Source organism: Spermophilus citellus, assembly GCF_964194105.1.
Source record: "Spermophilus citellus genome assembly, chromosome: 2".
In the NCBI taxonomy this organism is placed as follows: domain Eukaryota; kingdom Metazoa; phylum Chordata; class Mammalia; order Rodentia; family Sciuridae; genus Spermophilus; species Spermophilus citellus.
Window position 1 is genome coordinate 40,993,806 of NC_138183.1, and position 72,089 is coordinate 41,065,894.

Here is a 72,089-nt window from a genome sequence, read left to right on the forward strand (position 1 = left end):
TTTCTTTTTGGTACTGGGGATAAAACTCTGGGGCTTGATAATAAAAGCCCATGCTCTAACATTAAGATGTCCAGCCTTAACCCTAAACATGTTCTAGAGTGCTACAAAAATACAATAAAATACCACAGAAATTCATTTCAATATTTCTTCTCCCCAATCCTAAGGAGTATTTTAAAATCAATTCATACAGTTTCTTTTGGACTGCTTTATTGACTAAATTTCATATGATCCCAGAAGTCTTAGATTGATTCATGAGCTATAATCTTACATTCATCATCATACTAACTTTTGAGGCTTGCTAATTGTCATTTGTGCCTGGCGTCTGTCACAGATCATTGTTCTGTTTTTTTTTTTAATTGAATGTAAGAATGCATCTCTTATAAAATGTTTACATGAGTTTTAAGAGAAAAATAGAACAAACTATCTTTATGTTTGTCTCATGTTTTTCCTTAGACTGTTTAAAATTATAGATTTGCTTTTTGATTGAATATATTTTTGAAGTATAGGCTCATATACCATCACTATATTTTAAGCTGTTATAAAAATTTATTTAATGATGACAACAGAATCATCTAAATTTTCCCCTAAGTCTTCTTAAAAGGTAGGCATAATCATCATTTTCTGAAGTGTTCGAGAAAGGTAGAAATATAAAATCATTTTCAGGAGTCTTACTTCATAGAGAAAAAATCAAGCTCAGTTCATATATTTAACAAAAAAATAGTAAAAATGGAGTAAGAAATCCTTTCAGTGTGTGTATGTCTGTGTGTATGTATGTGTGTTGTGTGTTTGGAAGCAAATAGATGTTACCATACCTATGATTATCACTTGTCTATCTGCTCCACAAAAATAGCACATTTGCAATATGTTTGTTCTTAAGACAGATATTTTCAGAGAACAGATCAAATGAAACAGAAAAAAAATCATTTTGAAATTTTTATCTGATCCTGATCCATTTAATCTTGAGCTCAGCTACCCAGCAGCACTTTCCCCTTAAACCTGATTATCAGTAGAAAAACACTTCTTGTCAAACTACAAAGAAAATCTTTCTAAATCCAGACTCCTGTGAGGTCTGTTGTTTTCAGTAAGTCATAGAACTGGTGTGATGTATTTGTTTGATTTAGAATAGAGTTGTGATTTTTGTTGCTGTGTTTGCTCATACTGTGTTTATTTTCTGGAAAACAGAAGTTCTTACATCACTCTATGAAACTCAAAATGGTTTTAAATAAACTCCATGGAGACTTTTATTTCAAAAAACTTAACTTTGGGGAAGTAAAAATACTCTGTTCTTCATGTAGAAGCATTTCATTTCATAATAATGTTTTTTAGCTTCACTGAAAAATTTGTGTGGATCCTATACCTTCTCTGGCTTCATCTGTTATAAACCATGCTGCAACCATCTGCCTTAGAATAGGATGGAACAACTAGAAGTTAGCCCTGCCCTTTACCATTTAGCTTGAAAGGTTATCCTGGCATGTGAATCTATCAGAACCAAAGCAAATATATTGACCAAAGTGGGGACTGAGCCATTAATCAGTTTCCCATCTCTGGTAAATAATCCACATTACAAAATATTTTATTAAATAGTATATTTGAAAAATATTTTGATATTTTAACTGCTATAGATTAGATCTAAAATGTTCCCCAAAGTCCCATGGGTTAAACCCTTGGTTCCTAGCCCATGGCACTACTAGGTAGTCCTAGAACTTTTAGGAGGTGGGGCCTAATGGAAGAAAGCTAGATCATTGTGGTGTACCCTAGGAGGGTATATTAGGACACCCTCCCCTCCTTCGCTTTTCTCTTTGACTCTGGGTTGAGTACCTTGCTCCACCACAAGCTTCATGATGTGCTTCCTTGCCACAGGCCCAAAGGCAAGTGAACCAAGTGATCATGAACTGAAACCTGTGAGACAATAAGCAAAGTAAATCTTTTCTGTATATAAGCTGATTATCTCAGGATTCTGTTACAGTTACAGAAAGCTGACTAACACATTAACCAAAGTTTTCCTTGAGACAAGCTGATATCCTGTCTATTTACATCCTGGGCCTCTTGGGTTTCAGTTCAGTATTTGTAACAAAAGGCAAAATCTGCTTCTAGAATTCCTTGCCTCTCTCCTCCGTGATTATGAGCATTTTTTTTTATCAATCAAGTTCACAAGGGGTTTAAATGAAAAATAGTGTTGCCATGTAATACCTATGTGATCTGCATAATAGTGCAAGATGAATAGAGTTTCTTCCTCTTCAGCAATGGGAGAACTGTGTATTTTTGTGTGGTTGATTTTTTTAGCATTGTGCTTGATTGATATTCTTGAGATGACACTTTCAGTGCCTTTCTGAAAACAAGGGCACATATCTGAGAGAAGCACATCAGTCCCAAGGCTCCTACAAATGTGATGCTTTCTGTTTTGAGATAGAAAAAAGTGTTTGTCCTGGACCCATTATTTTTTTTTCTGTTTCTACAGTGGCTAATTTGCACATTTTCTAGAATATCATCTCACTTGACAGTTTTCATTAAATGAAGGAATTAGTTTGTCAGTGTGCTTACAGGGAACTATATTTATCAGAGGTTTCTTTTTGATACATTATGATCTTCCTGAAGTCCTGGGAAGCCTGTGGAGAATTCAGTCCCTAGTGTTTTTTTGCCTTTTTGGTTTGAATAGGTCCTAAAGGGCCCAGGTTTATTCTACTATATTTGATGACTAAAAAGTCGATTGGAATATTAAAGGAAAAAATTGCTTTGTAATCATTAGAAGAATTTTTTAAAGACAATTATTATACTTTTCTATTTAATCTCTACACATTTGTTTGTCTTGGCCACATTCAGCTTTTTGCTTTTTGGTTTCAGACAATATTTCACAATATTGACACCAGATCTTTGCTTGCCAATTTTACTGATGATTACTGTTTACTATTTCCTACACTTTCCACTAATTAGCCATGGGAAAGTTGCAGCCAAGTTCATCAGTGTTTGAAGGGATCTCATTTATTTTTTTAGGGGTAAAACAATCAGGTTAACGGCTGAACTTTATTTTTTCCCTTTCCTTTTTTTTTATTGGTTTTCACAACATTACAAAGCTCTTGACATATCATATTTCACACATTAGAATCAAGTGGGTTATGAACTCCCATTTTTACCCCAAATACAGATTGCAGAATCGCATCAGTTACACATCCACATTTTTACATACTGCCATATTAGTGACTGTTGTATTCTGCTACCTTTCCTATCCTCTACTATCCCCCCTCCTCTCCCCTCCCATCTTCTCTCTCTACCCCATCTACTGTAATTCATTTCTCTCCTTGTTTATTATCCCATTCCCCTCACAACCTCTTATATGTAATTTTGTATGACAACGAGGGTCTCCCTCCATTTCCATGCAATTTCCCTTTTCTCTCCCTTTCCCTCCCATCTCATGTCTCAGTTTAATGTTAATTTTTTTCTTCCTGCTCTTCCTCCCTGCTCTGTTCTTAGTTGCTCTCATTATATCAAAGAAGACATTTGGTATTTGTTTTTTAGGGATTGGCTAGCTTCACTAAGCATAATCTGCTCTAGTGCCTCCATTTCCCTGCAAATTCCATGATTTTGTCATTTTGTAGTGCTGCGTAATACTCCATGGTGTATAAATGCCACATTTTTTTTAACCATTCATCTATTGAAGGGCATATGGGTTGGTTCCACAGTCTAGCAATTGTGAATTGTGCTGCTATGAACATCGATGTGGCAGTATCCCTGTAGTGTGCTCTTTTAAGGTCTTCAGGGAATAGTCCGAGAAGGGCAATAGCTGGGTCAAATGGTGGTTCCATTCCCAGCTTTCCCAGGAATCTCCATACTGCTTTCCAAATTGACTGCACCCGTTTGCAGTCCCACCACTGTTCATGGATAGGCAGAATTAACATCATCAAAATGGCGATATTACCAAAAGTTCTCTATAGGTTTAATACAATGCCAATCAAAATCCCAATGGCATTTCTTGTAGAAATAGATAAAGCAATCATGAAATTCATATGGAAAAATAAAAGACCCAGAATAGCAAAAACAATTCTAAGCAGGAAGTGTGAATCAGGCGGTATAGCGATACCAGATTTCAAACTATATTACAGAGCAATAGTAACAAAAACAGCATGGTACTGGTACCAAAACAGGCGGGTGGAACAATGGTACAGAATAGAGGACACAGAGACTAATCCACAAAGCTACAACTATCTTATATTTGATAAAGGAACTAAAAGCATTCAATGGAGGAAGGATAGCATCTTCAACAAATGGTGTTGGGAAAACTGGAAATCCATATGCAACAAAATGAAACTGAATCCCCTCCTCTCGCCATGCACAAAAGTTAACTCAAAGTGGATCAAGGAGCTAGATATCAAATGAGAGACTCTGCGTCTGATAGAAGAAAAAGTTGGCTTCGATCTACATATTGTGGGGTCAGGCTCCAAATTCCTTAATAGGACACCCATAGCACAAGAGTTAATAACAAGAATCAACAAATGGGACTTTCTTAAACTGAAAAGTTTTTTCTCAGCAAGAGAAACAATAAGAGAGGTAAATAGGGAGCCTACATCATGGGAACAAATTTTTACTCCTCACACTTCAGATAGAGCCCTAATATCCAGAGTATACAAAGAACTCAAAAAATTAGACAATAAGAAAACAAATAACCCAATCAACAAATGGGCCAAGGACCTGAACAGACACTTCTCAGAGGAGGACATACAATCAATCAACAAGTACATGAAAAAATGCTCGCCATCTTTAGCAGTCAGGGAAATGCAAATCAAAACCACCCTAAGATACCATCTCACCCCAGTAAGATTGGCAGCCATTATGAAGTCAAACAACAAGGAGTGCCGGCAAGGATGTGGGGAAAAGGGTACTCTTGAAGGGATCTTATGGATTTACTTGTTGTCTCTCTCTGTGTTATTACAGCAAGATCCAGCTTTTGACAAATTTCCTCCTCTAAAATTTTCATAAATGCATTGAACGAAAGACCATTTGTGCTTAGGTATTAAAATATGTCAAATAAGATGTTTGGAAAAGCTCCTTTAAAATCATAGGTTCTTTTCCATATAGGAGTCAATTACTACTTTTTATCTCAGACTTCTTCTTTCACATTTATCAGTCATGCAGTAGATATATTAAGTGTTAATTTCTGTGATTAGCAACTCTAATGTGGCATTAAATCATGAATAAGACATGTTCACCATCCTTGAGGAGTTTATTGTGTTATATAATATAAAACTGTCATGAATATAAACTTGATTTTCATAAACTCCTTGAATTAACTGCTGCATCAAGAGATAAATCTCCAAGAATAAGCTGCTAACAATGGTGATATAATATTGTAGGAAATGTAAGGGTGTCAGAATCAGAGGATAAGGTTTCTGCCTTTGGCTCTGTCCGTGCAGCCAATGACGATTCCAGGTAGTCATTTTGAATGAGAAGATCTGCATTTTCACAGTGGAAAGAGCTTGATAAAGTATTGGAAAGGTTAAAGGTATTGTAGCAGTTGGTCAAAACAACATTAGTCATATACTTTTTCTTTAATAATGTTGGCATACATCATAGTTGAATGCTATCACTTTCAGATGCTTCTGAGGAGAACTATCCTGTACAGAATCCTGGCCTCTCAGTGGAAAAAAGTTTTAAGCTATTTTGGCCTTTCTTTGTCGTTCCAGTGATTTCAAGACTATCTCCTGACAATATTGATTTATGAGTTCCTTTTCACTTTTGTTAATATGCATGAAGAGTAAATAGGGTAATAGAAAAATAAAACCACTAGGAAAGAAGAAAAATGGAGCTTTGTAAGGTGTAGGAACTCTACATAATTTATTTCTGTGATATGTGGTAAACAGTGCCATATATATATATATATATATATATATATATATATATATAGTCAGTTCACAGTAAAGTTTTGTTAAACAAAACAAAAAAAAGACAAAATGACCACTATTTCTACTTTAATAAATGTAATGGCTAAAAAAAATGTTTTCTTCATTTGGACCAATGTAAAATCTACAGGACTCAGAGCTGATAATTAAATTTCAGACTAAACATTTGTTCTGCTATTTTTAAATAGCATAGGAGGAAAATAGTATTCAGAGAAATGTTATATAAGTGGAACAGAATGACATTGGGCTCATTTTACTGCAGATACACTTGCCATAGCATGCATTGTTGAGAAAGGCAGTTATTGAGTCAGTTTTGTGTTTAGGAGAAAGCATATTACCTTTGTAAATAAAGTACAAAATACAGTAACAATAACAATTATAATAATTAAAACAATAAATTAAAATTAATTATAATAATTAAAACAATTATAATAACAGTTAATATTTTATAGCTATGTGTTAGGCATTGTTAGATATACTTTATGTGTGTAATTTTATTTATTTTGATGAGTACTGTAATACACTGGGTACTATTATTATTTTCCATTAAAGGTGAGGAAACAAAGTCACATGGAAGTTGGTAATTTGACCACAGGTATGCATTTTTTATAAAGAACCAGAATTTGAGCCCTGACCGGGCTGATTCTAGGACCTATAATGGTAACAATCACCATGCTGCAAAATATGAAAGCATAATGTTCTTGTATTATAAGTTTACATCTAATTCTAAAAAGACAATAAAAAATATTCTCATTGCACCAAATTAATTACAGCTACTCAATATAAGATAAGCCTCATCACTATCATATCTTCCTACCTGCTCTTACCTGACGTATATAATATTCATATTTTTACCTTTCTAAGAGAAACTTTATCACAATCATAAAAGTCTACCTCTAGAAACTCACAACACTGATGTTTAAGTAAGATGCTTAGGTGAATGGACTATGAATTTTATAAGTCTTCCATTACCCTGAAAGCATTCATGATAGCTTACATCAAAATGGCCATATACAAAAAGCTTCAGAACTATGTTAGGCTCACCAGTAATTAGATATTATTTTAGGTAAGTTTCTAGCTGTTTTAAGGCTGTTTCATGATTTTTTGAAAAATCATGATTTAATTGTCATCTTCCCAGCATTATTGGTAGAAAAAATTAATTTAAAAAATAAAGTGCATAGCTGAGTGACTACTACATTAGAAGTGTATAGTAATTGTTGATGATAATAATATCATTAATTTATCAGAAGATATACATTTTTTTTTCTAAAATGATGTTCTAAATTGTCAAGGTCTTTTGGATCAGAATTGTCCCTCAAAAGTATATGTGTTAAAGGCCTGGTCCCTAGCACAGGGCATTTGGAAAGTAGTGGAACCTTTAAGGGTTGTGGATTCCTGGGAGGTTTGCAGATAATTAGGGCATGCCCTTGAAGGGAATTTTGGGACCATAGTCTCTTTTTCTTACTTTTTTTCTTCCTTGCTATGAATTGGACAGGTTTTTTTTTTTTTTCCACAATGCACCCTTTGTCATTGCCATCTGGCATCCCACCAGAGACCTAAAAACAAAGGGTGTGTGTATTCATGGACTGGAAGGTCTAAAACTATGAGGCAAAATGCTCTTCCTCTTTATAAGTTGGTTGTACTGGTAGGAAGCTGATTGATGTAGGTTCTATCTAACAGTCTGATTTATTAAACAAAGCATCTTGTAAAGGAAAAGAGGGATACATTTAGAATGAGTATATCCAGACACTAGTACTGGCTTTTGAGTGACCTGGGGATGTTCTCACATTGATTTCCACAACTGCAGAAGTATCCTGGCCTTAGTTGTCTCCAAGACCATTTTTTTCTCCATCTTCCTTACTTCTATTGCCTTTTGGCTGAAATTGCCTGTTGGTGAAAATTTTGTTGTGCTTTATTCCTTAGGACATTGCTTGGAAGAATCCCCTTGTCCTCAACCTGCCTGATCTTCTGGCTGACTTCCACTCTTTGTTCAAGTTTTCATCTAAAGAGTACCTTTTGTAGGGCAAGAAAGTAGAGTGTTGCTACTCACCCTGTATAAACCTGCCTCAGCTGCCAATCTTATTTACATCTGTATAATTAGTACCTGAAATGTTTTTATGTATCACTCACTCTGTTTACTTGATCTTGTTTTCCTTTGATAGAATGCCATCTGTACAAAAGCACAGTCCTTATCTCCCTTTCTTAAATGTATTATACCTAGATGCAAAGTAGGTTCTCAATAAATATATGTTGAGTGGAAGAAAGAATATGTGTCTCAATTAACTACCCTAATATTCTAAGGTATTAACTATGAGATAAATAAGACAACAGATGTGAAAATTTCTCCTAAACTGTAAAACACATTACAAATTGCTGTCACATGAATCTTAGAATTTTCATTTTACTCACCCAGAGTGACATAGCTATCATATAGGAGAATTAGAATTTGAACCCACAAAGTCTGTCTGACTTAAAGGCCTAGACTTGTAAAGAGGTTGCAACAGTTCACGGACTGCTACAGAAAATGAAAAGATAATGATACCTACTCTCTTCATATAAAATCATTCTTTCCTTTATAGGTTCAAAAAGATCTCAGCCTGTCAAAACTTCTAGTGGAGCGGATGGAACTCAGAATAAATGTGGTGATTTTTGCAATTTGCTTTAAGGACTTGGTATAGAATATTTAATTTTGTTTTAGTGACTGTCTCCTTTGATAACAAAAAACCTATTCAAATCATCACTATTTACCTTTCTATGTCAGGGACTTGATAGTGAAAAGTATACAATGGATCAGAGCTACATGAATCCCCATAACTTGGCAACCAACTCTTCTACGACCTCCAGAGATAAATGTGACTCCATGGAGGCTGATTTCCATATTAGGGCATGTTTGCCTGGAGTGAACTCTTCTAGGATTTCATTCGCAGCTGCTAGGAAAAAAAAATGATTTTAAAGAAGCCATATGTGCATTTTATAATTGTTTCAGACCCTACTTGACAAAATTCATTTCTTTTTGTTTTCACAAAAAGAATTTTGTTTATACAACTGGCTTATATGTGTAACAGTCCTTAGAGTCTTTTTGTGATCAGAATGTAAAGTGAGCTTGAGTTTTTCCTTATTCTCTCTCAATAACATTTATGCTAATTTAGTTGTCTGTGTAGTTCCTACATATTGTTCAATACATTTTTCTTTTAAACCTAGAGCAAAATTATATTCTTATTTCATTATCAGTTACTTTATGAAGTTTATCTGGGTCATAAAGCCATATGCTACTATTATGCCACATAGAAAATAATGACAATCTATTGGAGAAATTAAACCCTAAGGAACTTAAAAGTTTATTTTTGATCAAATATGTTGTGTAATGAAATAATCAGAATTTCATAGTAAGAAAATTCCAGCTGGGTGTGGTGGCTCATGCATGTAATCCCATCAGCTTGGGAGGCTGAGGCAGAAGAATTACAAGTTCAAAGCCAGTCTCAGCAAAAAGTGAGGTGCTAGGCAACTCAGTGAGACCCTGTCCCTAAAATACAAAATAGGGCTAGGTATGTGGCTCAGTGGTCTAATACCCTTGAGTTTCAACTCTGTTACCCACCCACCCCTCCAAAAAAGTAAGAAAATCCCAATAAATATATCTGAAAATAAAATCTTCAAATCTAATGCAACACAACTTCTCATATTTTAGAGCAACACTTATAAGGTAGAAAAAAAGAATGCTTAGAATTCAAGAGTAGGTTGCACATCAAAAATAAGACAGGTGATTAACCTAAGGGAGAAGAGGCCATAAAATTACTTACTGAGGCAGTCGCAGGGATGAGCTCCGGGGAGGATGGTGGGCCAGAGAGGTCCCCGGAGCTCCAGGTTACCACCAAAGAACATCATTTTGGTTTAGGGGCTCCAGTTTCTGAAGCTGAAAAATACCAGAATACTCTCCAACTAGAACAAGAAGTAAGAAACCAAGATAGATTCATCTCTACACTGAAATTACAGGATCACTAGGCAATGCTGAGCTGACGTGGATCTGGGGCGAACAGTCTGGGCCTCTCAGAACACACACTGAGCCCGGATCAGCTGAATTCAAGCTCCCGTTCGCCTGCTTCCCGCAGACAAACAGCTGTGACTCAGCACTAATCCATCCGGCTGAAACAACTGGTCAGCCCTTCTCACCTACGGAGGTAAATGCCTACCGAGCCTTCATAGGTAGTGGCCACAGGTTTGAAACGGGGCTTGGGAGAGACAGTAAGGACCCACCCATTGCATTGGTCGCCCGGCAAAGGGAAACGAACTGTCGCCATTTGCAAGAGATACCACCATGGCAGAGATCTGACGTCATCAGACTGCGGCGGAGGAGATAACTTCATTGAAACCTGCGGCTACAGGTGTGTAATTCCCTAGCCTTCCCTCTCCACACATCGGGGAAACCTTAAGGGCCCCTCCCAGCTCTCCCGTAAGGGCCCCTCCCAGCTCTCCCGTGAGCGCGATAGCCAGACTGAGGGTATCAGAGGTGGTGCGGGACCCGAGGCACAGAACTACCGCTCCCACCAGTGCTGACAGCTGAGGTCTCTTGCACCAGCTACCGGGGGCGTGGCTACCAGAGGGCAAGTAAAATTCGCTGAGCATTCTCAGGCCCAAGATCTACAAACTTAGGATCTGAGGGAATGGCAAACTGGAAGAGTGTGTCCAGTCGTTCATGAAAACAGGGCTCCCGGGAGCAGCAGACCTGGCGTGTAGCCAGTATTGTGGTGAGCGGCGCCCTTGAGAGGGGCCTGGCTAGAGGAAAAGTGGGAAGTGACTAGACACAAGAGGAGGCCCTAGGCACTCAGGATTGGAGACTCGCCCAGTCTTGGAGGAGCTGCTGCACAGTGATTGGTTCCCGCGTATTGACAGGAGAAACTTGGCCTGGTGGACACAGCGCCACCTACTGGAAGAGAAGTTAATCAAACTCTAAGACTGCATTTATTAGTTTTTTTTTCTTTTTTTTTTCTTTTCTCTTTTTTTTTTGATTTGGGTTTTTCTTTCATTTTCATTTTTCTTTCTTGTCTTTTTTAAAATTTCTTTACAATTTTTTTAAATTTTTTTTCTTCTAATTTTAATTTTAATTTTATTTTTTTTTATTATTTTTTAAAAATTTTTTTCTTTTTTTATTTCCTATTTTTTTTCTTCTTTGTCTTTGCATTTCTTTTCAATTATCTTATCCCCCTTTCCTTGAATTCTACCTGCTTACTCTCATTCTCTTTAGTGACTTCTTCCCTTCCCATCTAATACCTTTCCTCCCAAGCATCAAATAAATTTATAGGAGTAAACAGTAACTCAGCAGTCAAACAGAACAAGAAATAACATGAGCAGCTTCAAAAAGCAAGGAAGAAAAGGAGTACAAACAATGCAGGACAGCCTAAATATTCAGGAGGACCCAGAGTCATCAGAAAAATGGTCATATTAAGAACTTAAGGAACACCTTAGACAGATGGAATGGAACCTTAAAGAGGATACAAGACAGCAAATTCAAGCAGCGAAAGAACACATTGAGAATAAATTACATAAACAGATAAAAGAAGAAGTTAAGCATCTTTATCAGGAGATAGAGATTATAAAAAATAATCAAACAATAATTCTAGAAATGAAGGAAACGATAAACCAAATTAAAAACTCAATTGAGATTATCACTAACAGAGTGGAGCAATTAGAAGCCAGAACGTCAGATAATGAAGACAAAATATATCATCTTGAAAAGAGTCTAGCCAACTCAGAAAGGCTGGTAAAAAATCACAAGAAAAACATCCAAGAGTTATGGGATAACATAAAAAACCAAACTTTCAAGTCATTGGGATAGAAGAAGGTACAGAAATTCAAACCAAGGGAATGAGTAACCTGCTGAATGAAATAATTACAGAAAACTTTCCAGAAATAAAAAAGGAAACAGATATATAAATTGAAGATGCATACAGGACACCGAGCACACAAAATGACCAGTGCCAAGACACATTGTTATGAAGATATCCAATATACAGAACAAAGAGAAAATATTAAAAGCTACAAGAGTAAGGAGACAGATTACATTCAGGGGTAAACCAATAAGGTTAACAATGGATTTTTTATCACAGACACTGAAAGCAAGAAGGTCATGGAACAATGTATTTCAAACACTGAAAGACAATGGATGCCAACCAAGAATTCTGTATCCAGAAAAATTAAGCTTCAGGTATGACAACAAAATAAAAATCTTTCATGATAAACAAAAGTTAAAAGAATATGCAGCCAGAAAACCAGCATTGCAAAGCATTTTGAGCAAAACACTACACGAGGAAGAAATGAAAAACAATAACCAAAACAATCAGTGGGAAGTGCCTCGGTAAAGACAGAGGGCGAGGTGAAAGATAATCATGGAGAAACAAATTAAATTTTTGAAAAAAAGGATAAATAATCAAACATGGATGGAAGTACAAACCATATATCAATAGTAACTCTGAATGTTAATGGCTTGAACTCTCCAATAAAGCGACATAGGCTGGTATCATGGATTAAAAAAAGAAATCCAACAATATTCTGCCTCCAGGAGACACATCTGATTGGAAAAGACATACACAGGCTGAAGGTGAAAGGATGGGAAAAAATATACCACGCACACGGTCCTCGTAAGCAAGCAGGAGTGGCCATCCTCATATCGAATAAAATCGACTTCAAGATTAAGTTAATCAAAAGGGATAAAGAAGGACATTATATACTGTTAAAAGGAACCATTCACCAACAAGACATAACAATTATCAATATTTATGCACCAAATAATGGTGCTGCGACATTCATAAAACAAACTCTCCTCAAGTTCAAGAATCAAATAGACCACAACACAATAATTATGGGTGACTTCAACACACCTCTCTCACCATTGGACAGATCCTCCAAACAAAAGTTGAATAAAGAAACTATAGAACTCAATATCACAATCAATAACCTAGAATTAACTGACATATATAGAATATATCAACCATCATCAAATGGATATACTTTTTTCTCAGCAGCACATGGATCCTTCTCAAAAATAGACCATATATTATGCCATAGGGCAACCCTCAGTAAATATAAAGGGGTGGATATAATACCATGCATTTTATCTGATCATAATGGAATGAAACTGGAAATCAATGATAAAATAAGGAAGGAAAAATCCTACATCACATGGAAAATGAACAATATGTTACTGAATGAACAATGGGTCACAGAAGACATAAAGGAGGAAATCAAAAAATTCTTAGAGATAAATGAAAATACAGACACAACATATCAGAATCTATGGGACACAATGAAAGCAGTTTTAAGAGGAAAATTCATCGCCTCGTGGTCATTCCTCAAAAAAAAAAAAAAGAAAAAACCAACAAATAAATGAGGTCACACTTCATCTCAAAGCCCTAGAAAAGGAAGAGCAAAACAACAGCAAATGTAGCAGAAGGCAAGAAATAATTAAAATCAGAGTGGAAATGAATGAAATTGAAACAAAAGAAACTATTGAAAAAATTAACAAAACTAAAAGTTGGTTCTTCGAAAAAATAAATAAGATTGACAGACCTTTAGCCATGCTAACGAAAAGAAGAAGAGAGAGAACTCAAATTACTAACATACGGGATGAAAAAGGCAATATCACAACAGATGCTACAGAAATACAGAAGACAATTAGAAATTATTTTGAAAACCTATATTCCAATAAAATAGAAGATAGTGAAGACATTGATAAATTTCTTAAGTCATATGATTTGCCCAGACTGAGTCAGGAGGATACACACAATTTGAACAGACCAATATCAATGGATGAAATTGAAGAAGCCATCAAAAGACTACCAACCAAGAAAAGCCCAGGACCGGATGGGTATACAGCGGAGTTTTACAAAACCTTTAAAGAAGAATTAAAACCAATACTTTTCAAGTTATTTCAGGAAATAGAAAAAGAGGGAGCTCTTCCAAATTCATTCTATGAGGCCAATATCACCCTGATTCCTAAACCAGACAAAGACACCTCAAAGAAAGAAAACTACAGACCAATATCTCTAATGAACCTAGATGCAAAAATCCTCAATAAAATTCTGGCGAATCGAATACAAAAACATATCAAAAAAATTGTGCACCATGATCAAGTAGGATTCATCCCTGGGATGCAAGGATGGTTCAATATACGGAAATCAATAAATGTTATTCACCACATCAATAGACTTAAAGATAAGAACCATATGATCATCTCGATAGACGCAGAGAAAGCATTTTACAAAGTACAGCATCCCTTTATATTCAAAACATTAGAAAAACTAGGGATAACAGGAACTTACCTCGACATTGTAAAAGCTATCTATGCTAAGCCTCAGGCTAGCATCATTCTGAATGGACAAAAGTTAAAGGCATTACCTCTAAAATCTGGAACAAGACAGGGATGCCCTCTATCACCACTTCTATTCAATATAGTTCTCAAAACACTGGCCAGAGCAATTAGTCAGACGAAAGAAATTAAAGGCATAAAAATTGGAAAAGAAGAACTTAAATTATCACTATTTGCAGATGACATGATTCTATACCTAGAAGACCCAAAAGGGTCTACAAAGAAACTACTAGAACTAATAAATGAATTCAGCAAAGTGGCAGGATATAAAATCAACACGCATAAATCAAAGGCATTTCTGTATATCAGTGACAAAACTTCTGAAACGGAAATGAGGAAAAACACTCCATTCACAATATTCTCAAAAAAAAAAAATACTTGGGAATCAACCTAACAAAAGAGGTGAAAGATTTATACAATGAAAACTACAGAACCCTAAAGAGAGAAGTAGAAGAAGATCTTAGAAGATGGAAAAATATACCCTGTTCATGGATAGGCAGAACTAACATTATCAAAATGGCAATATTACCAAAAGTTCTCTATAGGTTTAATGCAATGCCAATCAAAATCCCAACGGCATTTCTTGTAGAAATAGATAAAGCAATCATGAAATTCATATGGAAAAATAAAAGACCCAGAATAGCAAAAGCAATTCTAAACAGGAAATGTGAATCAGGTGGTATAGCGATACCAGATTTCAAACTATATTACAGAGCAATAGTGACAAAAACAGCATGGTACTGGTACCAAAACAGGCGGGTGGACCAATGGTATAGAATAGAGGACACAGAGACTAATCCACAAAGTTACAACTATCTTATATTTGATAAAGGGGCTAAAAGCATGCAATGGAGGAAGGATAGCATCTTCAACAAATGGTGTTGGGAAAACCGGAAATCCATATGCAACAAAATGAAACTGAATCCCTTTCTCTCGCCATGCACAAAAGTTAACTCAAAATGGATCAAGGAGCTTGATATCAAATCAGAGACTCTGCTTCTGGTAGAAGAAAAAGTTGGCTCCGATCTACATATTGTGGGGTCAGGCTCCAAATTCCTTAATAGGACACCCATAGCACAAGAGTTAATAACAAGAATCAACAAAGGGGACTTACTTAAACTAAAAAGTTTTTTTCTCAGCAAGAGAAACAATAAGAGAGGTAAATAGGGAGCCTACATCCTGGGACCAAATTTTTACTCCTCACACTTCAGATAGAGCCCTAATATCCAGAGTATACAAAGAACTCAAAAAATTAGACAATAAGATAACAAATAACCCAATCAACAAATGGGCCAAAGAACTGAACAGACACTTCTCAGAGGCGGATATACAATCAATCAACAAGTACATGAAAAAATGCTCTCCATCTCTAGCAGTCAGAGAAATGCAAATCAAAACCACCCTAAGATACCATCTCACTCCAGTAAGATTGGGAGCCACTATGAAGTCAAACAACAAGTGCTGGCGAGGATGTGGAGAAAAGGGTACACTTGTACATTGCTGGTGGGACTGCAAATTGGTGCGGCCAATTTGGAAAGCAGTTTGGAGATTCCTGGGAAAGCTTGGAATGGAATCACCATTTGACCCTGCTATTGCCCTTCTCGGACTATTCCCTGAAGACCTTAAAAGAGCATGCTACAGGGATACTGCCACATCGATGTTCATAGCAGCACAATTCACAGTAGGTAGACTGTGGAACCAACCCAGATGCCCTTCAATAGATGAATGGATAAAAAAAAATGTGGCATCTATACACAATGGAGTACTATGCAGTAATAAAAAATGACAAAATCATAGAATTTGCAGGGAAATGGATGGCACTAGAGCAGATTATGCTTAGTGAAGCTAGCCAATCCCTAAAAAACAAATACCAAATGTCTTCTTTGATATAATGAGAGCAACTATGAACAGAGCGGGGAGGAAGAGCAAGAAGAAAAGGTTAACATTAAACGGAGACATGAGATGGATGGGAAAGGGAGAGAAAAGGGAAATTGCATGGAAATGAAGGGAGACCCTCATTGCTATACAAAATTACATATAAGAGGTTGTGAGGGGAATGGGAAAATAAACAAGGAGAGAAATGAATTACAGTAGATGGGGTAGAGAGAGAAGATGGGAGGGGAGGGGAGCGGGGATAGTAGGGGATAGGAAAGGTAGCAGAATACAACAATTACTAATAGGGCATTATGTAAAATTGTGGATGTGTAACCGACGTGATTCTGCAATCTGCATTTGGGGTAAAATTGGGGGTTCATAACCCACTTCAATGTAATGTATGAAATATGATATGTCAAGAGCTTTGTAATGTTGTGAACAACCAATAAAAAAAAGAAAAGAAATAAATAAAATTACTTACTACTATTCTCACAAAGTGGAAGAAACATCCTATTAAAGAGAATTTCAAGTTCTTGCCATGTGGTTGGAAAGTGTGACCCATGAGAATACAGATTTCTTATAGTAGGGTCCCTGACCTAGTTAAGAGAAAGGGTATTGTATTAGGAGATGGTAATATTCCCATCACTGAAAATACTTAAGTGTGAAGGAGATGTCTGCTTAGTGGAGACGGGATAGGTAGGAATGATATTTTTGAATTGGCAAAATGTACTTTAGATTCAAATTCTTACATTCTGTGGAACAATTATTAGTAGAGCAGACCTTCATGTAACATAAGAACTGAGATGAAGTCCTAGTTCTCTGGGAAAACTGTGAGTGCCTAAGCAATGTTTTACCATCTTCTGTTTCTCCTTTAGATCTAGCCAGATACTCAAGGGGAGCTACTTTCCTGTATATGCTGTATAATGTATATTTTACATTATACGATATCAAATTCTAAATAGTAAATTTAACATTACCAGAAAGTAATGAGTAGTACTGAGTAGTACTTCTCTTGAAAATTTTAAGTACTGAGGAGTACTTCTTTTGAAAAATTTAAGGCTTTCCTTAGTTACCTGGGACCAGCTTGAGACAGCAGTTTCCAATATGAAAACTCATGCCAAGTAGAATGGGGCCCACACAGCCCCAAACTCATGCCAAGGGCTGTGTGGGCCCCATTCTACTTGTGTTGTTTTTTGAACTCTGTCTCTATGCAAAAGGTCAAATAGATGCCCCAGAACTTAACACAAGGTAGTTTCCTAAAGTTTCTGTGTTTGAACTCAAGCCTGGCAATTGCTTGCCACCATTTACCAGCATGTTATTCCTTTGGACAGATTGAATGAAAATTGGTTTTTGAATGGTGTGACTTGTTGATTCTCATACACATTAGACTCAGGCTCAATTTAAGCTCTGGTTTATTGATGGTCCACTGAGAAACCCTGGGCTTAAGCCATATGTATTTTTATGTGTACATTCTCATTCATTCATACACCAATGTTGGTTAAGCCTCCAGCAAAAAGCAATTCAGGGCAACAGGCAACTTTTACCCTGTGTACTTGTGTCACTCATGAATTCCTGATGGCCACATCACCCTCTGCATGGTCTCTGTGCCATGCCCTCTGCAGCAACAGAGCTGATCTTTTCCACAGACGTTGAAGACTTTTCCTCCTCATAACTAATAAGATTTTCTCATTGATATCCTCTTTTGTACCCAGTTGGTGCCATGATGTTATCCTGTCACAGGTCAGCCTTAAGCCATGCTGGATAAAGAACAGATGTTCATTGAGTAAATAAAAACATTTATTACTCAACTTGTGAATTCTTTGTCTATCCTTTTCCATTGTTAGTTGTGTATGGAAAGCAAGGGTATGGTCAAAATTGAAATAAATTACATTCAAAGGAAGCCATGTTTAAGACCTAGGAAAGTTCAAGAGAATATATTATTGGATTATGTGTTAGTCTTCATTATACCATATTAATTCCAAATAATAAGTCTAACATTACCAGAAATTGAACTGCCATTTACATTTTTCTGTTTAATCTGGATGAAACTTGCATTCATGGTCATTGTCAATAATGCATAGTAATAACTCTGGAGAAGGCCAAAGGAGTATTATCCATAGTTAGTACAATGGATAATAAAACCATTATGGGACATGATATAATTAAGTACACAGTATTAGAGAATCATAGACACAATTAATTTCATATTATTGCAATATAATAAGGTTGTATTAAACCATTGCATCATAGATGATAGCATTGCTGACTTTTTCTCAAAGTATAAAGATGTGACATTAGTAAGAGATAGCAAATTTTGCAATATAGAATATAAGGGGAGAATTTATGAACTTCAAGAGGATGAGAAGGTGTTTGGAAGTTCATGTTCACTGACTGGTGATCAATAAAAATGTACATTCTTTCCTACCCATTATTCTATATAATCATCAATTAACAGAGGTTTTACTAATAAATTTTAATGCAAGTGTTTATATAGACAGGAGCATCAGAGGAAAAAAGGAAATTGCTTTGGGTTCTGTATATCCTAAGGGTGGCGCTGATTATCTATTTAAGAAATTGGTCTGCGTACCATAAAAAGTCCTTTCTAACTCTAACAGATGGTGACTGTATATTTTTTTATCTTTTCATAAATATGTTTGGCATTATTTTATCAAACTTAATAAGAAAAAGCAAATGGAAGTAGAGTAAGTTTGATGTACAAATAAGATAAAATACTGTGGGATTGGCAAGACAAAAAAAAACTGTATCAGATGTGAATACTATAAAGAATAACAATTGAATCTTGACTGAGTCCAGTAATTAATTTGACTACCTCTCTAGCATGCAAATTATGCAAATTACTCATATATAAATGCAATATCAAGGATAAGCAAGGTCTCCAGTGAATGGAGTTTTTAGTTCCACTTGAGGACATAGCTAAACCTTGGGGATTTACCAGGAGTGCAAAATTCATCATGCTAGTGGAGCAGCCCTGAGAGATCTGTTTGTTATTCTACTTTAAGTGAGAGTCTGAGGAGAGCAGAACGTCTCTGCTGAAAAACCTTTTTTCACTTCATAACCAGAGCCACACACTTGGACAATGGGATTCTTGCTCCATAAGTCAATATACTTGAGAGTTCCTCAGCCAGGCCTGGCCATGGCCTACCATGCACATGGTGACTCTCCCATTTACCAAAGCATTTTTCTTTCCAATATGGGTTCAATATAAGAGTTCTTTAAATCGAAAAATATTAAGAATTCAAATTTCCCAGGAGTTTAAGCATTCCTCAAAAAAAAAAAAAAAAAAAGAAAGAAGTCAACCCCACATCTTCAATCAGGGAACAATGGGCTTGATTATTATTTAAAATAAGGATCTCTGAAACCAGAATTTTTTTTCCCTTGAAGTGTAAACAACAAAGCATGAAGCATTATATCAGTCAGGGGCAAAAATAGAAAAGATACAGCCATAGGTGCTATCACTGATTCCCAGGAAGCAGGTAGGATGTGTCAGAGATTTGTAGAAGAAAAGTTGAATGGTAGCCCCAGTAATGTCTCAAAACTAATTTATCAAGTTTCTTAGAAAATTGGGGAGGTAGAATACCAGGGATTCAGAAATTGTATAGCATATTGGGTATATATGTGTCTTAGCATCAGACAATTTGATGTTAAACCTCATTTACTATTTATTAGCTGTGTCCTCGTAACAGAGGATCTGCCTATCATTTTGCAGCTTGTGCACTGCCCAATTCTCTTAGTGAGTGAAGATACAGCCAGTGATCTTGTTAAGAGACACTCAGGTTGATTCTTTCTGAAAGTAGGGAAGCCTTTTTTTCCTCTTTCCTGCAAAGATACTATGCACTATTTGATCTAATCATTTGTGTTAACCTCTCTGAGTCTCAATTTCTTCGTCATAATATTCACTCTGAAGGAGTGTGAAGATTATAAATAACTTATGTAAAGAGTATCCAACAGTACAAGCACTGATTAGAGGCTGTTAGTTTAATAAGAATTTTAGTGTTCAGCAGTGTGTGTGTGTGTGTGTGTGTGTGTGCGCGTGCGCAGGCGTGGGTGATTATACAATCGTGTCATATCTTCTAGGATATTACAAAATATTTATGGATGGTAAAATTTACACAGTAATCATACTGGGTGGAAAAAATACAGAGTGTCCAAGGAGATTGAGTAAAACTACCTGTCAGAGGCTGGGGCATTCTACTACACATTAAATATAACTTCTTACAGAAAGCTTTGAAAATTCTGTTTTGGAAAATGCACATTCATTATGATTAATAATATAAGAATTAATCCAGGAAAAGAAGCCTGGAGTGAAGTGCAGTAGCATGTTAACAGCATAGAAGAAACACAGTGGAGGAAATTTGGGGAGTTAAAGAACTTGGTTTAGACCTTTGGTCTGCTCTGCCAGCTTCATGTTTTTTAACAAATTACTCTCTGAGCTCCCAGTTTCTCAGTAAAAGTGTCTTATATAATAGAACCCATTGCATGCTTTTCCTGTAAGAATTAAATGACATTATGAATTTTATAACTATAAATATCTATATATGCATTCCATGTGCCCTGTATGTTTTTAAACAGTTTATTGCCAATATACTGAGGTTAGGCTAGTTTTTCTATAGCTGAATATTTGAACAAAGAACTAGTTAGGCTAGGAAATGCCTGTAAGAGAAACTGATAAAACATCATTTGGGTGCTAATTTGTTGATTGTAAAAGTGCATGGTGATTGCTTCTTGGTCTAAGATCAAGGGTAGTATCTGTTCTTATCAGTTTAATATCTGATACATCCTCTATGTGAGGACAACATATTTAGTGGATTTTTGGAGCAGGGAGATGGAATAGGAGCTTGCTACATTCACTCCACTCATCGACCTGGTATTGCAGTACTTCCAGGAATGGTGTATCCCCATCCTGTTTTCCGGTTGTTGAAAGCAGGTTCATGGGCTAGGACTGGGGCTCAGTAGCAGAGTGCTTGTCTAGCACATGTGATGCATTGGGTTTGATTCTCAGCACCATATAAAAATGAATATATAAAATAAAGTTACATCTACATGATGAAAACATGAAAGGTAATTCCTGTTCTAGTTTCCATTTCAATCTTTTCTCCTTGTGTGAAGGAAATTTTAGCTTGAGATCCCTCTGGCTATATTTTCAACATTTTAATTATATAAGCATTCCTTCAAACATCTTAGGAAGAACTGTTTTTGTGAAATTTTTCTGCAAATAATTATGTAGACATTATGAAAGTGTAATATTTAAAATTTCTAACCTACTTTTTTTGGGAAAAAAAGTTATCTTCTTTGCATGTGATTAGGAAAGAGCTTTAGCATATATTTGTATGCAAAGGATTCTGTCTTTTATTATATTTTGATGAGAAGTTTTTAGAACAATTAATAATGCATTGATTCATAGTTTTCCATTGCTTTTTTAAAAAATTTCAAATGTCTCACCAACCACTTTGTAATTTCACCCTCAGCCATCTGTCAAGCTAGGTGCTTTCAGCACTTTTTTTTATATGTGTCCCACTTTGCAAGTCTCAACATTTTTTTGACTTTGTTTTCTATAGACACCAAATTCAAATAACTAAATGTGTGAAAATTACACACTTTTGTAAAAATATAAATATCACAGAAAAATACATACTCTTACTACTTGAGAAATAGTGCTTTTTAAACTGCATTTAGTTGAATGCTGCCTTCTGGAAAAAGTCATCTTAATATTTCTGTTTTGTTTAATGGAATAATTTGATGCCTGTAAATGAAAACTCCTAAGAGTTTTTTGATGTCTGGTTATTCCCAAATGTCTGGTTATTCCCAAACATAGTAAAAAAATATTTTCTGTACCCACTGCTGATAGGTCAGTTCCACAAACATTGGTTCAGGCAATGAACAGGATAAAATTCTTGTTACTCATGTCCACACGGTGAACACAAGAGGAATAACTCATATTCAGAGAGATTGTGTATATGACAGAGAAAGCCTGGTAACATTTACTAAGCACTGTGAAAGACTGAAAAGTGTCCCTGCCCCATCAAATATGCTCACAGCTTAATGCCTCCAACCTGTGTTACTTTATTGGAAAAATGGTCTGTAAAGAGTTTATCAAATTAAGAATCTTGAGAAGCGGAGATCATCCTGCATTATCTGGGTGGCCCTTATACTATCATAAGTTTCCTTATAAGAGAGAAACACACACACACACACACACACACACACAATACACACACAGAGAGAAGGGCAGAAAGCTTTGTGAAGATGGAGACAGACTAGAATGATGTGGACAAAAGCAGAAAATAACCATAGTCATCAGAAGCTGGAAGATGCCAGAGATGGGTTCTCCCCTACAGAATCCAACGATAACATGGCCAGTGAAATTGATATTGAACTTCTGGTCTCCAGAACTGTGAGAAAGTAACTTCTATTGTTTTAAGCTACCGAATTTGTGATGATATGTTAAGGCAATTGCAGAAAACTAATTTAGGAACCTAAACTATAAATTATACCTGCAGTATAAATGGGTACCAAGTGTTTTTGTTAAATTGTCCTATGTATACCTGAGGGTATCTATACTGTGAGGAATATTATCTTTTTTCTTTTTTTAAGAGGCTACTATGACTTGCTCAAGGTCTCCTAACTAGAGAGCAGAAGGGTAAAGATAGAGGGCTTGTCTACTTGGTCCCAAAGCTGATGGTGTATTGACCTATTCAAGTACTGCCTACCAATGTAACATTCCTTCAAACACCACCCAAAACACCGATGGCCTCCCATTAGTGATGGGAGCAGCAGCTGATGGAACAAAGGACTATTTCCTTACATAAAACTTTAGTTGTTGTTTGCTATGGAGAAAATGTCTTGTATATGTCTACTCTTTTTCCTACCATTGTTTTTTTCACACCAATTTTACCAGAAGAAAAAAAATGGAGCAACCTATTAGGTAGGCTTTAAAATTGGTTGTGATCAAAAACAACAATTTAAAAAAAATTAACAAAAAATACTTTTATGTTTTATGAGTGGGTTTTCTAAAGTCTTGAAGAGACTCAAAAGTGTTGGTTTCCAGAAAATTTCAGCTTTGCTCATGAGAATAAGTCTGAGAAACCATGTTATCCAAAAATGTGGTCAATATTTGTTTTATATTGTCTAAGCAAAGCCAATCAGTATGAAAACATAAGGCAACATATGCAGGTAAAAACACACTTGTCATACAAAGGCCACATATAGGCATTTAAGTTTCAAATGGCTTCTGGTTTTAACTTAAACTGATAGAAGTGTATACTAATTTTTCTTTCTCAATTCCCTTTTATTTTATCTGTGATATTCTAACAAAATATATTAAAACCTGCATCTGATGTTGTTACAAGTATCTCTTTCAAATTTGGTTCAGGGCTAAGGCTTTGCTAAATTGCAAATCAGTCCCACAAACTTAACTTTCCCTTCTCACAGGTCTTCCTTCCTTCAGTTTCAATCTGGTTTCCAAATCAAGATAGATTTGAGGGAGGAAGTAGTATTCATTGGCATTTAAAGAATAATCTTTAGCATATCCAGAGAGAATTAGTAGGTAATGCACACCTGGTTCAGTTAGTTCTGCAACAATGACTACAGAGGATTTTTTTTATTATTATAGGCAAGATGAAAAATATTCATTGAAATAGAAGGTACCTTTTTTAAGAGAATGTAAAGAAAAAATATTTTATTATGTAAAATTTATGTTTTATATAGTTTTATTCACATGAATATAAATTTATTCATGAGTTCATAGTTCCTTCTTATTCAGAAAACAGCAATTTTCCTTACCTACTAAATTAAGTCATACTTTCTTTTTTTTTTTTTTTTTGGATGAGGCTGGACCCTCCATTCTTCTTGTGCTGCACATACTGAATCTACCCTGAGTCCTATCACTTTTCATGTTCTGTTGAGATATTGTTTCTTCATTTCATGACCTGAATTGTTATTTCATACAGTTCTTTGATATAGAACCTCTAACTGTTCAAAGTTAGTTTGTGTATAGCCTTTGGGATGGTTTGCCTCATCCTCTGTGCACAAAGCATGTGCCTGCTTTGCTTTGGAACTCAGTAATGTCTTTGTCAGTCTGCATGGCTTGGCAGCTTTCGCTCTTTCTGGAAACTTCCTGGCCTACTCTATCAATGTACTTTGCTATGCTGCTGCAATAGCAATGGTAGACTATTTTCCTTCTGGCCGAAAAAGTTACTTTTTAACTAAAACTAGATTCTACCATGACACTGCATGGCACTTGCTAACATTACTGTGGTGGCAATATCTTTTAACTAAGAGGAACAACTTTCTCATACAGTAAAATGCACAAATCTTCTGTGTGTACAGCTTGACTAATGTTGATGTCAAGCTATGGAATATTTTAATCATCTAATAAAGGTCTCTCATGGCCCTTTTCTATCAATCTACCACCTGCAATGAGCAATCATTGTTTTGGTTCTTATCAATCAATTAGCATTGCCTGGGGTTGGCCTGCATATAAATGGAACCATAGATCATATGTGATAAGTACCTTATTCATGCATCCTGCATCCTTTGTGCCTGTTGTCTTTGGCTCAGTAGAACAATTTTTATATTTATACATGTGTTTTCACTCATAAATAGTTGATTTTGATAATAGATGGGTAGTTTTCAATTCCATAAATATGCCACACAATCTATCAAGTCTTCTACTGCTGGATTTTGATTAGTTCCAGTTTGGGGCTATTATGACTAAAATTTCTTTAAACGTTCTTGTACAGGATATATTTTCTTGTAATAAATTAAAAAATGGAATCACTATGAAAAAAGTGAGTATTTATTTAACTCAATATCTTAAGAACAGTTATTAAAGTATTTTAAGACCACTCCTATACAGGCAATATGATTTCAGAGTCTTGTAATAACCCATAATCAACAATTAGATTTCATTTCCAAATTCAAAAGCCTGAATGTTTTATTTATTCATTTATTTTATAAATACTTAATGGAGAAACAAAACAAGGCTTTTTGTGTGACTAACTCCAGAATTTCATGTTTCTTTGAAACATATGGACCACAAGTAGGCACACTCTTATTTAGTGGAAGGGAATGTACTCAAGTTTTTCTTCAGATGGGACAGACTATGTATTGTAATATGTATTCTCAATGGGTTAAAAACTGGTTTTAAAGGAAATGGTAAAAACAAACAAAAAAACGCCACAAATAAACAAAACCATAGACAACAAAAAACCAAACTACCAACCTTATTCTAAGTATAAAGCATGAATGTACATATAGCACTTAAACAAAAATAGTATATCTATGATATTCCAATTTGATTAGAGCTAATATTAGGAACAAAACACCAATGGTGGATTCTTGTAGGGGGGGAGATACTGAAAATATGGTTGAGAAATCTGCTTTAGTAGTTTAATATAATTTCTCAGAAAAGTCTTTGTACTGATATTTATATTGGATTATTCCGTGATTAGGTCCTTTCCTTTTATACCTCACATCTAAGGCTATTCACAAATTTGCACTGTAAGAAATCTGACCCGTGGATAGGGTCCTTTCCTATAGTGCCATGAGATGGTGTCACCTCTAGCCTCTTCTGTGCCTTACTTGTTCTCTCTCTGGAATGATAAAATGAGAGAAAAATGAACTATTTGTCTACAATTGATACTCTGGAGTTATAGGCTTCTCCCACCAAGTGTATTCTTGATTAAACCATGAGAAATAGTACTATTTAGACACTTTTTTTATATAAATGTCTAAGCCCTTATCACATTCTATCATTTACTCCATGTAAGGCAATCTACATTGATATGATTGTTACACTGTTAACAATCTTCTTTCCCAAGTACCTGTATAAAAATCTATATCTCATGCAACAAATAAGAGGCTCAGAAAAGTATAATTGGATTAACAGATTGGTTATATGCTAGCCTTTGAAAAAAGGAGAGAAGTGACTCTGGGGACATGTGGATCTAGTAACCTTTGTAGATTGAGTACTTTGACGTTTGACATAGTCTTATATACTTCTCTCTTATATACTGATTATGGCTTAGATCTGGACTATCTCTGCGAAAGTGCATGTGTTGAAAATTTGATCCCCAATATTCAGAGGTGGGACTTTTGAAAATGAATAGGTTTCTGATGTCTTCAGTGGATTAATCCTGAAAATAGATTAATCCATTGATAGCTTTATGGACTATTGCTTGGTAACTGTATGCAGGTGGGGCATAGCTAGAGGAAGTAAATCATTGAGGACTATATCTGTCCCTGGCTCCTTCCCCTCTGTCTTTCTACTTCCCAGTTACATGAACTATGCTGTTGCATCTTCTGCACACTTCTGCCATGATATTCTGCCTCTTTCAGGCCCACGGCAATAGGGCCAGTTGCTTATGGGCTGAGACATCTGAAACTGTGAGCCAAAAGGTAAAAATTTCCCCTTCTTCTTTTTCCTTGTCAAGTTTTTTTGGTCACAGCAATGAAAAGCTGACTAACACACACAGGAATGGTTGGGATATTTAAGGGAGCACTGTGCTCCTAGGGGCTGAAATGTAAGTGGTACAGCCTTGGGAATCACAGCAATGAAAAAGGTAGAAGATGGCCCAGAGCATTAATAACAAATGCCATATAATTTTGAATGGCCCATGTAGCAGAAGACAATAAAGATCTTGTGTGGTCCATGGCATATATTTCTGTTGTTTTACTTCAAGCTTTCCAAAGTTACTAATATGAAGTGTTACATGACTCTAAGGAAGCAAAATGGCCTCTTGCAAAATGATTAAGATTGAATTTCTCACTGAACATTCAGGAGAGAAGAAATATAAGGAAGCTGTCATAACTGAATTGAACTCAGTCTGGAACATAGGGAAATAGTGTTCATGAACTCAAGTGTTGAGAATCAAATTTGTATCTATTTTACTTCTAATAGCAACTGACTCTGTTAGACTTTGACCATGTTCACTTAGAGTATTCATCATTTTGTTTCATTTTACCTTTTCTTTTTCCATTTCTACATTTACTTATTGTTGTCTTCTACTAGTTTTAATCTCCATGAAGGAGGAGGTTTTGCCTTTCTTATTCACTGCCGCATGTGATAGTTCTTGGCATAATGCATGTTCTCAGTAAATATGTGTTGACTGAGTGAATAGGTTTTAGAAATTCTCATGGTTAAAAATAGGAGAAGTTGTAAAGATATCCAGATATTTAATCTTGAAGTATTGACAAGATGAAGCTTTCTAAGAAATGAAAAATATTTTCTGGATTTGTTAAGAACAAATGTCTCCATTTTATGTTTGTTTTAATATTCTTTTCAATTTATCTAGTATCTTCACTTTCCCTTTATGGCTTTTATTATTCAGCAGATGATCCCCTGGGATATGTCAGCATTTGGAAAAGTGCATGATTTTATTAGTTCACACTGCTTATTTGACAATCTTAGATTTTTTGGTCAATATGAACTAACCTTATTACACACCACTTTCAGTGGTATTAATATATAGCTATTTTTAAACACACGTTTATTTTATCTCCTTATATTTATCATTTTCAAGATATCATTTTACATGATGGGTATCTAATATAATTTACTTTCATATTTTATTTGGTGTACTTACAATGATAACAGCCTTACATTCTAAATATATTTTGAAATGAAGAATTCATGCTAAGGGGGTTGCTATTGTCTGGTCTTTCAAATGTGTGAGTTGATATTCTACTGGCAAGGTGATGGTGGGAGGTAGGACCTTTGAGAAGTGATTAGGTAATAAGTGTGGGACTCTTGTGAATGGGATTAGTGCCTTGTAACAGAGGCCCTCGTGCTCCTTGCACTGTGTGAGGATTCCGAGAGAAGGCATTCTGTGAGGAAGCAGGCCTCACCAGACAGCCAAGATTTTTTTCTTTACCATGAAATCTCCCAAGTTAATTATCTTGGGACAAGTTCTTCTTATGAGTTATCTGATGCTTAACAACAAATCTTTCAAAGATTAGTGCTTTAGTAGTAATAACTTATTAGCTCTCACAGTTTCTCTGGGTCATGGATTTCAAAGTACTTTGGGAAGTTTTGACTCGGGTCTCCTGAGGTTGCAGTCAGATACTGGTTGATACTACACCCACCTGAAAATCTGATTGGAACAGAAGTGGTGCATGCCATCATAAAGCTGGCATATCATTTTTTTGGCTCTTATCAAGAGGCTTCAGCTCCATTGTAATTGTGCCTCTCTGTGAGGCCACCTGAATGGCTTCCTAGCATGGAGGGATTCCCCCAGAGAAAGTACTACTAAAGAACAAAGCATAAGCTGCAAAGGCTTTTTATGACGTAGCTTTGGATTTCATACTTTCGCCATATATTGGTCACACATATCCGTCTTGATTCCATGTGAGAAGGGATCAGGCAAGACTATTGATGCAAAGAGGCAATAATCCAGGAGTCCATCTTGTGGACTGACTTTCATGATGATTATAATTAACACTCTAATGGGAATTAGCAAGAGAGAAAGATGAAAGGGATTTTTCTGGGTTGTGACTTCTAGCATTATTCACTTCTTTATTAGATTTTCTTTTCCTGATTTCTGAATTGATGATAAAAATGTGCAACATCCAGTCCCAAATTATTCCAGTAAGGATGAGAATATGTTTTCCGGTAGACATTGAAGGAAATCCTAGTAGTATATTTATTTTTTTTAATTTTCTCTTTGAAAATATCAATAAAAATGACCTGTTTTCAAAATCATACCACATTTGCTTTCTGTATTTTGTTTTCTTTCTCTTAGACTATTATTTTCTGTCTTCTTCACTTTCCTCAAATCTTAAATGCACTTTTCTAATCCCACTGCCAGATGATGACTTTGCTTCTCAGGTGTTTCCAATCAGACTCAGTTCTATAAGACTGAACTCATATTTCTACGTCTATATCTTATGTTCTTCTATTCTGCTCTTAGGAAATTTTTTTTCTGGGCTTTTAGCCCCTATGAACCCTTTTTCTATGTATCAGAACGCATCTCCTCACTAACTTGAAATTATTCCACACTTTCCTTTATTTTAATTTTCTTTACTCAGTTTTTCTTTTTTTAAATTTTAATTTTCCTTCTTATTGGCTTATTCCAATGATTCTATAAATATACTTATTGTACTTATTTTGGTGAAATTATCATAAATCTCCATGTTATAACTGAAAAGCAAAAACATGCCCAAGTTTTGCATGCCCTCTGTGTTAGTGATAGGTAAGATGTATAGAAATTTAAGTTTGATGTTTCCCAGAAATTCTGATTGTCAGTTTTAGGGTATATAGTATATACACAGTGTAAATAATATATGTTCCATACATATATTTATTTATGTTATATTTTTATATATTTGTTTTGGTACAGATTTATTTCTTTATGTTAACTCTTCTAATTTAGACACTTCCAGTCACAAAGCATTGAGATAGATTAGGAAAAATGATAAGAACACTTCATGATATTTTTATAAAGGGAGAGCAAGTATAAAAATAGAATATTTGATCAATGTAAAATGTAAGAATTTACAATGGGGGAGAGTGATAAGACCATCCTCTGCAATAGTGATAAGTGAATGCCAGTAAGGTTTTATCATTATTTCAAAACTGATTCAGTATCTATATAATATTGTAAGATGGGAAAGCATGATGATAGTTCTTATGAATATCGCTTTAAAGTCTTACATGTAGAATGTCCATTACCTTGAGCAAAGCAAATTCTCTCTGATTCATGTTAAATATTTGCATTATAATGCACTCTCTTGTTCTTCCACTTCATTCATGATTCATAATTAGGACTATTTTATTTGGAACAGGAATAGGAACATTATTAATAGGAAAATGTTCTTTCCTAATTAGAGCCAATTAATTCACTGAAGATTTTTGCTTACATGATGATTACTTGGTTAAAAACACCTGGACATTCATAAGAAGAAAGGACACACAAACAAGGGATTTTTAAATTTTTATTTTTGTTGATCAGACATGTAGGCATGGAAAAGGATAAGTGGGGATGCTCAGATTATACAGAGCAAGCTTTCATTTGGAAATATGGACCCACAGTATCCATGAGTTCCCATGGCACAGAGACCAGAATTGAGTACAATTATGCTGAAGAGAAGCTGATGCTAAAACAATGAGAATCGTTTTATTTAATGATTTAAATAGTTATGGTGATTTCTACCTATTCAAGTTTTCTTACTCATAGAATGAAGAATATGATGGAAAATTTGACCCCCTAGAGTAATATTGAGTATTTTCTTTTGATATAAGGAGCAAAACTGATTTGTATATTTTTAAGATAGAAGGATAGTGGGTACATCTACTAATTTCAGTGATTAATTGAAGCTTAGGAAGATAAGAATTGAAAAAAAATAGTTCTTAGAAAATTTTAATCTAATTAATTAGCATATCAATAATTTATTAGGCTCCCAGTAGTGAAGACATTTTCTGAAGCATATTAAGACATAATAATTGTGAAAAATATTTTGTATAGGCTCTGACATTATAATTCATTCTGCAATTGATATCGTTCGTTCTTTAATGTATACTTCTGCTAGTCTCTGTATGGATATTGTTCTTAAAATGTCAAAAGTATGATACTCCTGGTAACTAATTAGACCATCTATTTGGGACTAGTTGATGGCAAAGTAACATCATTAATAATATTTTTGAGTTTATGGTGCTGAAATAAATCAGTGCTCTTAATGGAAAGTATCCAATTAATATATAGGATAGAAAGTAAAATCCAATATTCATTTGTTTCATTTTCATTGCCAGTGCAAGCGTAATAATTATTATTGCTTCATATAATACATAGAAATGCTAAATTTTTCAGTAGTGAACATTTGATTAAAATTATTTGAAATAAAATAAATATTAAAATATAACACTTTGGTATTTCAGACTTTTCAAAATAGGTGAAATTGGCTAAGAACTAATAATAATGGTAATAACTTATAGCTTGTACCTACTGTTAAGGAAGTGGACAGTGAGTTGAAAAATAGTTTAATAAAAATTGAGCTGATTTCATTATGTAATTAATATTAGATATTATTTATGGAATAATGGAATTTCAGTGGATAATTCAGAGTCTATTTGATTTGGAGTACCCTATATATGGTGGAAAATAATTTTAGGAATAGTAATTTCTAACATTGAATTTGATTGATAATTTCAAGGTTAAATAATATATGTCAGTTACTATTATTAGAACTTCTAAACAGCATTCTGAGAGTCATCATAGAATGCAACATGTAATGTTTGGTAAACATTTTGTGTTTAAAAAATATTATAATAAATAAAAATGATGTCATGTTCTCCAAACATTGTAACAAAGTTATTATATGGGGTAAAAGAATTTAAATACTATTATAATAGCTAAAGAGAGGTTTATGTAAGTAGAAGTATTAAGTAATTATCCCATAACCATAATTAGTTCAATTGTAATATGAGGCTACCTAATTTTAACCTTTCTGTCTTTTAAAATTGTAGGCTACGTCTGTGACTTATAGAATAATAGAAATTGTTGTTTTTATTTTAAATTTATTTGTTTATTCTAATTATACATGATAGCAGAATACATTTCAATTCATAGTACACATATAGAGCACAATTTTTCATTTATCTGATTGTACACAAAATAGAGTCATACCATTCATTACTTCTACATGTACTTAAGGTATAATAGATATCACACAGAGCTTGATATCCTGGGAAATCTAAGGTAGTGCTAGTTAGAACAAAATTTTGGGTTAAAATCATAACAATTTCATTGCTACTAGGAAGGATTTTGATAAAAATTGTAAATGAAATAGCTCTATATGTCCAAATTCAAATTCATATAAATTTTACTTTTCTGTAATGTAATAATTCTAACAGTGCATGAAATTACTAATATAGAAACTAAAAAAATAGGAAATGGTCATGATCTGTTAGACTAATTATTCTTTGCTGCGATTAAACCAAAACTAATAGATCCAGAGTTAGTTCCACTAATTAATATGAGAATGACAGAATTATTATCAGTATATTTTATGTAAATAAATAGAGTAAAATTTATTTGAGATAAAAAGCATGTAATTGAGGAATTTTTTGAATAGTGGTTTTATACAATATTTGAAATCTATTTTTATAATGGTAATATTGAGGAATAAAGGCCATTGGAATTAGTGTATGGTGTTGTATAATAATTCTTTGTCATAATGTAAACATTTAGGGTGTTATCAATATATCAATATATTTTTGTTGTAATATTTGTTTTTGACTTCTTCCTTGTGGACTAAGGATGTTCAAGTGATAGTTATTTCAGCAGCTGAAAGATAAAACTGTTAAGAAATGACACTACTAAGAGATATAGTGGTTTAGAAATTTAATACATGCTAGTGATCAACCTCTGTCAAATTCTGGTGTAGGGCTACATGTGAGTGAAACCTCTAAAATACCCTGTAATGAAAATGTGTTTAGCACGTTGGGGATGATTATTTCACACCTAGCTCTCAGTACAACTGGTCTGTGGTGAACTGTGAAAGTGTCCTCTCATTTCTTCACTATTAGCATGCTATTAGCTTATCATTTAATAGTCTGAGTATTAATAGGGGTGATGAATTAAATGGAGTATTTAGTGGTGTAGATAAGGCTCCTCTAAGTAGCCAGGGATTTAGCTTTATATATACAGTAAGCATGTGTGTGGCGGGTCATTATGTTATCTGTAAATATAAGCTTCCTAACGAAGTAATGACATATGATTGAATTCAGGCAACCTTGAGCTCTGAAATCATATGAAGAAGTAGGATAACAAACATTATGAACTGTTTTGTAATGGGGCTAATACAGCCCCTCTGGCTAAGTGAATTTTACAGGTGACAAACCATAATATTTGTTGTAAACCACATTGCTAAGAGTATTTGGTAAATGGATCATACAGGAGTGATGATGATTTAAAAGATAGGCAGAACTAATAGATTTTGCTTGGGATACAAAACACATCAATGTGGTTTCAGTTTATGGTAAAAATCAATAATAACTGTTCTTTCTATAGTAAGATGACTCTTTCTAGATACAATACAACAGGACAACCTGCTATGACTTTGAACCTAATAACTCCAGCCACTTGCTGCAATGCTTGCCATCTCTCTCATAACATCAAGTGCCAATAAACTCTCTTACAGAACACCTTATATAGCTCTTTCTTTCCCTAGTAAAATCCCAATTTTTAAAAAATCTCTGACATACCAGAGACCACCACATCCTGTGTAAATGTCTTGGATTGTAATTCTATATTTTCTGTTATTCCCCAAACAAAACCTTATGCATAAAGTTCATGTCTATATTTTTGTTTCCATTTCCATATATTAAATAACATTTATATTTAGCTCTTTAGTATTACATATTATACATCTAATATCAACTATAAAATTAACTCACAAAACACAACAAATATTTAAGAATAGAAGCATTACAAGTTAACTTACCTTCAATTATTTTAATTCTTACTGGTTCTTCCATTAAATAATTATAAATTATTTAATTATGGAATAATAATGCATTACTAACTAAAAACAATAATGATGAATTGGAATTATATATGCTATGAAGGTCTTACTTTTATTCAGACTTCATAATTCAAAGAATTATATCTATTAGAAATTGATAGTCATGTAGCAATCCTCATAAAATTACTGATCTACTAAACAATAACCTCATCAGAAGATGTGCACCATCAATGAGCTAGCTATTCCCACTATGTATTTAAAAATAGTTGCTATTACAGGGAAAGTAAGTCATAGCAGGGTAAAATTATGATGTGGTATAGTAAATCCTGAAATCCCAATTGACAATATTGCTTAGACCATTTGTAAGGCAACTCAAAGATTTTTTTTCCTGTATAATGTGTTAAAATATATGAAATTACTCTGAAATATATATATATATATATATATATATATATATATATATATATATATATATATATATATATTTTTCAGGATGTCTATCCAATCCAAATAAATGTTGATATTAAGGTGGAGCTCTACTTCCTACTGGATCAAAAAGGGAAATATTTAAGTCTTATCTGATCAGGTAAATGACACATATGAATAATATGTAATTATTACTACATATTGCAGAAAGAATGCCTTGAACCTCCTGTAGAATTTGAACTACTGCTAAGTATGCTTCATAGAGATAAAACAAGTGGTAGTTCTAGGTTTAAATATATTTGTGGACATGGTGTCGGGGAAGATATTAAAATGATTCTTTGCATCAATTAATGGCATCCACAAATGGCTGAAACAATCCATATAACAACTTTTATTTTTGAACTTCCATGCGGCCTATTGTTATTTTAATTGTTAACATTAGGAAGGTCTCATCTAAATATGATAGGGAAAATTGGTAACTGGAAATTAGAAACAAAATTGTTTCAAAATAAATGAGTTCCTGAGAATTGTTTTAAATATACCTTATCACTGTTTTTTTCCCTTATTGAGCCTAATTCTTAGATAAGATTTTAATAATTTATTTAAAATAGATATCTGTTAAATATATCAGGGATTTTTGTAGAATAGATCTTATTTCTTAAGTCCTTTCATACTGTGAGACATCTTTGTATAAATAAAAAAACAAATGGAATGTGTTTTGATCTGAATTCAGGTCTGAATTCAGGTTATATGTGATTTTTTTTTTTTTTTTTTGGACATGCTGGGAAGGGTCAGGAGTGTCCATCACTGAGTTACATCCTCACACTTTTTTCATTTTCTATATTGAGAGAGAGTCTATATTGCCGAGGCTGGCCTTAGGCTACTGATTCTCCTGCCTCAGCTTCCTGAATAGAAAAGATTGTAGATGTGTGTCACTGTATCCACGGACTTTAATTAGGCCAGAAGAAAACTAGAATAGCTTTACCTTTAGTATGTCTGGATGCAACAATAGAATCATAAACTTCATTGTCCATTTGACTTCTAAAATGAAAATTCAATATTAGCACCTAAGAAATCTGTTCAATGGATAAGAAAAAATGTTTATATACATTAAATGATTCTTATAACTTTGATTATAATATATAGCTTTGAATAAGGAACTTTTAGCTGTAGCTGTAAATAATTATTTTGTCACAGAGAAGAACTTTTTTCAAATTAACTATTTGTAATTAGCTTGGCTGTTTTCCATATCACAAATAAAAGTTCTCTGATTATTAATTTATTATGATAGAGGTCTACAATTTAATCTTTCTTATTTTTTAATGATAATTTTCCTTTTTTCTTTGTGCTTCTATTTCTTTAACATATAAACTTCTATACTCCTCACATACTGTTTATTATTTGGTCTAATTACTAGTAATAATGTCTTTCCTTTGTTGGTAGTAATTATGTTTGGTTAAGTTTGTGCAAGCATTGTTTCTGACGGCTTCAAATTCAGTTCTGATTCTCCAGTGATATGTTCAGTGATTTAGAGTAAAGTCATATATTATTGTACTCAATGACTTTGCTTTCCATGTTATTATATTAAAATTTTAGATGCATACTACTTATTTTATATAATTTAAATTTTGTCTGGATATATATTTGAGAAATGTGAGCTAAGGGCACACTTCATCTAATTAAATCAGGATTTCTATTGTGGTTTTGATTTTTACTCCTATTTTAGGTTGACGCATAGTAATTTATTTATACTCTACAATGTGATATTTTGATACATGTATATATGTTAACCTCTTAGTTAAACCTTTAGTTCCCAAAGGTTTCTGTTAATAATTTTATAAGTCAGAGAATATTACCCATTCTTTGTCCTGGCATCACATTGTTTTGATAATTTTGTTATTATTTTTGAATTTTCCAAAATGACATGATATCAACTAAATAAATATATAATGATAAAGTCTAGAGAGATTTCTTGGTTATACAACAGGGTCCTTTGAAAAAATTTAAAGCATAATCAAGCATTTTGAATTTTACGCTACTGTCAATGGTTCTCTGGTGAATTTATTTTTATCTTATTTTGTAAATAACACTATGTGTCTAATGCACTTATCCAAGTTTTATAATTAATGGGAGTGTTTTCTTTATATAGTTCAGAAGTAATTTGTTTTGATATATATTTAGATGATGTGATTTCAAAGTCTAGCTTATTTCTTTTAAAATCTTCTTTATAGAATAGTTGAATTAGAAAAATAACTTCCTTTTAAAAAGGTCTCTAGAAAGGACACGTGATTTAAAATAAGAATGCTATTAAATATATTGTAAAAACTTTCAAAATTTAAATAAATATTAGATTCATTAATTGCATATCCACCTTTAGCAAAAGGAAAAAAAATCGATATTGTTGATATATTATTTTCACTTTTTCCAAGGTGTCAGCCTTGAATAGAATAGGTTTATTCTCATTCAAAAATGCTCACTCCCCCCTATTCTTTCTGCATTTGAAGTACATGCCTGGAAAGTGGAAATTTGGTACTACAATTTAAAATGTAAAACACAACATTTAGAAAATCTGCAACTGCATTCTAATCACATGTCAGCCTTTTAATATCTCATATTTTTATATAGGCATGAATAATTATTCCACAACTCAGTAGTTTGCTCTTCATAATGTGCCAATATTTGCATACAGCAATTTTCTATTCTAATCTTGGTCTTTCATAAACTCCAAAAAGAAAGTCTTCTCATATTTCAGTTATTATATAAACTTGCTTTAGTGGATGTGAGTTTATGCTATATCCCAGCAAATTAATTGCAGCAAGACATTGTCTATCCCCATGAGAATGCAAGATAGAAAGTTCTTCTGACTTCCAATAGAGTTCAATCCACCCAATTCATAATATAGCTAGTGATTTTTTTTAACAGAACTGCAAAGTTCTTGAGCTATTCTTATCATAGGGTAGGAGTCAGTACAATCTTATTCCAAACTAAAAAATTGCTTTATTAGTTTAGATGGGCAATTTGATCTGGAAAATTACAAACAACTCTACCTAATAGGTCAAGTAATTTAATTTTCGGGGGTATATTTTCTAAGGTCACTGTTTATATTATGCAGGAAAACCTATTCATATTCATTACACTAAAAAAAAAGCACTGATAACATTTGTTTTGTATGTTTCTTCTCTCTCTCTCTCTCTCTCTCTCTCTCTCTCTCTCTCTCTCTCCCCCCCCCCCCGCATATACACATACACACACACACACACACACACACACACACACACATACAGAGAGAGAGAGAGAGAGAGAGAGAGAGAGAGAGAATGTTCAGTTCTTTCTTTTCCATATGCTATGTTTGGAATTCTGCATATCTTTGATTAAGGATATAAATAAATATCCTGTTGGTTCCCATGTAAATCTTCAATGTTTGCCTTCATTTATACCAGCAATATATTTTTTTCTCATAAAGATAAAAATTTTATAAAATGTATATATTAAATGACATTATTGTTTTAATTCACATTTTGTATTCAAAAATATGGATCTCTTTTTAGTTAATGACACTGAGTAACTATACTTCAGAAAAGGTCTCTAATTTAAGTTGTTTAGGTCTTGTTTCTGGTCAAATCCCAGTAAAACCATTTAATATTGAGTCATAGTAGAAAACATGCTAAAGTGTAGAAATTTTCTTTATATTTTTAAGCTTTCTTCCTTAATAATTTCAGAATATCTCCTACCCTCAGACTTGAAGCAATCAAAAGCGTCAAATCTGTAAGAGGATTTTGATTGAACAATTAGGTCCCTTAGCTATTGTGATATATGCAGTGAATCAGTATGTACCAAAGAAGGCTAGGCGGCCACCAAAACTCCACAGGAGAGTCAGTTTCAGAAGAGAGCATTGAATCTAGCCATTGTGCCACTTATAGGGGTAGAGTAATCTTTAGGAACAAACTTTAATAGTAATTCCAAAGGACAGGGAATGCCTGACGCTCTTTTTAATTGAGACTTCTTATCTCCCTCCATTTAGACTCCATGCTCTTAAGAAAACCCTTCAAATAGCTTGCTTTCCTATGTAATAGTCTACAATCTTATTTCAAAGTTCCCCATATATATTCATTAAGAGAACCTACTCTGTTCCCAGCATTGTTCAGGCATTATTGAAATTGATTAGACACCAAAGAAGTCAAGCATATTGCAACCTGGTGAAGGAAGAACATAGATAAGCATTCCAACAGTCACAAAAGATTCTTGAGGGCTATCAAGAAAGCATGCTGAAACCCACTGGGACATGCATTCTGTGTATTTAAATATGTATTAAGGAATGAGAAAAATATGTTTACATATTTGTTCCAAGCAATAAGAATGATTTAATTTGGGGAGAAGAATGAAATATCTTGTGAATGGATCAATAAAAGATCACTTTATTCACTTTGTTATAGTTTCTTTTATACTTTTGTAAAAAATGTTAATGTTTTTATGAAATATTTATACACCCATGGGCATATACATATGATAAGGGAAACAATCCGACAGAATGAGTAGAAGAGCATCCTGGAAAAAACGCAGTTGAGGTTTTTCATGTTCTGGAAACTGCTGCTGTCAAGACTCATATATTAAGAATGGCAGATATTTTTCAGGGGGCCTCAAATTGTTTAGTAAACCTGGATGTAGAGCTTGACGTGGGCAATGAGAAAGTGAAAAACTACCCTAGCAGCTCCCTGTGGAAGCTGACAGTTGGGCCTTTGTTTTCGCAACTAAACGTAAGCAAGTTTCTCGAAATATAATCAATACTTCGTCAAGGCCACTCTGTGACCAGAATTGAGTAAGACAGAGAAAGGACATCTTGTGAACACAGAAGTCACTCAATGTCCCTTTCTACAGGCAAAAGTGACTGATTTCTGCTTCTTTACCGCTGACAATTCTGGTTATATTTTGAACTACTTGTCCCCTAGATTAAAAATGAAAGAAAGGGGGAAAAATGAAAGAAAGGTGAAGATACCCAGCCATTGATTTTTCCCTGTTTCCCAAACCTCTGCTACACAGAGATGGCAATACTTTTCTAAATCGTCAGTAATGACTATTTAGGATAAATCAAAATACTATAATAAGCCCCACCTAATGCTTACTTTTATAGAGATACTTTGATATTTCTCTAATTTCTTTTTTCTTTCATACAGAGGTTAAATATATCTAATTTGTTTGTAGGCATTTGGTTGGTGTTGGTGTGCTAGCTTTCTATTGTTATAACGAAATATTTGAGATACTTGCCTTGTAAAGAGGAAAGATTTATTTTAGCTAGCAGTTTTGGAAGTTTCTGTCTGTGAACTGTTGTCCCCATTGTTTTGGGCCTGTGGTGAGATAGCATGTTTGTGGCGGCGGGAAGTGTGTGGCAGAGAAAAGCCGCTTATTTTATGGCTGGGATTAAGAGAGAGAGAGAGAGAGAGAGAGAGAGAAAGAGAGAGAGAGAGAGAGAGAGAGAGATGGGGCTGGGGTCACAGTATCTCTCCTTCTCTGTTGAGGCAGAGAGAGAGAGAGAGAGAGAGATGGGGCTGGGGTCACAGTATCTCTCCTTCTCTGTTGAGGCAATACCCCAATGACCTGAAACCTCCCAGTAGGTACCTACTCTTAACATTTCAACCACCTCTCAGTAATGCCACTTGTTGGGAGCTGCGAATGAATTGTGGGCTTGTCTGAGCTATCTCTAAGTGGAGGTGTGCTGCTCAGAGAACTCTTGGTATCATCTTACCAATCTGAGACCACAGCTCTGTTGCCTTGGCAACATCCTACTCAAAGAGAATTCTGAGATCTGTGGAATTTATTGGTTGAGAGAGCCCTAGGTTCAAACGCAAGTCCCCAGAGGTGGAAAGAGATACCAGGGGCCCAAATAGCCTTGAGATGCCAGCTGCCTGGAAGAGGAGGAATTACTGCAGAAGTGATAAATCTCCAATCAGGCCAATTTCCCACAGCCTCTCGCTTCTTTTTTTATCTTTAAACAGTTTTTCTCACAAAAGGTGTTATTTGAACTCAGAGGCACTTGACCACTGAGCCACATCCCTAGACCCATTTATTTAGAGACAGGGTCTCCCTGAGCTGCTTAGCATCTTGACTTTTGCTGAAGTTAACATTTAACTTGCAATCCTGCTGTCTCAACTTCCCGAGCTGCTGGGATTTCCCGTGTGGGCCACAGAGCTGGGCAAAAGTTTTTCTTAAATCCCCTTTTGGCATGTTTCACCATAAATACAGCATTCACGGACTTTTTGCCTTTGTTAGGATCAGACCCATCAGGTCTTTTCCACCTGTCAAGCTCCCGTTTAACTATATTGTTTGTGTCTTTTATCTTTCTTTCTTTTCTTTTTTTTAAAAATATTTTTTAAGTTGTCAATGGGACTTTATTTTATTTATTTATATATGATGCTGAGAATTGAACCCAGGGCCTCACACATGCTAGGCAAGCACTCTACTACTAAGCCACAACCCCAGCCCTGTATTTCTTAATACTATTTTTTCAGCTCTTTATTTCCAGCTGACCCACAACTCCGTAAGGTACAGATAATCTCCCTGTTTAGGTCTCAGTGAGAGCCATGCTTGAAAATAATCTGTTATTACATGGGCCTTTGGAGTATATTCCTTATGCAAACTCAAGCAATTCACTAGTAGGCTTTGATGAAAGTGGCAGATGATGCCATGTAGCTGGGCTGGAGTAAGATCATAAAGATCATGCAGGAAAGCACCATGGTAAAGAAATGGCACTTAATCTTATCTGTTATGAATAGCTATTAGAAACAAAAGTAGAACCACCAGGAGGTAGATTTTCAGAACTGTTGAAAGCATAATTTTGTTGTTAGTATAGAAATTAAACTAGAGCAGGAGAAAGACTGAAAGGAAATATCATGGGGGCCAGTTTTAGCAACTGGAGTTGATGTGATGAGGATCAAAACCAAGAACTGTCACTGTGAATATAAACAAGTAGAGAAGAAAAGTGCAGGGCTTGGTAACTGATCACAGATTTGCTACTTACTGAAAAACAGTGTGGAAAGAACAGCTTTGGGGGATTGAATGATTAATTGGTAGTAGTTGCTTGTGAGACTGCAGTTTGCTACTCCAGGAGGCAATTAAACTCATTGATCTGAAACTCAGGACACATTTAGGTTGGAAATAGAGACTTGGTTGCCACCAGCAGAAGATGACAATTACAGTCATTGAATTTTTTTGTGACATTTAGTTATATACAATACTGAATGAACCCAGGTGGCTCTACTATTCTAGCTTTTGCTATCTCCTTCTAGCAACTAACTAATTGATGCATTCAATTATAAAACATTAAGTAAAATTGAATAAGTTAATCTGTATCTGCTTAAAGAAAGGCAAGTTAACTAGATTCTGGTGATTCATAAATACATCTTAGTTATGAAGTAACATAATAGATATTCTCCCCTGTTCATGAATTTCAGTTATCAGACAGGAAAGACGTTAGAGATAGAATTGCTCAGCCTATTCTCCTAGATTCAGTGAAGTCCATGAAAATTGTGGTGATCAGATGAACATATGCATGAGTAGAGCATTTCCCTAAGAAAGATCTTTTTATTTTCCCAGGAAATATGACATATGTGAAGGAGTAAGATTATGATTCCTAACAAGTAGTTATAGACAAGAGGAACTTGGTAATCCATGGTCAGGATTTTCAGTAATTATTCAGTTGCATATTTATTCTACTCCAAAGAAAATTTTAAAATCAGTCAAGATTTGAGGGATATAGGCATTCCTCTAGAATAAAAATTCTTATCACATGACTGGATATATAACATTTGTACTGCAGTTTCACATACCTTCTACTCCAGTGGATATAAACCATAAGAATTTGTTGTATGAGTCTACCCTTATTTATTTCTTTGTCACAACTTAGAATGATATGTGTTTCAAGTACAATAACATTAAACATATATAGACATGATGTTACATACATTACATGCATAGTCTTTTATTTAATTGTTACCAAAATCTCATGAGTTAATTAGCAATTTCATTCTGATTTTATGGTTGACAGCACCAAGACTTAGAGACATTGTTATCACGATTCAGTATTTTCAAGTTGTCATTTCTCTCACCTTGATCTATAGATTCTAAGCAATCCAACCAAAGTCCCCCCAAGTTATCTTGTAAATCTCAAGGAAATTGTTCTAACGTTTGTATGGACAGGCAAAAGACCCAATATAGCCAGCACAATGTTGAAGGAGAAGAGCAAAGTTGTAGGACTGACACCACCCAAATTCAAGACTTACTATAGAGCTGCAGTAATCAAGACAGTGTGGTATTGGTGAAAAAAAAATAGATAAATAGCTTGGTGGGACAGACTAGAGAACCTAGACACAGACCCAAATAAACATACTCAACTGATCTTTGAGGAAGAACAAAGGCAATACTGGAATATCTGGGCAGCCACATGAAAAACAAGCACAAAAACAAGATCAACCAACATCTCCTAATGGGTCATAGACCTAAATGTAAAATGAAAAACTGTAGAACTCCTAGAAGATAAATAGGAGAAAACCTCTATGACCTTAGGGAGGGAGGTGAGGTTTTGAATGAAGCATCAAAACCACGATCAATGAAATGGACCTCTGGAATGGACTTCAGAAGCAGAACTCTTAAATACTACACTTTTATTTGTATAATATAAAAGTTAGTGCATAGTCTTCTGATGAATAAGAGTGTCATCACTATGACTGTTACACTGCTCTTGCTTGACAGCAATATTTATCATAACTAACTTTTAGTTTCTGATGAGTTGCAAAATAAAATCACCATCTGCCAAATTTTATATTGGATATGTTAATCTATGACATTGTAAATAGTATTGTGGTTTCAAAATTTTATTTCAGTGCAAAATCATAATTATCTTTTCTTTTATCTCATCTTGAAACTGAAAAGTGGTTTTATTGTCTTATATAATTAATCTCCATATCAGGTATGTTCTCTTGAACACAATAGAAAGCTTTAACTTGGATGTATCTGTCTTTTCATTTTCTGTTGTTTACTTGGTTTCAGGTCCTGTGGATGAAGCAAGCTCTCCTTGGTCTGTCACACTACACCCTGCTTTCCCTTAGATCACATTTGACATCCTGTCTGCAAATTCCTGTGTGCTGATTTAAAATGCAATTTTCTGGGCTCCATATTACATTGCCAAATCAGAGTCTATAGGGTTGAGCCCCATGAATCTGCAATTTTATCAAGTATTCTAAGTCTTAGGCATACTGTGCTTTGACATCCATAGCTATAGGGAGGTTTAATTGAACATAATTTTCTACATGTTTTACCCAGCTGCTAATCTTTAACTATATGATGAAAATTACATAAAATGTTTTTATTTCCTTTGAAATTACAAATAATATGTTATCAGTCCACATGCTTTACAATTTTTGTAAGATATTTTTGGTAGCACATAATTAGTATATTAGTATAATCATACATTGGAAACTCCAGTGTGAAAAGATACATTTTATTTAACAAATGAGTCAGTGTTAGAATTCACAAACATAAATTAACACTTTAAATAAGAATCATAGCAATGAGCACAGATGATAAAAGTTATATATGGATAAGGGATTAAAAAGTCATCCAGCATTTCTCACATATCATCAGAAAAAGGTTACAGGTTTTCAATATTATTATTATTTCATGGCTAGCTCAACCCAATGGGGAAAATCTTATTAAAATCATATAAACCAAAGTTTGTCAATTCCTTAGAAGAAAGCATATTAAAAAAGTCAATATTGCCATTTTCAATTCAAAAGGCCATGTAAAATAAATGGTAAGTAGAATGAATATAAAATACATATTGATTTTATATACTGCATAGTTAAGGAAATGGAAAGAGTATGAAGATAAGAAGGAGAAACCCCAGAGGCAGGAAATAACAAGGCAAAGATAGATTTCTGTCTTATCACTCAGTGGAAATAAATTTAAGGGACATAGGAAGCACTTTTTGGAGGCTGCTAGTTGTCACATGCTATCTATTTCCTCCTTGAGTTTTAGCAGCTGTCTTGGAGGACTATTGAGTTGTTAACTGAATGACAACACTTCTATCCTCTCTTTGGTTAAAACATTGTCATGTTGAGACAACATTTGGGCCAATATGATGTTAGGAAACCATAGCAGATGGTTGATGGGGTCTCACCGAGCTCCTCTTATCCTTACCCTCCTTCTTCACCCTGCTGCCTGGGATTTGGATGTGGTGGGGAGCTCCCAAAGTCCTTTTGAACATGAAGTACACCTCAGTGCAGGCACCAGGTGAGGATGTGGCAACGGGAATGATTTCCATTATCCCGATGATGCCTGTACCAGGCTGGACTGCCAACATCTGGGATTTTTATAGCCTGAGAATTTAACAAAAGATGGAAGCCATCCTGCAGATTTGCTCAGGAAAGGATTTCTGCCTTGGAGAGAGTCTAGGCAGAGATTGGAGAAAGGGTGGCACTCTAGAGTTTCTGTTAATTAATTCTATTTATTTAAAATCATTGATTATATTATGAGTCAATATCTTTCATTTCCTCAACAATCCATTGCTGACTCACATTCAATGCACAATGGTCTGAGGAGCCTACAAAATTCATTCCTTTAGTCATAGATCCTGATTATTACAGTTTCCTAAAGCAACTGCTTTTTAATATACCCCTTTTTAATCCAGCTATCATTTCTTACATTCTGAATGTCTATTTCTGAAGAACAACAACAAAAAGCATCAAGAAAAGACTCTGAAGGAATGAACCAAATTCTCAGTCTTAATAGCTTTAATAGTATGTACATTTTTAATGAATCATGTCAATTTCTTTATTGATCATGATGACAGATCACAATGATTTGGCAAAAAAATACTCAAAATATCTCACTGGACACTTTTTTTTTTTGGTACCAGGGATTAAACCCAGGGGGTGATTTAGCCACAAAGGCACATCCCCAGCCTTTTTTATGTTTTATTTTGAGAGAGAGTCTTGTTAAGTTGCTTAGGGCCTCACTAAGTTGGTGAGGCTGGCTTTGAATTTGTAATCCCCCTGTCTCAGCCTCCCCAGTCACTGGGATTACAGGCATGCACCACCATGCCCAGTTTCACTGGAAACTTTTGAAGACTATACTATATCTATTTTCTTCTTGTCAACCGCTACAATACTGAATCAGTAGTGGTGGTCTTAAGTTCAGATTGGCAATCATAAAATTATAAATCCAGTATGTTTACTCAGAATCAAGTTTGCATAGTTTTAAAAGTGTTGCAGAATATTCATTGATACAGTGTTCATGGCAATACATGATACTGAGGTACAGCTTCAAATGTGCCAGAACAACTTCAAACTCCACATGTGAGGAACAGGAGAAAAGGCCAAGTACACACAGGCCAACTTCTCTCAAGGAATTCCACAGTTCTTGGAAGATTTTAGCCTTTTCTTTTTGCTGCTCAGGATTGAACCCACAGCCTTACACAGTCTAAGCACAAACTCTACCACTCTGATACACCCCTAGTCCTAGACTTTAGCTTTTAAACCCAACTAGTAACTTGACTGTGTCATTAATAATCATTTTTAGGGCAACAACTTGTCATAAGTATGGATTACTCATTCAATAAAAATCTCAGAAATGACATAAAGGTTCTTTTTATGGTCTTTTTTTAAATCTTGTATACATTTCTTATTTATTGTTGCAAAAAGGAATTCAACTATCAGTTGTCTCCAAGACTAGAGGTAAATGCTACAGAACCAGCTATTAATTATTTTATTCTGGTCACTTCCACCATTGCAGTGTTTTGTTTTTGTTTTTGTTTCTCTGAATAATTTGGGGTGGACTTAAATTATAAAATGATGTTTTACTGCTGATATACCCATTAATTTTCCCAAGTGTGCTAATTTGATTACTTGATGATCTAATTAAAGAAGTAAGAGACAAATATTTTATCTCTGTAGCCCTAATAGTAAAGTGTCGCGACCCCCTTGCCCGCAAGGAAGACGCAACACCGGGAATCTTCTTCCAGTCTTTTATTCAGGTTCTCGAGATCTCTTCCACTCTACTCTCTTCTTCATCTTCCTCTCTCTCATCTTCTTCTACCCGAATGCTCCTACCAGCCTTAATAAAGCATCTCAAGCCCCAATGCGAAGCTGCCACGTGGAGCTTTCTCATAGGGTGTTAGAAAACCACGCACCAACTCTCCCAATTAAGGAGTTGTTTGTCACAAACCACAGTCGAGCCAGCGCCATCTTGTAATGGCGACCGCAGTCCGCAGAAACGGCTCACTACAGTTCCCCCTTTTGTTTTCTAAAAACAATACAGGCGAGAGTAGAGGTCCTATCCCACTGTGCAGAAGTGGCTGCATAGTATGGCTCAGCCCCAAGGAGGGCCCTTCCCCAGATCTGAGACCATATCAGCCGACGCTTTTCTCGTGGGACGGGGCGTGGACGCGTCTAACCCGCATGCAATAGGACATGCTCTCCTTGAGGTCCACTTCAAGGATCACTCAAGTGCAGTGCCTTGCCTCGCATCCTGTATCGTGACGATGGTGGACGAAGGGGGATAGCTGAGGCTGAACTGTGGCTGTATAGAAATATAACGACAAACAAGTTGGTAACACCCTAAAAGAAAGGCACGGGTCTTAAGGCGATAATCTGCGCAAGCCAGACTTGAGGTGAATTGCCGTTACTCATACTAAGCCTTCAACCAGGAACCTTATCAGACCCAAACAGGTCAGGACGTTCCCACATGACCGTTGTTGGCTGAATATGAAAACAGACACCACAAATCTTTCAAGGCCTTGTGAGCTCCTTCAAGGTCTTGTGAGCTGGCCTCTTTGACATGCACAAAAATCAGGGCTGGATCCAAGCCCTGGGGGCCGGGGGGAATCCGTGCCAGCAGTTCCCCCCCTTTTGTTTGTTGCACGTCAAAGGGAATCAAGTAGCCCCTGTCTTAGGTCGTTCACTGCCCCTACACTGCTTACCCGTCTTTGGGGAGGCCCCATTCCCCTGTCTTAGGTTGCAGTGCAAGCGTGAAAGTTGCCCGTCTCTGGGTACTACAAGATCAGCTTGTTGTTGCCAAGGCGTTCAGTGGTATCTATTCAGCCAGTCATTATTGGGTCTTTAATTGGTTCCGGTTCAACAAGGCATAGAGTAAAAATAAAGAAGAAAAAGGGGGCAAAAGGAGGAAGGCATGAAGCAGGGATCATTGTAGAAAAGTCATCTTCGAATTGGTCGGAAACAAACTTCAGCAAGATCATCCTTGGTCTGCAGGCGTTGATAATGGATCTGTATTGGCTTAGAAGTCAGAATGTTAATTTGGTCTTTAATAAATTGTGTCATTTTCTTACCTAGGCAGGGGCCTACAGCAGCTATAAGGAGGAGACCGAAAAGCGGTCCCATTACAGTGGATATCAAAGGAGTTAACCATGGGGTGTTTTTTAAACCACTGTTCAAACCATCCTTGTTGTGCTTCAAACTCCTTTTGTCTTTTAGCCAATCTTTCCGTGACCTTTTCCATAATTTCACGGATTACCCCAGTATGATCTGCATAAAAACAACACTGTTCCTTTAAGGCTACACATAGTCCTCCTTCCCTTAGGAACAATAAATCTAGTCCCCTCCTATTTTGTAACACAACTTCTGAGAGGGAGGTGAGGGACTTTTCCAAAGCAGTAATTGACTTGGCCATGGCTGTTAAATCTTATAGCTGGGTAGAGAATAACATTTAAGATCTACAGTGGTATTAGAGGATAATTTAGACAGTATTACTACCCCTTCATAATAGGGCGGCCTGGAGGTCAAGCATAGCCAGCAATCTTGGGTCCTGTTAGGACTAGTGGCATTGAGAGCGAAAAAGGCTCCTTGGATCAAATAAAAAAGACGATCTCCAGTTCCAGGGTGTATGGGCCCAGGGGCACAATCAAAGGTTTGATAGCCCACAGTTATTGTTTGACCGCTGGGGGAAGATATTACTGCTGGGGCTATAGGCTGTTTGGGTCCAGATGGGGCCTTTTGATCTCCGAGCACCTGATTGGGTCCTATTAAACTTCCAGTAGGCTGTTCTGTGGTCAATTTAAGCCGAAAAAGCAGGCCAGGATTGTACTGTCCGGGGGTGCAAACACCCAGCCCCCAGAGATATCCTTAAGTCCAATCTGGCTGCTGTTTTCCATTGGAAGTAAACTGAATAGTAATATCTGATTCTCCCTCTATTGTTTGCCAGAAGTGGGTAACATCAGTTTGCCAGACATCATTGGTGTGTAAGCCTCTAGGATTAACACTTAGACTAGGGGAATGAATGAATGGAGCACACACTGGGCATAAGAAAACAATTTGTAGAGTCTGATCACGTGAGCACCCCGCACAGAAGCGTAAGGATTGTGCATTTAGATGGAATTTAGCATGGAGCTAAGGAGTTGATCCGTTTGTAATTGTTCCATGATAGTAAATTGTCTGCCAATATAAGGGGTTGCCTCAATAACTGAGGCTAAATTAGCAACATAGAGACTATCAGTATACACATCAAGTGGGATGGAATTGTATAGTTTAAGGGCCATAATTAGAGCCTCAACTTCTGATATTAGGGCAGACAGTCTAGGAACAGGGTGTCGAATTACTTGAGATCCATCAAAAACAACAGCAAACCCCCCTCTTGCTCCGTCTGTATAAACAGTCTGAGCTCCCGGGATAGATTCCCCTTTAATAATTTTAGGAGAAATAATAGGACATTTTTTAAGGTCTTCTAGAAGTTTATGTCGGGGAGAGTGATTATCAATTTGACCTTTGAAATTACAAGGGAAGAGACACCAAAGATCATGTTCTTGTTGGAAATTTAAAATCATATCCTGGGTATAAGGTTGAATGAGAATGTCAAAAGTCTTTCCAAACAGTGCATCACCCAAATATTTGGCCTTCCAGATCAGATTCATCACCAGTTCATAAAAGGGAGTTATTACCCGAGAGTTAGAAGCAGGTAAATGGACCCAATAGATGGGACCTATTTGTCAAAACACTGTAGTAGGAGTTAATTTTGATGGCAGGATTATAAATGATAGGGGTATAGAATAGTTTATCTGGGTAACCTGCATGTCTTGTAGGGCCTTCTCTATCAGTCTTAATGATTGTAGAGCCTCAGGTGTGGGATTCTCTTGTAGGGCCTTCTCTATCAGTCTTAATGATTGTAGAGCCTCAGGTGTGGGATTTTCTGACTGAGCTGGGGGAAGGGTCTCCTTGGAGGAGATCATACAGAGGCTTAAATTCCTGGAAAGAGAGGAGTTGGCACTGTTGTCAAAGTTATAAACATACCTCTTAAGAGAGGGGGAAAGGGAGAAACCTTTAGCAACTTGTCGTTTCTCCCAAGAATGATCCTGACAAGGCGTAAATGTTGGGGGGAAACCAAGATTAGGGGTACAGTAAGGAGAGGCCTTAAAATGAGTGGCATTATAAAGACTATTAGAAGAAGGAGGCACTGGGATTAGTACTTCGGAGATAATAGCCAAGGTAGTTATGTTTAAAGCAGAGCTATTTACGGGGGTTCCTGAGCCTGATTGTTCCCCTGAGGCTACTTAGCTCAATACAGCACTGAGAATGCTCCCTGAGATCTGACTGGACCGCAATGGGTCCTTCCAGTTAGTCAAATTCTTGGTCTTAAGGCTAATACAATGAGCGTTCCCGAAGCCAAAACAAGAAACTCCTGTGAGATTAACTTGAGATTGATTAAAAATGCTTTCCACCTGAGTTAGTGTGAAGGCGGCATCCACTCCATAAGTGCGCACAGACTCCGCCAGGGTCTTCAATTTATCATCTTATGAGTTTAACATAGAAACCTGTGGAATCAAATTTTGTCTGAAAAAGATATCTTCCGTTAGCATTTACAGGTAGGCATTTTTTTTTTTTTTTTTAAAAATACAGTTTCTGAGTAGCTCCGGTAGAAATCTGAAACGCAGCAGTACAGGTTAGTGGCTGGAAGGCGGGACTAGAAGTCCTGTCTGAGTGACTGTGGAAGAACCAATCGGTAGCCCCCAAGAGTGTGGGAGGTGGGACCAGGAAGTCGCTCTTCCGCCAGGCAGCCCATGGTTACCATGGTGATGCAAGCAACACGGAGTCCGTCGCTCACCCTCAGGGCAAAAGTTCCCCAAGATTTCCTAGCCGACCGCACCTTGCCTGATTTTGTTTGCATTTTTCCCTGCCTGGCCAAGCTCTTACTGCGGCAGCAGCCTGCTCTGTTTCTGGACCATCCCCGCACACTCCGGCTTCCGGGCCGGGGCGGGCTCCTGTTCCCTTTTCCCGGCTGCAGTGGGCGTCCCTGGGCATAGATCCCAGGGTCATAATTAATCTGCTGCTGCGGCACCCATGGCACAGCAACAGAAGGAACACAGAAAACGAAAGACACAGACGACAAAAAAAGAACACAGAAAACAAAAGTGAAAGTACACATAGCAGCTGCAATAAAATATGAGGCTCTCTCTTTCTTTGTAGAGGAGCTGACCCCGCTTTGGTCGCGGATCCCACTTACCGGGACTATCCCCGCTTTGGTCGCGGGTCCCACTTACCTGGGACTATCCGGTGCACCACCCCTGACGACTGAAAGTTCTGGTTCCCGGGTTTCGGCACCACTTGTCGCGACCCCCTTGCCCGCAAGGAAGACGCAACACCGGGAATCTTCTTCCAGTCGTTTATTCAGGTTCTCGAGATCTCTTCCACTCTACTCTCTTCTTCATCTTCCTCTTCTTCATCTTCTTCTACCCGAATGCTCCTACCAGCCTTAATAAAGCATCTCAAGCCCCAATGCGAAGCTGCCACGTGGAGCTTTCTCATAGGGTGTTAGAAAACCACGCACCAACTCTCCCAATTAAGGAGTTGTTTGTCACAAACCACAGTCGAGCCAGCGCCATCTTGTAATGGCGACCGCAGTCCGCAGAAACGGCTCACTACAGTAAAGTATTTATTAGATAATATAACTGGAAATCAATTCTTACAAACTAGAAAAAATATTAAAAGATGCCAGGTGTAGTAGAACTTACCTATAATCCCAGAGGCTTGGGAGGCTGAGACAGGAGGATCTCAAGTTCAAGTTCAGTCTCATCAACTTGGAGAGGCCCTCACTAACTTAGTGGAACTCTGTTGCAAAATAAAAAAAATAAAATAAAAAGTGCTGGGGATATAGTTTAGTGATAAATTGCCCCTAGATTGAATCCAAAGTAAAAAACAAAAACCAAAAAGGGTCATACAAAAAATTGGTACAAGTTTATAATATACCCACACTAGAAATATAATTATTACTTAATTTAGAATCAAGTTCATATAGTAGTTTCATTCATAGTTAACATAATTCATTGTTATAGTAATTATAATTTTTAGAATTTTAAGTTATACCAAATAGTTCCTTTATCTGCTAAATTATTTCTGAAATCTAAAACCAGACGTAAGTACCAAGGTATTCCATGAGGCACGAAAGACTGAACTGATGATTTATCTTTATTATCTCCCAATACTCTCCAAAATTGCTACAATAAAAAAATAAACCCACAAGGACCAAGAGAATGGGAGAGGGTATGACTGAGACATATTTCTGGGAGAGGGAAAATAGATAACTGTGCAGAAATTTAAAAGGCCAGAGAAATTTGAAATGCAAGAGTGGTGGCTCCCACTGCCTGACCAAGGGAAGGTTTGAGTACAGAAGGGAACAGGGATGGCTGCAAGCAGGGTAGAGAGGATTTTTTAAAACATTGTATAAGATGCTCTTTGGTATCTGAGCACATTCAGTGTAGCTGGCAAATAACTTTGCTCTGTACTAGCAATATAATGGTCACTCTGTCAAACAATGGGCAGGAATCTGGATTCCTGACAAAAAAACAAGAAAATAAAAAGCCTGCATATGATAATGTTCTTAAAGATATTGGTAGTATATAGTTATTCACATATCTAATTAATATCCTCAGAAGAAATCATAAAATGTTGATCCATGACATGAAAAGATGATAAAATCAAAACTTTAAAAATGCACATTATATACTTAAAATATGATAGCATAAGTTAAAATTAAAAAGGAAATAAAAGTGAGATGATTGCATAGAATAGAAAAAAGGCAAAAAGATGGAAAGTAGAAGAAAAAATAGTGTTAAAAATAATTCTACGATGTGCGATATTTTTATGATATGTATTTCAGAAAGAGACAGTTGAGAAAATCAGATGGATGTAATTGGCAAAGAGTTAAAAATATTTTTAAAGATTAAGAATAAGTGTTTACACATTGAAATGAAATGTTTACAAAAGGGCAATTCATAAAAGAACCTAGTCATTGAGCCTGAGAAATTGAGAGACTAGGTCACACAGCAAATATTGGAATCAAATGGTATTGTCTCCAAAAGCCATACTGGAAGCCAGAAGACCATGGAAAAATTGCTTCAACTTTGTTTTGAACCTAGAATTCTCTATTTCAGACATAAAATAAATAAATATATATATATATATATATATATATATATATAAAATTTGCTTCCCTTGCACCTTTGTGAAGGAAGTTGCTGAAATAGCCACTCCACCAAAATGAGATAATGGACTAAAATACGGAAATATTTTATGATGAAAAAGGGTTAGAACTGTACTTGCTAGGAGAGAATCTCCCAATACTGGGAACAGGAGAGCAGAAGATGATAGCTTTGCAATGAGTTTGGAGAGCCGGCGTCCTAGATCTGAGCAGGTTAGGGACCCTTGTAAAGAGAAAGAGCACATCTAAAAGGATATGGGATGTTCTTTAAGATAATATTAAAAAATTATGAAGGGCTTTTTGGGAACCAATCAATTATTGGCTCCTTAAGATACAAAGAACTGCCGCAGTTTTGGCTGGGCACAGAATCACGAGCCACTCAAGCAGGAACAAAACTTTATTTTGAAAAAGCCGCCAATACTCTGTAGGCGCCGGCAAGCCAAACCCGGTCCTCCCACGCGGGCGTCTACCGGAACCTCCCGTCTCCCGGAACCGGGGGTCCCCTGGACCTCCCCGGGAATTTCCTCCTACTATCCTTCCCCAACCAATGGGAACTCTCCATGAGTCCCGTAACATGAGTCCAGTAGCAGGCCAGGGGGAACAGCGGGAGTCCAATTTCCATATGAATGTAAATCTTAACATAATCATCTCAGTGGCTAGCTGGCGTCACTTTACAACCAAAGGTGCCATACATCGTATATTTGCTTGTGGCTCCTAGCAAAGAACAAAATGAACAAAACAACATAATTATTACTTCAAATAAAATAAAATTTTACATAAAGGAAAATAAAATCATATTACATTCCAGGAATCAATTCTACTTGTCATATAATAATGACATTGACACCAAAAATTCTGAACACTGGCTTTCAACAAAATTATTAGATGAGAAAATGGAGAAATGCATATGTCAGAATTTGGCATGGACAAAACCAACTAAATCCACATTAGAAGATTTTGAGAACTAAAAAAATCAAGAAATAGCAATATAGGTATTTAGAAACACATAGTTAAATTCCAAATTATAGGCTTAAAGTGTGAAAAGGGATGCCCTCTGATAAAGAGGAATGGATGGGGAGAAGACGCAACTGTTTTTCATTAAAATGTGTTGTAGTTTTACTTGACATAGAAAACTATGATATTTTCACATATGATACTAGATAAAAATACTAAATAAAATATGTAAATACTCACTCCTTGATAACATTTTAATTTTTGTCACTTCTTTGTTCTTCAGGGTGTTCAATGTTATATGATACCACCTAACATAGCTTTGTACAGAAATGAAGGAGCAAGGAAGCAGGAGACATGGAAAGATAGGAGAAGATAAATACATTTTTTATACTTTATAGCTTACCCTTGTCCTATTTAGAACATTTATTTTCTAGTGGCAAAAAGATCAAACATAATCAACTAAACTAAAAATATCAATCCATTTTATTTGAATAAAGTATAAAATTATGTAAGAATCAAAAACTCTCCCAAAACTTGATTATATGTATAATAATATCATTTGATAATATGCTTTTATTTTATTTGTTATTGCATATGATAAGATCATCTTTTATTTGACATTGTACACAGTAAAAAGTGATCCAAAGCAGTACTCTAGTATTTACAGACACTTCAAATTATTCTGTACTATATAAGAATGACCTACTTAAGTTTATCAGGAATTAGCTTTTTAAATCATGCATAATCTCCTGTTCCTGCCCCCTTCCTTTGGCAATCAATTTAATGCTATTTCAAACCATGATAGAAAAACCTGTATAACAGGTATTTTTTTCAAAGGTTGCCTCCAAGAACTGGTTTAGAAATTAAAAGTCTTTTTAAGGACTCTTTCTTTCTGATATGATTGAGTGAAGAGATTAATCAAGTCATACTAACTTGCAAAAACAGAACTTTTATAGTTTAGTTTTATAAAACAGAAACCATCTGATTTTTAGTAAAGGCTTCCATTCTATCTCTATCTCTGATTCTCTACAACAAACATATACACACATACATGCCAATGCCAATAAAAGTAGAGTAGTATATCTAAAATCTGTTTATCATCTATCATTCTGTAAGCATTATCTTTCTAACTGTATATAATTACTTGTGCAGGGATATGGTGAATTGACATGGTAATGGATATTGTAAAAGCTGGTTATGGTACAATGTTTGTATTTTTTATTTTTCATGAAATTCTGAGTTAAATATTAATTACATATGTAGCATGTTGTGTAAAAGTCTTAAGATCATTTCCCAAAGCAAACTAAGTATAGTTTAGTTTAATATTTCTCAAAGAAATACTATATAAGGATCCTTGGGGTATTTATAAAAATTTGGAAATTACTGGGTCAATAGCTACAAATTTATCATCTCTGGAAATAGAGCATAGTGTACACACTTTGAAATGCTTACTTCTTTGTGAAAGAGTGTGTCTGTGGTCTTTTATTTGTTATACACATCTCAGTATGAGATTGAATATTATTAACATTAGCATTAGAACCAGCATCAAAAAAGCTTTGGCTCAAAGTAATATATTATGTGAAAGAGTATGAAAATTTAAAAATAACAACAAAGCAAATTAAGATTAAATTAGTGACACCCCTATGTTGTTCTATGTCCTAACTACAGGAGAATCTCCTGGAGTTTCAATTTAATTTTAAATTTATAATAAAATAATGCTCAACCACTGAGCCTTTTTAATTTTTTATTTTGAGGCAGGGTCTCAGTGAGTTACTTAGAGTTTTACTAAGTTGCTGAGGCTGGCCTTGAACTTACCAATCCTCCTGCCTCAGCCCCCTAAGCTTCTGGAGGTTTTTATTTAAAATATATATTCAGAATACTATCCATAACTATAATACCATAATTTTTAGAATGGGTTCTAATAGGCAATGGTAGTATTTGAAATGTTGCAAACCAGTTAATTGTTATCATGGTTTGTGTGTTGCTGCAGCATAGACCACATGTGTAATGGCTGAAGATACAGCTTTCCTAGAGATACAAATTAAAATTCAGGGACTCACAGAAACCATGAGGAAAAATTGTTGTTTTAATGCACCACTGAGCTTTGAACTCTTGCCTCTTTGGTAGAAACAGAAACACACCCTTTAGGCTTACAAGTTTTTTTTTCATACTCTAATTCACTTTTAGAACAATAACTGGAATCATTTATATTATGTTATAATAAATGGAATAATTTATAACAATAAACTTTTAGAGCAATAAATGAATGTCTAAGGGGAAACAGAGTTCAAAGGTGTTTTTGAAGATGAGATATTAAGTTACACATGTTGTGAGAAGGCCAGTGGAGCTTCAGACACAGAGGTCTGGATTTAACTCCCAGAGAGCTCAAAGAAAAGAAAAGTCGTATCAAAGATGAATTTTTTTTTAAACAGCAGGACCCCAAATGCTAATAATGGTTATCTTGTGAGTTAAAGAGAAAATTTAAAAAAGTATTCTTTGTAGCATTCTTTCATTTTTCAATAAAGATAATGTATTATGTTATTTTGCTTTTGTCTGCTGTGACCAAAATACCTGAGAAGAACAACTTAGAGGAGGGAAATTTTACTTTGGCTATGTTTCAGTTGGTTCAGTCCATGGTTGGCCAACTCCATAGTTCTGACCCATAAATGAAGTGGAATAACATGGGGAAGGGTATAGTAAAGGAGTATTGCTTCACTCATGGGAACCAGGAAGCAGAGAGAGTAAGGGGAAGGGACTGCACAGAAGATGCACCCTCCCAGGGCAGTCCACCAGTGATCTACCTCCTCCAGCCATGCCCCATCTGCTGACAGTTTCCACGTAGTCACTGCATTCAAACTAGAACGAACTAATCAGTTCCAGTTCTCACAATGAAATAATTTTACTTATGAATATTTCCACATTAGCACAGGAGTGTATGGGGATATCTCATATCAAAATTTTAACAATTATTGAATTCATGAACAAAACTAAACATAATTTTATCATGCTTCTTTCAATGGAAAACAAGTTCATTTGCAAAGTTGCAATGCCAAGTGAGGGTATGATTACTCATACTGACTCCATGCTCTGAATCAGTTTTTGAAAGTTCCTTCTTCACATTAGGAAGTCCTTTTAAGATAGTCATCAATTTGGGGGTTTGGATTTTGAAGATTGAGTGTAAATCAGTCAATCCTTCCTTTCTTTCTTTCTCTCTCTCTCTCTCTCTCTTTTTCTTTCTTTCATTCATTCTGGGAATTGAACCTAGGGCTTGGGCATGCAAACCAAGCACTCTACCAACTGAGCTGTGTCCCTAGCCCTTGAGTGTATATCTAGAAATACAGACCGATCTGGAAACATAGTAGACTATGTTAGAGAATCTGTTTTATTAAACTTACCCACAGTGTTTCTCTAGGAGAAGATGAGAAAATAATGATTCAGGTCATTATGTGATAGATGAAATATCTAAATAAAGTTAGGATATTCCATTAGTATCTTCTATGAGATTCCCAGAAAGACCAAATAATTTTTAGTTAAGTCCAAAAGATACTCTATAGATTTAGGTGAATATAAACCTGGGATTGATAATTCTACATGGAAATATGTTAGATGATGGTACAGTTAAGTACATATTTAGATTTACTGTGGTATCCCTCCTACAGCTTCCAGGGATTTCAAAAAATGGATATAAGTATGGAAGATGGCCAAGAAAAGCTTTTTTGTTTTGTTTTTGTTATTGTTGTTGTTTTTATAAGGAGCAGGCTTATTGGATAATGGTAAACATTTCTGGAGAACTTTGATGGGTGATGTCCTGATTTTGACAACTTTTCAGGTATTACTATAAAAATGAACATTTGTTTGAACATTTGGGTTTGAAGGCTTTATTGTGAAAACAGTATTTCATTTTAAGAGGTACAGTTATCTTTAATTCCTCCTCTGAATCACACATGTGTGAAAGAACACAAAATTTTTGCTTGACCGCTCTGAAGTTTTACACTCTTGTTTATTAGAACAAAAAGAATCTGAAAAGCCTTGAGAACTTACTAACTAAAATTATTAATGTGGTTGATACAGGGGCTGGGGATGTGGCTCAAACGGTAGCGCGCTCGCCTGGCATGCGAGCGGCCCGCGTTCGATCCTCAGCACCACATACAAACAAAGATGCTGTGTCTGCTGATAACGAAAAATAAATATTTAAAAAAATGTGGTTGATACAGGAAATGTCAAAGGAAAAGTAGAACTGGAAGTATGAGAGATAGCAGTTGCTTGGATATCTACAAGTCTATGACCTGACTGGTCACTAAACCTTATGAGACTCAAATAAAAGAACATGCTCCCATGTCCCAGGAGCTGTAGAAACCAAGTAGAACATTTTTGTATCTCTAAGGTTTGGTGGAAAATTTCACTTCTACTAATCTTATGATTTCCTGCTCTCTTCATCTACTGTATTATAATGAAATTCACTAAAAGTTAAAGAGGCCTGAGCTGTTTCTACTTCCTAGTTACTTTTGCCTACATGTGGGGCTATGAGTTGGCATCCAAGCATTTACTTTCCTATCTGTATCACTAAAAGAAATTCCTACTGACTTGCTGCTTTCAGTTTTGTCTCACTATATCCTAATCTCAATATAAGAGCAAGAGAGAGTCCTTTAAAAGATACAGCTAATCAATCATTCTTTTAAAAACTTTTCAGTGACTCTTCTGCACATTCAAAATCAAAGCTACGTTCCTTCAATGGTCTACAGGATACTACACAACTTGGACTCTACAATTTCTGTCTAATCTTTAGTAAATTTTCTGCTCTTCATCTTAGTCATTCTATTATATGGGAATACACTAGCCTTTTTCTTGTTCTTAAAACAATTTGTGCTTTCTCAAGCCCTACATTTGTTTCTTCTTTTACCTGGGTCATTCCTCTCCAAGATAAACAAAGTCTCACTTCCCTATGGCCTTCAAACTTTGTGTAGATATCAGTGAGATATATTTATATAAAATCTACCCCTTGACCTCCATATTTCAAATTGTTACCCTCTCTAGTCCATATATTTTCTTGATTTATTTTGTTCATGAAAATTTTCATTTTCTATCTAATAAAATACATTGATCTTTGTGAAGGTCTTCTCCATCACTAGAATGCAAACTTGTGTTGGTGACATTTTATTGTCTTTTAGTTGTTGTTATTTAATGCTTGATCCCCAATTCCTAGACTTTGTGGGATGTATGCTCTGGGACCCAAACTCTATACTTGGAGTTTAATGCTCTGCCAATACCATTTTGATAATCTTCATGATTTTCTCCTAGAATTTTTATTTTCTAAGAGAAATCCAATTAGGCAATGAAGCATTGCCTGAGCCTGAGGCTCATGGTGCCCTGCAGGCCCAGCATCTAAGGGCATATCATGTTAATGGCAGTTCCTGCTTTGACATGTAGCAATGTTTGGTGGGGCTAGGCCTCTTGCCCACCCCATCAGGTCACAAAGGTGATAAAATCTTACAGACTCTATTTCTAAATATCTCCTTTATATAACCATCAACTCCTCTCTCCAATTCTTCTGAATGCTAAGAACTAGTCATCTTTTCTCTGGATTCTGCAGTATGCTAGTGGGTTTCTGTCCCATTCTCTTTCCCCTTTCCAATCATCACAAAATCCAGGGTTAGGATCTCTTTCTCTTAGGAAGCTCTGTAGCTCTCTGTGAGTCTCAGAGTGTTCTCATATGCTCTTGCTTTTACATGTATTTGTAACACACTTCTTTATGTGGAAACAATAATATACAAGCTTAGTTTTAAATAAAAGGGGTTATGGGTTAGAAATAAACCTCAGATAGTGTCTTAACTTCATGCTTTCAAAGGAATGTCAGTTTTGAGGAAATATGCTTATATTTTTAAGTAATTATTCAAATACTGTACTTATAAATTACAAGTGATACAATTAGTGTTTCTATCTGGCTATTACAGAAGCATAATTTCTTAAAGTTATTATATCAATGCCAGTTTTTTTTTTCTTAAGAATTAAATAAAAATGGTCACTTAAGCGATGAATAACCCAGTGTCATGGCATGCATTGTGGAGTACCAGGTCTGCTAAAGAAATGTAAGGTCTGAATAATGGAGAAGTAGCTACTTTCATGAATAGGGGAAAGATAATTTTTTTTTCTGAAGGGGGATAAAAGAATTATAAGAACTCAAGTGCATTCAATAAGAATCCTTCAGCCATCTTCTTGTTTTGCTCTTCAATCACTCCCAAGTTAAAAAGAGGGCAGAAGAGCCTACCCAACAGGTATGTTTTAAAGAAACTAAAGATATGTTAAAAAACAAAACAAAGCAAAACAAACAAACAAACAAAAAACTCCTGTAGGCAGTATGCAGCCTAATTGTGACAAGAGGCTGCTTAAATAAAGGAAAATTATGAAAAATATTCTACTGCAGGCCAGACTGGTGGAAAATTTGATACATAATTAAAAAGCATTGCCAAAGTAAAAAGTATAAGAAAAAATAGGGAAAATATATTAGATATGCAAGAAGAGGAAGATTATGATGCAGACTAAGTTGGTTTGAGGGTATTATTTTTCCTGTTGATAAATAATTTTACTCTCTTGAAGAAAAGCGAAATAGGGAAGAATACCAATATTTAACATGCTACTGAATATATCTTTAAATGCTTCTGGCCTATTGCCATATTAAATATTCATTTACTTGGTAGAGTGTAGGTATTAGAAATGACATGGTCAGTTAAAAAAATATCCTCTGGGTTAAAAACACAAGTTGCTTATATGTTGAGGTTTTTCTTGTTGTTAGTGTTGTTGTTTAGTTTTAGTTGTCTTGGAAGCAATGTTAGCAATTCTTGCCATTTTGTTACCTGAATACTACTGTGTAATTTAAAAAAAAAATATGTAGTGTTTATGTTGATGATCTGAATTATTTAAGTATATACAATTTTATGTAAAATAATAAAATTTGGCTAAAAATTGTACCAAAAATGGAAAACAGGAATGAAAATGATAGTAGCACACAGGGAGCTTGTAGACCAGCTTCTGACTCAGGCTCCCTTTCATCATGGCTCTGGGAAATTGCTTAACCTGTCTGAGTCACAGATTATTACTTTCAAAATAGGGCAAATACTAATAACCACCTAAGAAAGTACAAATGTTCCAAAACATGCCAACTTTTAAACAGAACAGTGAGAAATCAATAAATATACTTTTTCTTATAATTTTTGTGTACTAAAATAGTTTGTGTGCAATACAGTCTTTCTTGAAAAATTAAATGTCAGCATTAAACATCTAAAGTAATAGAAGAAGACATGGGTATATTTTAATTTTGAGTTCAGTGGTACCTTTCCAAGCATACCATTGAAGTAAAAATAAATTGTAAAAGTTAGTATTAGCAGAAATATACAAATAATTCACATACCAAGCATCATTGTATCTCAGAAAACTCCTTGCCCCCCAAAATAAGAAAATATAGTGAAACTAAACAGCAAAATATTCTCACATGTGTACATACATGTCCTAATAGCAGCTACTCCAACAAACATCTCTAGGGAATGCATAAGAACAGCCACAGAAATACAAATGCTAAAGTGGAAGCTGAGCCGACATCTTGGAGGAAAATGAGCTATTTCTCTACAAGTGCACATCATCAATTCTGAAAACCATGCTATTTGCCTTAAAGATCTAAATAATTCATATTTCTTGAAAGATTTACAGTGTTATTTACCTAAAGTATTCATTTGGATTCTAGCCACTGAAGGGTCCGTGTTATTTGAATGGAGAAATAAAAATAAATATTGCTTTTTCCTTCCTCTGAAAGATGAAATATGCTTTTTCATTAAGTTAATTCTTCCAAGATCACGCAAATTGAAATGTGAAAAGGTGTCAAACTATAATATAAAAATACACAGCTTGCACAAATTGTACAGCCTCCTACCATCTTCTCACCTGCTCCCAGTTAACCTCTTTCCCATCAGTTCTGGCTTCTGCTTATCACCCCAAACTTACATTTTCATCTTATCAGGATGAAACTTTGTTTGACTAGAAAAAGTGATAATTTTAAATTATGTATATGTCATATTTTGTAGCATTTATTTATCTTAAACATTTAGGAAAGAATTATTCTGGCATTCCATTGAGTCCTTGTATACTTGAAAATGACTTTTAACTGTCTTGATAATTCAAAGACAGATTAAATAATTAAACTGTCAGCCTAGTAACTTACTATAAAACTGTAATTATTGTGCATTTATATGCTTGAATTTAATATTATATAGAAAAATTTTGTTAACACTCTAATTCTATTCTTACTTATAGATAACCATATACATAAATGTAAATATTTAGCTTTCATGTTTATAGGATTCTTTACTTTTGAAATACCAAGAAAACAAACAAAATTTCAAGGAACAAAAGGCACTAATGGAAGAAATAAAGAAATAAGCTTATCCACATGTCAGTTTCTCTTACATAGAAATTGCAAGTGTCTGTGATAAAGATTCAATTTTATTCAATTTAGGAAAAGCATCTATTACTACAACTTCCAACTATTTTCCTATTTACTTTCTTTTTCCACTATATTTATTCACATACTGAAAATGCATTGTCTAAATTTTGTATCTCTTCTTCTTAAATTAATACTCCAGTCTTTTGTTTAGAATTTATCAATATTTACTTCAATATTACTTTTTAATTTTCTATAGTATCTCTCCCCTATAATGTGCGTGATGTCAATTATTCTGTTATTATTTTGTTTTCTTCAGTTTCTTCTTAACATTTCAGATACATAAAAGGAGCATAGAAACAGAAAAAGTATAAGTACAGGTATAGGTATACATGAATATGGATATGAATATAGACATAATACTTTCACTTAAACTTTAGTGGAGTCCAGTGTTTTTCTACACAAGACTATAAGCAGGTGCTGTTAAGGCTAATATCTCAGTCTAATTTCTTCAATATATTCTTACTTTTTTCTAAGCCTGATTCTGTCATTTGAATATGGTTTATGTCCCTCCAATAGTTTATGTGTTGAGATCTTGATCCTTAAGGTCACACTGTTGGGAGGTGGTAAAACATTTAGAGGTTGAGCCTGATGGAAGGTCCTTAGGTCATAAGGGTAGGTAAGGTAGTTCTTGTTTGACACCTTGGTGTTTCTCTCATGAAGCTTGATATGAAAGCACAAAGTCTTGCCTTTACCATTTTGCTCATGGCTCAAGATAAAATCACTTGAATGCTCCCATATGTGCCCTTGCCATTGCTATCTGCACCACAAAGTGCTGCAGCCAACAGATGGCCCTTGCTATAAAGTCTGTTCTGTGGTGTTCAAATTTTTAACCTCCAAAACCATGAGTTGAGTAAATATTGTTTTCAGAGTAGCCTGTGTCAGGTGTTTTGTTACAGTGATGCAAAACTGACTAATACATCTGCTAAATTTAATGAATTATTTTTATAGTTCAGTTCTTCATGTGAATCCTTTGCACATATTCCTGTTTGGGTTTTTTATTGGTTCATTCTTGTTTGAGAAAAGAGATTGATTTTTGGTGAATTCTCAAAAATTTTATCCCAAGATTTTCTTCAGGAAAGTTTGCTCCTTTCTAGGACAATATTAGAGTCCTCTTTTAAGATCTTAATCTGGAGAGAGACAGCTCTCTCTCCAGATTGGATGTTATCAGTTTATCAGATCAAATTCTATGTTATCAGTTTAGTGAGTCAGTGTTATATGATGGGTTGAAGTTAAAGCCAAGTTTAACAGCTAATTATTTCTCCATTTATATTCTTCTTTGGGCTTGTTAAGAATCCTAGAGGGAAGTGAAGGGAGGGGAGGAGATGTGAGGGTAGAAAGGATGATTGAATGAATCAGACATTGGGATCCTATGTGCATTATATTACACTGATCATGTAATCTTACATCATGTACAACCAGAAGAATGAGAAGTTATACTCCATTTATGTAGGATGTGTCAAAATGCATTCTATTGTCATGTATAACTAATCAGAACAAATCACATAATTGAAACAAAGAATCCGTACGTCAAAGGTCAATTCTAATAATCAATTTTATATTTGGGGGAGAGTGGAGAACTGAGAACATTGCTTCTTTGTACCTGATGTACCTGATGCTGATGTACCTGATGACATTTTAAATTATGTTTTAAAATGATCTGATGTTAGAAAATCACTATGTCTTTAAATTTCTACACTCCATAAAAGAAGTTTCAAAAAGTGCTATAACTACGTGTGCACTTGGGCATCATTGTAGAGATACTTCTAAATGAAATTTTCTGTGCCGGTCCATCATTCACAGTTCCTGTGTGAAGGGAAAATGCAGAGAGAAGCAAGTTTCACAGGGATTCTGATATTGATACTTTTTTTTTGGTAACATCATAGTGCTAGAAAGTGATTAATGAATTATTTTCAATCATTTGTTATTTGTACTACCTCTAATATGAGCGTTTAAAATTATTGAATTACAAGATTCAGAAAAATTATTTGAGCATCTAAGAAAACCCAGCTGATCAGAATTGTCTTTCACTTTTGAAAGTCTTGGCAATACATGCTTATATATATAAGAACTGAGAAATATGCCAGCTTTATATCATTCTTGTAAATAAACAAAGAAAAATAATTTGAAGACCTATTGCAAGAGAAAGAAAGGTGATTTAAAATTAAAGAATCAAGAATGTGCAGAACACTGTGCTACATGGAACTGTAATATCAAGAAATCTTTTCTATTATAAAATGAGTCTCTCTCAACCTGCCTTCTTTTTCTACCCCAGTTTAAAAAAAAAAGTCCATTTGGTTGAATATAGTTGAAGAGAGATAAAGGAGTCAACTGAGTTGAACATACATGGAGATCATTGATGTATCAGTTGAATTTCCAAATCAATGTGTGGCTGATTTTTACTTGGAAGAAAAGAAAGAGTAAAAAGAGAAAAGAGTTTATAGCTGCACCTTAAGAAACCCCAATGTTTAATGTGCAGAGACAAATACATGGACAGAGCAGCCTGAGAAAGAGTGGTTAGAAAAAAAGGAGAATATGAGAAGTACAGGTTCCACTGAGGCTGACATAGAAGACCCTTGAGGAGAAAGGAACCAAGTGACTGGCAGCTGTACCTACAACTCCCCCAGCAGCTGCAAATCCGTAGATCCCCAGCATCCTTCAGGTGGAAGACCTGAGGCAACTGGAGGCCACTTCCTTTTCCAGAGAGATTCCAGTTTGTACTCATGGATTAAACCATATATACAGGTTCTATTTTCTTCTTGTTTTCTCTAACACCCTGTTCATCCTCTCTCCCCAGCTTCCTGTTCTGCTGACTTTAGTCCTGTACCACCCTCAGATGCAACAGGGTGATGCAGATTGCTTTACAGCTCAAAATCCTGTAATGTCTGGTTCATCCCTGCACTTCATTAGATCATTCTTTGTGGTGCTGCCTCTCTGAGTGAATGCCATGAAATACAGCCACCAGTGTGCTACTCATGCTTGATATCCCCACTTGTCAGTATCAGTACATATCACAGTGAACACACCCATTAATCATCATGAATGACATAATGTGTCTGTTCATTTAGCAAAAGTAAATGACTATGAGTGCACGGTTGTATTATATTAATGAAGGAAGCCACAGTGTAGAATAAAAAATCCACTGTTTTATAAAGAACATAAAAATCATGTTTATAAAAGTAACAGTGAAAAGACTGCCTCCCTCCTCTCCTCACTACTCTCACCTGCCCCCAAATACTTATGTTCTCAGGGTGGCTTCCTTGTCCTTTTTGAGAAATTCTAGAAATTAAAACATATTTATCTGTTAAACTATTTCTGGTATCAATTCTTATTGTTTTCTCCCATTTGGTTTAGAAAATATGCCCTGAGATCATTGATGTTCTACTTTGAGACTAACCTAGACAGCTTTATTTTTTTATTTTTTTAATTACTAAAGACACTACTGAGCTACACCTCAAGCCCTTTATATTTTACTCTTTTTAAATTTTGAGACAAAGTCTCAATAAATTGTTGAGGCAGCACTTGAACTTATAATCCTCCTGCATCAGCCTTCCAGGTCACTGGGATTGTGGTGGGTACCACCATGCCTCGTTCATCTTTACTTCTGACCACTACTTCCTAAGAAGTAGGAATTCTTCTCTCATAAGCCTCGAGTTTTGCAGACAAATGCTGTCAAGGAGAAAACTATTCTCATACATACTTATTTCATTGTGATATTCAGGATTTTCCTAAAATGTTTCTGAATAGGCAGAGGACTAGAGTTTTAAAACTGTTTGTTGTTTGTTTGTTTTATATATTCACCTTGCTTTTGTTCTTGCTTTTTATTCTTCTCACAGTTTGGAAAATTATTTGCACTTTCCAGAGATGTCAGAATTTAAAGGAAATCTTTGTATACATGAGATTTCTTTCTGAAGACATGGTTAATTTTTCTGGAAGACAGAGCATATTTCCAATAAATAACTTTCATTTAAACTGGGTCCATGAATCAAAATAATTAGAAATTCTTGAATATATAATGCAAAATGAATGGTCAAGTGATGAAATCAATAACAGCAAGCCCTCTTGCTAGAAGATACAAAAACTATTTATTTAAAAAACAGTATAAGCAAAACATGCATATAAAAATCCTGGTTGATCATCCATTTCACTAGGAATCTGAAAAATCTAGTGTCGTGTTTTTGAATAGTTAAGCTATATAGCAGACTTTCCTTTTCTGTTCACAATGCAGAAAACCTCACATCATCTCTGCTTTGCTTCCAATTTTATTGGCAGACCTTGTAGCAATACTAACTCAATATAATTGAAAATAATTAAGTAGTGATAATGTCTGTGATACTGCACTGAATGTAAAGTCAGAGAAATGTTCTGTTATTGTCAAAATCAACACTAGAAATATCTTTTTCAATACAAATGGTTTAGCACCAAAGGATTATACAGCCATTTAATTTTTTTAAAGAAAATCCAATAATAAATAGAATCCTTTGGATGTAAAACATACTTCAATTAGAGTAATTCAATACATTTAATCATAAAAAAAACAAATTTCTGACTGAAGCATAAAAGGCTGTCTTATTGTCAAGTACTGCAAAGAACTAAACACCAAGACATATACAGTTGATACTCATTTTTTTGCACAAATTATAATCTATAAAGTCACCATGAACATTGAATTAGTGAACACTGTACTCTTCCTCCATAAGGAAATACAAGGCCACGTTCTTGCAAGCCTTTGGTCACAGCATCTATGTTGACTGCAACACCATTTGTGTTTCAGATTTGGTTGCCTTCATCCTTACAAAGCAAGCTGGTTTTTGCTTCTGCATAATCCTTGTCCCATAGAACACTTAGCAGGTATTATTAAAAATCTGGGGCTGGGATTGTAGCTCAGTGATGGAGCACTTGCTCAGCATGTGTGTGAGGTACTGAATTCGTTTCTCAGCACCACATATAAATAAGTAAAATAAAGGTCCTACAACAACTAAAAATGCATATTTAAAAAAACTGAAGTTTTCTGGTCTGCACAGCCTGCCTCATCTGCAAGTTTATTTTTCAGATTGTGCTGCTTTTTGAAAAGTGGAGAATGGTTTAACATTTTCCTTACTCTGGGGGATAAGACTGAATCCTTTTGGTTTTTAGCCTCAAAACAATGCTGCTCAGATAACCATTTTTTAAAAAAATCTGTCAGAATCTCATTAATTCAGATTTAACCACTTTCTCATATTTTCTATGAATTCATCACACACTATAGATGTTACTTTAACACATTTCAGAGCATCCTTACATACAGATTAGTCAATATCATCTTTCCTTTCTGGATGTACCATAAGTTTGATTCATTAGCATTGAACTCCCAGCCAACAGCACTGTAACTCATGCCTAAACAAAGCTCGTCTAATACACATATATTCTCTGTTAAGCATACCACATCTTTCTTGTGGTTAGGAACACTAGACAGCACTTCAGCATTATATGGGGACCATTATAAACAGTGAAATCACCAAGAAAAAGAACAAAAGTATGAAAAACATGGTATTAAATAGACTGTGAAAAGGTCACTCTTTTATAGTGTTTACAGTTTCGCTGATAATAAAAAGGCAGAGTGTCACCGTGTCAACACCAGGTGGGAATGTGTGCACAGAGGGACTCAAATATTCCTTACTCTGCACAGGATTGCAAGTACTTGTGGGGATTGCAAATGAGTTTAGTGATAAGGCAATTTCACAAATATGGAAGCTGCCAGCAATGAGAATCAGTTGTTTAATGGTAAGGATTCAGTTGAACAGAAAGTTTGGCTGAGCATGCTTACCTGTGAAATATAGGTTTCTATTTTCAGCCGATCTCCTATCAGAGATTGGCTTTTTGTGTGTGTGTAAGAGAGAGTTCAAGTTATTTTGTGACTTTTCTTATTATCATATAATGGAAGGTAGAGGCTTTGTCAGTGTAGAACTCAAACAGTGCTTTTTAAAATTTAAAATATGACTGAAACAAAAAAAAATGAATGCTTTTGCCTCTAGCCATTTTTTCTTTCATATTTTGAGGTTTTTATTATTTCGTATGTGCTGTGTGTAACCTTTGGTAACTGGCAATTTACTTACAAATGTATCTTGAGAAACTGTTAATTTATTCGTGTATCTGCAAAGGCATTGAAGGCTCTGGGGTTCTGCAAAATTTTCTTAGATGTGGATGTCAACCAGAATGGCAGAGTAGGGAAATCTAGGGCTGTGCTTCTCCACAAAAGCAACTAATGAGCTGACAAAAATGTCAGAATCAATTTTTGCGGAACTCTGGAATCTAGTCAAACACTTATAACCACCAAGGGAAGGCTTGTTAGGGAACAAGCTGCTGTTTTACAGTAAGGGAACACTGTGACATCTTTTAATTGTCTACCTCCCAAGCCCCACAGCTCAGGTCTGTGGTGGCTGTAAGGTAGTTTATGTTCTGAGGTGTACTGGTCATAGTTAAGGAGAAAGTATGATTTCTGATAAGTCCATTGTAAATTGTTATTCTTCTCTCGATTATTTTGGAGACTTCTTTCCAGATTTTTCTTTGTCTTTGGTTTCTTGCCATTTGAATATGACATACCAAGATACAGTTTTTGTGTGTGTACTTGGTGACTGTCATTAAGTTTGAAAAGGATTTTTTTTCGGCAATTATTCAAATATTCTTTTCTGTATCTTCCCTCTATTTTCTCCTCTTATTCCAATAATATAAGCATTATATCTTTTGGGATTTTCCTATTATTATCAATCACCCTACCTGAGAAATTTTTCATTCTTCTTTCTCTTTGCACTTCAGTTTCATAATTTTTTTAAAGAGAGAGAGAGAGAGAGAGAGAGAGAGAATTTTTAGTATTTACTTTTGTTTTCGGCGGACACAACATCTTTGTTTGTACATGGTGCTGAGGATGGAACCCGGGCCGCACGCATGCCAGGCGAGCCCACTACTGCTTGAGCTACATCCCCAGCCCAGTTTAGCAATTTTTTATTAATAACTCTTCATGCTCACTAACTGCTTTTTTGGCCATGTTGAATCTACTGATGAGAACATTGAAGTCTTTTTTTTTCATTTCTGTTTGGTAGCTTTTGGAATCTAGTTTTTTTTTTCTTCAATTTTTTTCCTTAGAATTCCAAACTTTTTACTTATATTACTCATGTGCTCTTGCATGTTGTACACTTTATTTTCCATTAGAGCTATAAACATTGATCAGAGTTATTTTAAATTTCCTCTGATAACCTAAATATGTGTGTAATATCTGAGATAAGTTGTGAAACTATACTTTTACGTTTCTTTGTCTTATTTTGGTATGCTTTATAATTATTTCTCTGTCGATTACCAGAAATGAGGAGAGTGGTGCTCTAACATGTCATATTAATGTTCATCTGGCTAAGCATTGGGCTTTGTTCAATTGTTTGCTGCAACTATAGGTTGCAGAGACTTCAAATTCCTCTAATGTCCTTTTGCCCACTTCTCTAGACTTTGAGTTTTTCCTCAGAGAAAATCTGTGTCTTGAAACATTTTTTTTAAATCTATAATCTATTATTATTATGCTGGACTCCTGTTGATTGATGAGATATGAAAGAGAATCTATGTTCCATAATCTTTTAATTAAATTTCAGTGATTAGTGGTTTTGGGTCTCCAGCCCACGCCTTTCACAATATTATTTCTTGTGTGGTGTTTCTGTGTAGTAGTTGAGATAGGAAGGCTAGATGACCCTGGAATGAGAGAAATCTTTCTGCCTCATGTTTCTGGGACAGGCTCCGTTAAGCCTTTCCTTTAGCAGAGGAAACACTTCCTCCTCTGATAGACCAAATAATACAATTTTTGGATTTTAACTTTCTTTACCTTGAGAACCTATTGCTTACTGAATGTAAAAATCATGAAAGGGTAGGTCCCGAGGAATACTTCATTCTCAAGCTAGTCTACACTCAAGCCTCGCATAAATTCTCAAGATTATTGTCCAAGTGTTCTTCCCAGATTATGGCCATGGTAGCAAACAGATTTTTAGGCAAGCATATTTGCCTATTTTGTATGATTTGGGGATGGTCATTTGTCCTGCATGTGTAGCTTTCTGTAGGTCCAATAAAATAATTTTTATTTTGTCCACAATTTTTCTGATTATAAAGGTAGAAGTAATGATTTTAAAGCTCTTCTCATATTGGAAGCTCTTTTAACATTTTTAGTCTTATATTTTAACTTCCAACTACTTAGCAGTATCCTGGCTATGTTTCTTTAATTGATTTATAGTTTAAGTCTATTATTATCATAGAACATAGTTTGTGTTATTTTAGATTTTTTAAAATATAAATTGTTTTATATTTCTATATTGGCATTGTTTTGTGAAAGCTTGAAGAGAATGTGTATTTGATCTGCTTTTCTTAGATTGACATTCTACAAATATCAATTGGATTGAATTAATTGATAGTGCTTTTCATATAATTTATATCCTTGCTTTTTTTCCTGCATGAGCTATCAATTGCTGATGGATATTATCAAATTATCATGGTGGCTTTGTGCACTTGTTCTTTCATCTAAGATTTGAACCCATTTGAATGATAAAAGTGAAGCTAACCAGAAAACAATGCACTAATCAAATAGAATTTTGAGTAACTGTTAATTTTAGACAAAGCATCATATAGAATGAAGATTATTGGAGATATAGAGGCTCAATATGGATTGTAGGGAATTTGATTATCTAAGGAGACATAATAATTCTAAACACATATTTAACAACAGCTGGTCAAAAATCAGTGAGTAAAAACTAGAAAACAGAAAACATGTAGTCATTTCTTCTTTATATGCATTTGGCCAGTCTTTCTAAAAGCTCTGTTTAAATCACTCACATCTAAGTGATTTTTTAAATATTGCATTAATATCTGCTATGTTTGTAATCATTTTCTACTGCTGTACCTGCTCATTTAGCATTTCTCCTCTTCTTCTCCCCTTTGGCTTCAATTCATCATTGTTTATGCTCATTTAATATCCTCTCTGAGTATGTCAAATATAAATATTTCAAAGTACTTCTCCTGGTAACAATGTTCACTTCACATAAGCCTATGCTCACTCTTAAATAATACTATTCCACTTATGTGGTACGGGTTCCCTGGAGAAATCACAATCCTGTTCCTTGTGATGTGGTTGTCATTCATTTCACAAATCACCTACTATATTGTCTAAATTGGTTTAAAATTATATTTGGATCAATTAAGAATACTAAAATAAAAATATTGTTTTTATCTTTACATTTGCTTCCTTTGATTTTCTTCCTTTTGACATGAAGATGCAAGATTGTGACCTGAATAAGTTTTTAATCAAGGATAACACTGTACATAGAACTTTAGATTGGAGTTTTTACTTTAACATTTTAAATATATCAATCTGTTACTTTCTTGATTGCATGGTTTCTGACCATGCAAAATTGCTTGATAAAATTCTCATATTACATCTTGATTTGTAAAGTGTCATAATTCCTTCTGGCCTATCCCCTCTGTTTCTTTCAAGATTTTCTCACTGTTTGGTCTTTTGCATGTTTAATAAATGACTAGTTATGCTTTTATTTTTCTTCCTTTTGCCATTAGGGCATTACAGCCTTTCCACCCTATTTCCTGAGAACACAGGTCCTGATTTTCTGCCTTAGGTGTGACAAGAAGGTTGAACAGGACTGGAGTGGGTCATATTTCCCTCCCCAGGTGAAATGAGGATTTGGCAAAAAGTTTCTCTTTAGGGAACAGGACTTTGTCATGAAGAAAATTCTGTAACTACTTCAAAATGCTTAACCCTTCTCTCTTTCCACCAAAACTATTTTGAGATCTTCCTACAATTCTTATCATGAGAATCTGTGAGATAGAGTTAAGTCCACAAAAGTGAAAGTCTGATTTATTTTTTTTTGGGGGGGGTGTATTAGTGCTTGAACCCAGAAGAACTTTACCACTGAGCCACATCCCTACATATCCTCAGGACTTTTATTTTATTTTATTTTAATTTATTTTTTTTTATTATAACCCCCATATTGTGGGATTTTATTTATTTATTTATTTTTTATTGGTTGTTCACAACATTACAAAGCTCTTGACATATCATATTTCATACATTAGATTCAAGTGGGTTATGAACTCCCAATTTTTACCCCAAATGCAGATTGCAGAATCA